This window comes from Chiloscyllium plagiosum, unplaced genomic scaffold, assembly GCF_037043375.1.
Source record: "Chiloscyllium plagiosum isolate Xiang-an unplaced genomic scaffold, Cpla_swu_hap1 HiC_scaffold_11, whole genome shotgun sequence".
Taxonomy (NCBI): Eukaryota; Metazoa; Chordata; class Chondrichthyes; order Orectolobiformes; family Hemiscylliidae; genus Chiloscyllium; species Chiloscyllium plagiosum.
The window spans coordinates 18,863,593-18,932,387 of record NW_028270149.1 but is presented as its reverse complement, the minus strand read 5'-3'; the positions used below and the strand labels follow the sequence as shown (position 1 = coordinate 18,932,387).

General features: G+C 41.7%; 2 protein-coding genes across 2 annotated transcripts; one reads left to right on the top strand and one right to left on the bottom strand.

Annotated features, from left to right (window-relative positions):
• Nucleotides 1-23,282: 23,282 nt before the first annotated feature.
• LOC148148765 (uncharacterized) lies at nucleotides 23,283-36,136 on the bottom strand. The gene is made up of 5 exons (XM_087991881.1): nucleotides 36,022-36,136; nucleotides 26,027-26,615; nucleotides 25,240-25,292; nucleotides 24,398-24,454; nucleotides 23,283-24,284 (listed from the first exon to the last, which is right to left on the bottom strand). The coding sequence occupies exons 2-5, from the start codon at nucleotides 26,178-26,180 to the stop codon at nucleotides 24,246-24,248; spliced, it is 303 nt and encodes a 100-aa protein (XP_087848007.1). The 5' UTR covers nucleotides 26,181-26,615; nucleotides 36,022-36,136; the 3' UTR covers nucleotides 23,283-24,245.
• Nucleotides 36,137-37,073: 937 nt separating this feature from the next.
• Nucleotides 37,074-58,327, top strand: nkrf (NFKB repressing factor). The gene is made up of 3 exons (XM_043705088.2): nucleotides 37,074-37,508; nucleotides 49,238-49,359; nucleotides 55,007-58,327. Exons 1-3 carry the CDS (start codon nucleotides 37,300-37,302, stop codon nucleotides 56,953-56,955), a joined length of 2,280 nt encoding a protein of 759 aa, XP_043561023.1. The 5' UTR covers nucleotides 37,074-37,299; the 3' UTR covers nucleotides 56,956-58,327.
• The last annotated feature ends 10,468 nt before the right edge of the window (nucleotides 58,328-68,795 follow it).

Genomic DNA, 68,795 nt, shown 5'->3' with positions numbered 1-68,795 from the left:
ATGGAGGAGGCAACTCAGACAGCTACTTCCATGCTGTGTGATCAGTTTGAGTTATGATCCGATTTGTTCTTAAAGGATGCTGAGCATTGACAGCCTCAGTGTACTCTTCAAGTACAATCCAGGTTTTTGTTAGTGAACCTACTACAGACAATCCCATTTAAGAATTTGCTTTTCAAAAGATACCATGCTATAAAAACTGTGGCAGCACTAATTTGCCAACATAACCATGGAAATAACTAAGAGAATAGTGGACACCAAATGGAATTGTATGAAAACTGCTGGAAAGGTGACATTAATGTAATTAAAATAGACAAGTTAATAATGACATTAAAAGTGTACATCTGCTGAAATCAGGGCCCTGCGCCGGCTCTGCTTTTCATTAGATCCTGGTTGTATCTGTACCTCAAGGCGAAAGTGAGGACTGCAGATGCTGGAGGTTAGAGTCGAGAGTGTGGCGCTGGAAAAGCGCAGCAGGTCAGGCAGCATCCGAGGAGCAGGTGAACCGAGGTTTCGGGCAAAAGCCCTTCATCAGGAATTCATACCTCAAGTCTATTTATCCTAATTATGCTTCATAATCCCCCTGAAATTCTTAGCTAAATCCATCCATTACAATTTTGAAAAAAAAATGCTTCCTGCAGGTTGTAGCTCTGATTTTAAGATTGTACCCAAGAACTAATTTCTCTCTATTTCCCTTCAGAACTTTAAAATTTGTCGAGGCAATTATTGTATTAAAAAAACTTCCATGTCATTTCCCAACATAACTCAAGTCTCCCAAAACCTGCAATACAGAAATTATTTTTTTTTATAAAATGCCTTGTCATTTTAAATATCTCGGTTTGTGATATTCTAAAATCAAGCCACTTTTATCCTCGTGGACTCATCCCTTAAAGGCAATTATTTGGGTTGGAGTGACACTTAACAGATTTGGATAGTAAGACACAAAATGAATCGTGCTAATATCATTTGCCTTTGAAATGTGAAAGAACACCAATTGCTGGAGAAACACAGCAGGTCTGGCAGCATCTGTGGAGAGAAAGCAGATTCAACGTTTTGGGTTCAGTGACCCTTCAGAACTTTAAAATTTGTCGAGGCAATTATTGTATTAAAAAAACTTCCATGTCATTTCCCAACATAACTCAAGTCTCCCAAAACCTGCAATACAGAAATTATTTTTTTTTAAAAATGTTTTAAATTGTTCACTCTGCGAGGGAAAGGAATACTTTGTTTTAACAGTTGAAATTCTTTTATATTCGTTTTTGGGATGTGGGCATTGTTTTTATTATTTATTGACATTTATTTTGCATTTATTTATTAATAAATTATTAATTTACGTATTTGTTTACATTTATTGCCCCTCCTTAGTTGCCCTTGAGAAGGTGGTGGTGAGCTGCTGCTGAAATATTAGCAGGTACTTGTTTGAAAGTTGAACTGTTTTCGCTATTGAAGCCAATCTCCACTCTTTAAGCTGCAGTCATTTTGAAGTTGCACAGCTGTCTGTGAATGGACGGGATTCACTTCAGCCTGTTGTGGGATATCACGTCTGAAATCCTAGGCTTGCTGCCGATGGATAATGTGGCTCAAAGCGCCATCAGTGCAGTGATCCTGCGCGCACTCCGGGATGATCTAAAAGGGATAGTGCAAAGGTGACACTTCCAGACTGATTTATCATCAAGAGGTACAGTATGCAGGTACAGACTTAAAGTTTTAGAATCTGGTGTAATTATACGATTCAGCCTGCGTCAGGGACTGTGCTTTATTTATATCTAAGACTCCTGGAGTCTGTAAAGGAGTAAATACTGGTGCTATCAAAGTACCATTTAAATATAATGCAAACTCAGTCTTGGAGCTATATCCATCAAATCATGGCAGGCACCAACTGTGGTACTGCACCAAATCACTCTTGATGGTAGCTAAGTTCCCCATCTAGTGGACGTTTTCTGTCCTTACATTCCTCATGGCTCCTGCTACGTGCTGGGGTACAACTAACTGCATTGCAGTCCAGGAAAATGACCATAGTCCCCACGTCTCTCATTAGAGAGATAGCTGGTGGTGGTTTAACCTGAAGGTTACCATATCTCAGGCGAGGGAGGAGGTTGTGTAGAAGGAATTTTCACGCAAACTTCAGCTGGTGTCGGAATTAAACCCTGCTGTTGGTATCACTCTGCATGTTCAACCCAACTGAACTAACTAACGCCTAAGTCAGTGCAGGAAAACATTTGTGTCAACAACAACTTACATCCATATCGCACCTTTAATGTCACCAAATTGCAATGTGATGATACAATGAAAGAACATATTTAACATATCCTCAGTACACACAAATCACTTTGCAATCAGTGGCTTCACTGGGAAGAAAGTGCAAGATGTGAACAGTGACCATTACATCTGCACTCTTGATGGATAAACTGTTAGTCTTGCCAGATTAAGGAAGGTCCCTCTGATCTTCCACAACCTTTAGAACTACATCTCCTATCTAACAAAGAGCATTACGTCACACTTGTCTGTATGAAACTTAATCTACCACCCCTGCCTACTCCACCAACTTGCCTAAGTTCTTTTGGAGTTCTTCGCTGTCCTTCAGATTTTGTATCATCCACAAACTTTGAAACTACCAGCTGCAGACCAAGATGTAGATCATTAATATATAGATCAGTAAGGCATCCAATACTAACCCCTAGGGAACTCCACCACAAATCTTTCTCTGGCCTGAAAATATCCATTGACCGTAACTCTGTTTCCTATCACTCAGCCAATTTTGTATCCATGTCTCTTCTATCCCTTCTCTTCCATAAGCTTTTACTTTCCTCACAAGTCTGTTGGGTGTTGTATGGAATGCCTTCTGGAAGTGCATGTATACCACATCAACAAGACAACCCTCTTCGACCCATTCTGTTACCTCCTCAGAAAGTGCCAAAAATTTAGTTAAACACAATTTCCCCTTTAAAGATCCAGGCTGACTCTTTCTTATCAACCGATCTTTTTCCATGTGACTAGATTTATTCCAAATAGCTGTCTCCAGAAGCTTCTCTACACTGAAGTTAAACTGACTACTGTAATCACACGGCTTATCTTTCAACCTTTTTGAACAAGGGCATGATGTTTGCAATTTTCCAGTCTTCTGCTGCCTCCCCTGAGTCTAGGGAAGACTGAAAGATTGTGCCCAGTGCCCTGCATTTTCCACTCTCAGTTCCTTACATATATTTGATTGCATCTCGTCCGGTTGCAGTTCCTTGTCAACTTTAAGTATCAAAAATCTATCCGATACTTCTTCCTTATCAACTTGAACCCTGCTATTGACAGAATTTCTTCCTCTGTCACCATGGCCTAGGTATCATTTAGATCCTTGTTAAAGGCAGATGTAAAGTATTTATTTAATACCTCAGGCATGACTCTTACGTCCATATGTAAATCCCTTTTTGGTCCCATATCGCCCTGACTCCTTTTGGGCTCTTTTACTACTTAAATGCCATAGGAGAGTATGGGACATCCCTTGATGTTGGCTGCTAGTCTTTTCTCACAATTCCTCTTTGCTTCTCTGATACAATTTTCCACAACCCTCTGCTCTTGCTTCTCAATGGGGCTTTCTATCTGACACCTATCATAAAAACACATTACTTCTTTATCATCATTTCTATCTCCTCTGTCATCCAGGGAGCTTTGCATTCATTTGTTCTACTTTACCTTTTGACAGAATATAACCTGACTGTACCCAAAACAGCTCTTCTTTGAAGGTAGCCATTTCTCATTTACTACTTTTTTTCCATCAATCTTTCCTGCTAGTCAATCTAATGTGATTCCATTCTTGCCCCACTGAAATTGGCTCTGTGCTGATTGATCCTTCTTCCTCTCTATGACCACTGTTGTCCCTTACTGTCCTAAATATTACAATATAATGGTCACTGTCTCCTAAATGCTCCCCCACCAACACTTGATAAACTTGGCTCACCTTGTTAAGAAATGTCAGGTCCAACATTGCATCCTTTCTTGTTCAACTGGACATACTCAAACTGAAGAGATTAAGTTTTTGAAGGTTGAAATAAGGCTGGAAGATTGGCTGGCTTTGAATCGAGAAGGAAATCTCCATAGTAACTTGAAATTAAAAGGCATTTGGAAGGCATCTGGCTGGAAAGGGAAAATAAGGGCAGAAAGCCCCCTGAACCTAAAAATCACTTTGAACTGCTTCTAATAGAATAGAATGTCTGTTTAAGGGGTAAAGTAAAATATAATGGTGGGGGGATGTTTTCAGTCATAATAAAGCATTAGAAAGTACTTATTTCTGTAGTTTAAAGCATAAGATGGCTGTCAAGTCAATGTTGCTTTTAGTTTGTTTGATACAGTAAAGGATTTCAAATTGAAATCAAGTCAGGTGATCCTTTTTAGTCAAGTTTGAATATCTTTTTAATGGTGACAAATTGATAGTTCTTGTGGGACTTAGAATCCACAAGCTGAATACATTGGGGTTGGCCTAAGTTTAAACAAACCAGATTAATCTGTGATGTTTACTCCTGTAGTTAAACATTAAATCAGCTGTGTTTATTATGGGAACAGTGCTGCTAGCCATGAACTCAATGTTTGGTTTAGCATGGATGTACCGACTAGGAAAAGAGCAAAACCTGACCTTCTCTTGGGAAATAAGACAGGGCAAGTGACTGAGGTGTCAGTGGGGGTACACTTTGGGGCCAGTGATCATAATTCAATTAGTTTTACAATAGTTGTGGAAAAGGATAGACCCGATCTAAAAGTTAAAGTTCTAAATTTTGACAGGATTAGGCAAGGACTTTCAAAAGTTGATTGGGAGAGGATATTCGCAGAGGATAAATGGATGGTTGGAAAGTGGGAGGCCTTCAAAAATGAGATAATGAGAGTCTGGAGACCATATGTTCTGTTAGTGTGAAGGGCAAGGCTGGTGAAAGTAGGAAATGCTGGATAACAAGAGAAATTGACACTCTGGTGAAGGAAAGGAAGGAGGGATATGGCAGGTATTGATAGCTGAGATTGAGTGAATCCCTCAAGGTGTAGAAAGGCAGTAGGGCTCTACTCAAGAGGGAAATCAGGAGGGCAAAAAGGGAATATGAGATAGTTTTGACAAATAGGATTTAGGAGAATCCAAAAAGATTCTACAAATACGTTAAGGAAAAGAGTAACCAAGGAGAGAATAGGGGTCCTTAAAGATCTAAAAGGCTATCAATGTGTGGAACCACTGGAAATGGGTGAGATACTAGATTAGTATTTTGCATCAGTATTACAGTGGAGAAGTATATGGAAGCTATAGAAATTGGAGAAATAAATAGTGATATCTTGTAAAGTGTCTGTATTACAGAGGAAGAGGTGCTGGATGTCTTGAAGTGCATGAAAGTGGATAAATCCCTGGGACTTGATCATGTGTATTCCAGAACTTTGTGGGAAGCTAGGGAAGTGATTGCTTGGGCCCTTACTGAGATAGCCATGGAGGAGGTGCCAGAAGACTGGAGGGTGGGTAATGTGGTGCCATTATTTAAGGAAGGTGGGAAGGAAAAGCCAGGGAAATATAAACCAGTGAGCCTGATATCAGTGGTGAGTACATTGTTGGAGCAGATTCTGAGGGGCAGGATCAACATGCATTTGGAAAGGCAAGGACTGATTATGGATAGTCAACATGGCTTTGTGGGGGATCTAAGATGTCAGCAACCTGAGAAGATCACACTGCAGAGCTTCGCATCGCAACAGGAGCAGGATGGTCCTTTAACCCGCCCAACCCAAGTCATCAGGATTTCTTGGGGCGTTTAAAAGATTGTGGAACCCTAAGAAACATTTGAAAATTGACTTACCTGTATTTTCAGCTGTCCAGAAATGCCTAAAAAGGGAGGAGGAGCATCCGAGGCTGGGTCTGCAGCTCAGCCTGCAGCAAGCTCGGAGCCAAATACTCTCCAGGACCTGGTGAACCAGCTCTCGAAATCTCGCGAGATGCTGGGGAAACAGATTGAAGAGAAGCTGGCTGCAGTCTCTCTCATGCTGCAGAAGCATGAGCAGCAGCTGGGAGACCTAGACAAGAGGATGGATGAGGTGGAGCACAGGGTCACAGTGGTGGAAGTTGATGCCAGTTCATTCAAGGATGAGATCCAAGCCCTAAAGACGCAGGTTCGAAATTTGGGTGACCAAGTGGATGAAATTGAAAACGGGGGCAGGAGAAAAAACATTTGGATCATCGGTCTGCCTGAGGGTAAGGAAAGTGAGCGGCCTGCAGAATTTGTTGCAGATTGGCTTCCGAAATTCCTTGACTTGGAGGCTGGCATGAGAGAATTGAAGATAGAGAGGGCTCACCAGATCTCAGCGCGGAGGTTGGGTCTGGGTCAACGCCCTCGTCCTTTCCTGGTGCGGTTCCATCATTACCGGGATAAGGAGAGATTCATGGAGCTTCCAGCCTCCAGGGGAAGGATCCAAAGGCCCTAATTTTCGAGGGGTCTAAGATCATGTTTTTTCAGGACTTTTCAGTGGCGGCGATCCAGAAACGAAAATCGTATGATAGTGTCAAGAGAAGACTGAAGGAACTTGGGATTCAGTACTCCCTGAGATATCCGGCAGTGCTTCGGATCACCTTAGATGGATCCATGCATCTCTTTGACACATCGGAGAAGGCAAGAGACTTTGTGGACAAACTAACCTAATTTAAACAACTGTGGTATGTATAAATATCGTCGCTTGGGTATGCATTTATCATTCTGTAAAAGAAATGGAGGAAATCCGGTTGGAGCTTTGTTTTACCCTTTTTATTTCTCTATTGATAATAATTTGGTTCAAACTATGTTTGGCGGTGGTTAAGATGTACATTTTAAATTTCTAAATTAGGACATACCAAAGGATGGGTGGGGTATTTATTCCCCTTTTTTTTAATAAACAGTTTTTTTTTATTCATATTGATATTCTACGGGGTGTTTATTCTTTTTAGCTTGTGCTTGCGATGCGGCTCTAGCTGGGAGAAGTGAAGGTGGTTGAGATGGTTAGATGCTTATTTATGGGCAGTTCAGGATGGGTAGTTGCCCCCTCCAGGCCGGGGTTGAGTTCCCCTACTCAGTGCTATTGGCGCTTTATATGTTGGTTTGTTTTCTGGTTTTTGTTGGTTTTTATTTTTAATAATTTTGTATGTTTGTTAAATGTAGTGGTTTTAGTTTATGTAGTTTTTATATTTGGTGGACCATGTGACACTAAGGCTCAGCAATTTGTAGTTTGGGTTCTTCCTCTCTGGAAGTTAAATGTAATTGCAGAAGATTATTGTTAATGATTTGATTAAATGGTGTACCTGGAATATCAAGGGAAGTCACTCACCAATTAAGAGGAAGAAGGTACTTTTGAGTCTTAGAAAGGAGAAGGTGGATATTGCTTTGTCACAGGAGACACATTTGGATTACAAGGAGCATCTGAAATTACAGCAGCATGGCTTTGACCGAGTTTATTTTTCATCATTTAATACCAGAATTAGGGGAGTGGCTATATTGGTTAGGAAAAATCTCTCATTTAAATTGTTGGAATGTGTTAAAGACACATAAAGGAGGTTTGTAATTCTTAAAGCCTTGATAAATGGGGAGGAATATGGTGTTTTAAATGTTTATTGTCCTCCAGCTCAACCTCTTAAATTCTTGGTAGATGCTTTTTCTAAACTGATAAGTCTCAAGTCTCGGCACATCATTATAGGGAGAGATTTTAACTGTCTCATGGACCCCACAGTAGACAGGTTGCCTGAAGGTCCCTCGATACCCTCTGTACAAACTAAACAGTTATTGAGTCTGTGTGGGGAATTAGGGTTGGTGGACGTCTGGAGGTGTCTCCACCCTACAGGTAGGGATTTCATGTTTTTCTCCAATTCGCATAGATGTCACACGAGGATTGATTTCTTTCTGACCCCTGTGGTAACCCTGGATCTGGTGGCAGCCTGTACTATTGGTAATATTGCCATCTCTGATCATGCTCCAGTGTACCTCATGGTTAAGATTAAGGATGTTATAGTGGATTCAAGGTACTGGCGAATGGACCCCTTTATTCTCATGGACAGTAAGTTTGTGGAGTATTTCTCTGGGGAATTTTGGGCATTCCTAGACATCAACATAGGCTCGGTTGATAGCTCATCTGTTCTCTGGGAAACTGCCAAAGCTTATGCCAGGGGGTTAGTTATTTCATATTCCATCAGTAGGAAGCAGCAAAAGGGTGAGCAGCAACATCTCCTTGAAGCACAGTTGAAGGCAGCCGAGAAGGCCTACTTTGACAGACCCTCATTGGTCAAACTACGGAGGATTACGGCTCTGCAGTCTGCACTAAATTCTGTGCTCACGCAGACGGCAAAGAAGGAGCTGGCTTTTGCAAAGCAAAGGTTATATGAGCATGGTGCCAAGCCAGGCAAATACTTAGCATACCTTGCCAGAAAGAGAAGTGCCCACAAACCATTACAGCGATTAGGGAAGGGTCTGGGAACCTAACATGTGATTCTAAAAAGATTAATGTGGCGTTCCAGAGATCCTACTCTAAGTTATATCAGTCTGAGAATTATGAGGAGGGGCAGGCCAAAATGGAATCCTTTTTTAGAGATCTAAAGCTCCCGGGTGTGACTCCCGAACAACAGTCCTTTCTCAATGCCCCATTATCAGAGCAAGAAGTGCAGGAAGCTGTGAGGCAGCTTCAGAGTGGAAAGGCGCCCAGTCCTGATGGACTTCCCAGTGAATTCTATAAGGAATTTATAAGTATACTGTCAGGCTCGATGTTGAATATGTTTAATGATTCATACAGTCATGATTGTCTCCCACCATCTCTGAGAGAGGCCAATATTTCACTTATCCTTAAAAAAGGGAAGGATCCGGAAGACTGTGCTTCATACAGGCCCATCTTGCTCTTAAATGTGGACTTTAAGATCCTCTCTAAGGCTCTCGCGTTAAGACTGGAGACTGTGTTACGCCTTATTATTAAAGAGGATCAGACAGGCTTCATAAAGAGTCGCAGATCCTCCAATAATGTTAGGAGGCTGCTAAATGTAATTCAAGCATGCCAACAGCAGTCAATACAGGGATTGGTGATTTCTTTAGATGCAGAGAAGCCATTTGACCAAGTTGCGTGGCTGTACCTTTTAGATTAGATTAGATTACTTAGTGTGGAAACAGGCCCTTTGGCCCAACAAGTCCACACCGACCCGCCAAAGCGCAACCCACCCAGATCCATTCCCCTACATTTACCACTGCACCTAACACTACGGGCAATTTAGCATGGCCAATTCACCTACTTGCACATTTTTGGACTGTGGGAGGAAACCGGAGCACCCGGAGAAAACCCACGCAGACACGGGGAGAATGTGCAAACTCCACACAGTCAGTCGCCTGAGGCAGGAATTGAACCCGGGTCTCTGGCGCTGTGAGGCAGCAGTGCTAACCACTGTGCCACCGTGCCGCCCATAAACTCTCGACCGGTTTGGTCTGGGCGAAGTTTTCATAAGATGGGTAAAGGTTCTTTACATTGTACCCCTCACGGCGGTCATTACCAATGTGGTATGATCAAGCAATTTTAATATTTCTAGGGGCAGCCGGCAGGACTGTCCCCTTTCACCATTACTTTTTACCTTGGTGATTGAACCGTTGGCAGAGGCCATTCGTGGGGATCTCAATATATCAGCTCCAGAAGTAGGGTCAAAATTACATAAGATCTCGCTGTATGCAGACGATGTTCTAATTTTCTTGACAAATCCAGCAGTTTCAGTGCCTTGCCTGATACAATGCATTCTTTGAGGAGAAAGTGAGGTCTGCAGATGCTGGAGATCAGAGCTGAAAATGTGTTGCTGGAGAAGCGCAGCAGGTCAGGCAGCATCCAGGGAACAGGAGAATCGACGTTTCGGGCATAAGCCCTTCTTCAGGAATGAGGAAAGTTTGTCCAGCAGGAAGAGGTTCTTCCTGACCTCTCTGCCTCCAGCCCAGTCTGACCTATCACCCTCACCTTGACCTCTTTCCACCTATCACATTTCCGACGCCCCCCCCCCAAGTCCCTCCTCCCTACCTTTTATCTTAGCCTGCTGGACAAACTTTCCTCATTCCTGAAGAAGGGCTTATGTCCGAAACGTCGATTCTCCTGCTCCCTGGATGCTGCCTGACCTGCTGCACTTCTCCAGCAACACATTTTCAGCTCTGATACAATGCATTCACCCGTTTGGCGCTTTTTCAGGGTATAAGATTAATTTTGCTAAATCAGAGGCTATGCCTATAGGTGGTCTCACGAAAGAGTTGGCTCTTGAGAGTGACTATAGATTCCCATTTAAGTGGTCACAGGGGCGTTTTGTGTATTTGGGCATATTCATTACTCCAGTTCTGGATTGGCTGTTCAAAGCCAATTTTACTCAGTTATTTGAAAAAATTAAACAAGATCTCCAAAGATGGGAGGCACTTCCAGTCTCATAGTTGTGTCGGATAGCGCTTATTAAGATGAATATTCTCCCTCGTTTGTTATACCCTATGTGGATGCTCCCCCTGATTTTCAATAAACAAACACTCAGGAGACTGAACAGTCGGTTCAGCTCCTTTATCTGGCACCGTAAACGGTCCCTCATTAAGTTAGCCAAACTGCAGTTACCTCACAGACTGGGGGAGTAGACCTTCTGGACATTAAAAATTACCAATTAAGCTCGCTTTTGACCTACATGAGTGATTGGGTTTGTGGGGACTCTCTTTCAATATGGCTAGATATCGAAGCCTCCCAGACAAGGTGCCCCCTTACCAGTTTGCTGTTTTTGGACAAGGTGAGGACAGTTAGGGAATATTTCCCTAACCCAATAGTCATCAATACTGTTAAAGCATGGAAGGCAATTCGGCAGAGGGAAGGTAATATATACCTCTTTCGCTTTTTACAAGTTAGGGATTTTTGTTCAAACAAAGACCACACTTTTGACTGATCCCTGCAAATCTAACATAGAAAGAGGGGTACTAAGGGCTAAGAGTACACTCTCTGTAAGTACTTTATTTCACCAATTGGGGGAAAGAGAGCTGGGTGTTGAAGTTTCTTCAAAGGCATGGGAGGATATTTGGGAGAATGCAAGGAAGATATCAATTTGCAATAGGACCCATGCTTTACAGTTGAAGATTCTCCACAGGGTCCATTTAGCCCCAGACCGTTTGTCAAAATTTAAACCAGGGGTATCTTCAGCATGTCCCAAGTGTAATGTCTGCACGGGCATTCTTACCCATTGTCTTTGGTCTTGTGACAGGCTTCAAGCATATTGGAGCGCTGTGGTGGATGCAATGGAGAGGATTTTAGGTGTAGGGGTGGAGAAGGACCCTATTTCGCTCCTTTTGGGCCTACCCATTGTATTTCCTGCAGACGCGCATAAGAAAAAACTTTTCAATATTCTTACGTTCTGTGCAAGGAAGAATATCTTGCTAGGTTGGATATCAGAAAACCTCCTAGGCCTGTCAGGTTGGCGGAAGATTGTTATGGAGCATATTCTCCTGGATTTTCTCACAAACATGGTACACCATAAAACTGAGAATTTTTACAAGACATGGCAACCCTTTTTGAAATACCTGGACACAGATATATCTGCCACAATAACAAGGGCTTTATATAGCTGTAACGATTGTGTTTCATGAGTCCAATATCTAGGGAGAAGGAACTGTGAAAGTATGAATGTTTTGTTTGGTTGAGCTGAATTATTACTATTTATTTGTTTGTTGTTAGATATTTATTTATTTAGTTAAATAGCTAGTTTAAGTTTTTTTAAAATTTTATATTTCTCTATATATGTTTATACATTCGTACAGGAGGGTGGGTTGGGAAATCTTTTTAATTATTTGGGTTTAGTTTTGTACTATTTTTGTACTGCTTTAAATTGCATTGTTTTGTATTTGTTGTAATATTTAAAAATCTATTTTTTCTTAATAAAAATATATTATAGGAAAAACATGGCTTTGTACTTGGGAAGAAAGGCACCGAAGAAGGGCTTATGCCCGAAACGTCGATTCTCCTGCTCCTCAGCTGCTGCCTGGCCTGCTGTGTTTTTCCAGCACCACATTTTTCAACTTTGTGCTTGGGAAGTCGTGTCTCACTAACTTGAGTTTTTTGAAGAAGTGACAAAAACAATTGGTGAAGGCAGAGTGGTGGACATTGCCTATATGGATTTCAGCAAGGTGTTTGACAAGGTTTCTCTTGGTAGACTGGTTATCAAAATTAGATCACATGGAATCCAGCACGAGTAAACTATTTATACAAAATTGGCTTGGAGGTGGTAGTAGTGGAGGTTTGTTTTTCAGATTGGAAGCCTGTGACCAGCAGTATGCCACAAGGATCGGTGCAAGGTCCTCTGCTTTTTGTCATTTTTATAAATGATTTGAATGTGCATTCAGGAGGTATGATTAGTAAGTTTGCAGATGACACCAAAATGGAGGTGTAGTGGACAGTGAAGAAGGTTACTTCAGAGTACAATGGGACCTTGATCAGATGGATCAATGGGCCAAGGAGTGGCAGATGGAGTTTAATTTAGATAAATGTGATGATTTGCATTTTGGTAAGGCAAATCAGGGCAGGACTTACACAATGAATAGTAGGTCCTGGGGAGTGTTGCTGATCAAAGAGACCCTGAAGTGCAGGTTCATAGTTCCTTGAAGATGGAGTCACAGGCAGACAGGGTAGTGAAGAAGGAATTTTGTATGTTTGCCTTTATTGATCAATGCATTAAGTATAAGAGTTGGGAGATCAGTTCTATCCTGCCTGCTATAGGAAAGATGTTGTTAAACTTGAAAGGCTTCAGAAAAGATTTACAGGAATGTTGCTGGTATCAGAGGGTTTGAGCTATAGGTTGATGCTGAATAGGCTGGGACAATTTTCCCTGGAGTGGTACAGGCTGAGGGTTGACCTTTTAGCGGTTTATAAAATCATGAGGGGAAATGGATACCCCAGGTCTTTTCCCTGGGGTGGGGGAGTCCAAAACTAGAGGGCATAATTTTAAAGTGAGGGGTGAAAGATTTAAAAGGGACCTAAGGGGCAACTTTTTCATGCAGAGGGTGGTACATGTATGAAACAAACTGCCAGAGGAAGTGTTGGAGGTGGGTACAATTACAACATTGTAAAGGTAACTGGATGGGTACATGAATAGGAAGGGTTTAGAGGGATATGAGCCAATGGGACTAAATTAATTTCGAATATCTGGTCACCATGATCCGAAGGATCTGTTTCCATGCTGTACAGCTCTTTGACTCTATAGATGAGAAGGCTCAAGGAAATAAGTAGCTCCTGTTATTAGTCTTTACTGAGTCCAGTGCTGCCCTGATGGGATAGAGACCAGATCCCAAACTCTCCTGATGATTCAAGGATTCATTCCCAGGTTCTGTTGTTGGGAACATGAACCCATTCGTAGCCACTCCTGATGCGATGGACACTTCTTCTTGTTTCTGTCCACCATTGTGCTGTTTGTCTGTAGTCTCCTGAGATTGTTAATCCAGTTGGAGTTGTGTTTGCAGTCTTCCCAGCTAACATCTTCTCAATCATATTGTTAAACTTTGTTAATGCAATTATTAAGGTTAAAATGAACTGGTGGTAGGCATCAGTTGTCTTTGAACACCTCTGAACAAGGGACAGTCGAGACACTGAGGTTGTTGAAGGAAAGCTCTCAGACTGAGCAAGTCATTAAATGCTCTCCATTAAGAAAAGCTATGAGTCCGGGTTTCTATCTCAGCAACTGACTTGGTCCCATGGTCACACCTGCTAACAGGCAGCAAAGGTAGTGGGAGTGGCTCCAGACTTCGGGACCCATATTCACTCCTCATCTTAGTGTCAGAGAGATGTACAGCACAGAAACAGACCCTTCAGTTCAACTCGTCCATGCTGACCAGATATCCCAAGCCAATCTAGTCACCTGCCAGCACCTGGCCCATATCCCTCCAAACCCTTCCTACTCATGTAACCATCCTGATGCCTTTTAAATGCTGTAATTGTAATAGCCTCCACCACTTCCTCTGGCAGCTCATTCCACACACACACAGTACCCTCTGAGTGCAAAAGTTGCCCCATAGGTCTCTTTTATATCTTTCCCCTGTCACCCTAAACCTATGACCTCTAGTTCTGGACTCCCCCAGACTCCAGGGAAAACACCCTATTCTATCCATGCCCCTCATGATTTTGTAAACCTCTATAAGGTCACCCCTCAGCCTCTGATGCTCCAGGGAAAACAGCCCCAGCCTATTCAACTTCTCCCTATACCTCAAATCCTCCAACCCTGGCAACATCCTTGTAAATCTTTCCTGAATCCTTTCAAGTTTCATAACATCCTTCTGATAGGAAGGAGACAAGAATTGCATGCAATATTCCAACAGTGGCCTAACCAATGCCCTGTACAGCTGCAACATGACCTCCCAACTCCTATACTCAATACTCTGAACAATAAAGGAAAGCATACCAAATGCCTCCTTCACTATCCTATCTACCTGCGACTCCACTTTCAAGGAGCTATGAACCTGCACTCGGTTTTTTTGTTCAGCAACACTCCCTTGGACCTTACCATTAAGGGTATAAGTCCTGCTAAGATTTGCTTTCCCAAGATACAACACCTCGCATTTATCTAAATTAAACTCCCATGTGCCACTCCTCAGCCCATTGGCCCATCTGATCAAGATCCCATTGTAATCCAAGGTAACCTTCTTCGCTTCCACAAAACCTCCAATTCTGGTGTCATCTGCAAACTTACTAACTATACCTCTTATGCTTGCATCCAAATCATTTATATAAATGACAAAAAGTAGAGGACCCAGCACCAATCCTTGTGGCACTCCACTGGTCACAGACCTCCAGTCTGAAAAACAACCCTTCACCACCATTCTCTTCCCTGCATCTGTGTTGTCAAGGCACAAGTAAAGACTGAGGGCGAGTAACCTTTCCTCCATTCTTCATCACCACATGATCCCTGTCTGCAAGAGGAGAAACAGCCAGGTATGGAACATAACCCACCCTCATTATGTTATCTAATGGGATTAAAACAAAAATTAGCAGGTTTTCATTTAGCAACTGTTTCCCAGTAATCATATCATGTGTCCACTATAAAGGATTAAACTTCCAACTATTACTGTTTGCCCAGATATCTTCCACTGTGTAATAGGAATGATACATTAAAGGCCCATTGATCTATTCTTCCACTCAATCAGACCCAGTCTACCTCCACCCTATTTATGCTTTCATTAACCACCAAAAATCTACTGGCCTTTGGTACAAGTAGTTCCAAATTTCCACTACCTTTGCATGAAAAAGTGTTTCCTGATTTCTGTCAAAATGGCCTTGATACAATTTTATTATTGCTCCATTGTCCTCAATCTATCCACCATCATGAATAATTTCCCCCAATCCAGCTTATCAAATCCATCTTTTTCATTGATGGGTTTGTCCACAATCTTCTAAACTCAAGGAAGTACACAGCAAATTCCTGAAGTCCTTGCTCGTCAGAATTTAACACTTTAAGCCCCTTAAGGAACCATGGTGGTGAATTTGAATAGCTCCAAGTTTTATAAGATTGGCCTTAGTTGCAGTTGTGAACTGGGCCCTAGCCAGTCACTCACCTTGTGAGCATGACACAGAAATGGAGTGTGTCAAAGTTACCCTGTGGGACAATGACTATCCTGGTCAGACCATTGTACACTATGAATTATGCAAACTCACAAAATGCTCAAAGAGCAGTACCTTTGAACCTGAAAAGTGCAGGGCCTGCCTCAGATTACCTTAGAAAGGCAAACATATTCCAAAAAATTTGAAAAACAGGGGAAGCAAACTGCGTCACAGTGCTCTGAGGCAGTGATGACACAACTGGTACCTTTCACAAACAGGGCGCCAGAGAGATGGTCGGCCTATCGTACAATTTACCCTCTGGTGGCTGAATCAAGGACAATGAAGCAATGTGATACATAAATTGCAGTGCTGCCAATGAGATTCCAGATGCATAGGCAAGGACCATTAGTGATAAGTACTGAAGACTAGCCTTCCCAGAACCCTCACATCTGATAAGCAAAATTTTAAAACAAGCTCCTGGTTGAAAGCAATTTAAAAAATACCTGATTCTTCTTTCCAAGATTTCAATGTAAATGGCCTCACATCCCCACACTGAAATCTATCTACATATACAAGCTTTGACCACTCACATTCTGTCCAAACCACGCTTTCTATGGTGCATCTGTAAAGATTGGTAAGAGTCCTTACGAACATGCCAAATTTTCTTAGCCTCCTGAAGAAGTAGAGATGTTGTTGTACTTTCTTGACTGATGTGTCAACATGGGTGGACCAGGCCAGATTGTTGGTGATCATCACTCGCAGGAACTTGATGCTCTCAACCATCTCTACCTCAGCTCCATTGAGGCAGGCAGGGGTGAAAAACTGAGATGAGAAAGAATTTCTTCACTCAGAGGGCGGTGATGCTTAGGCCCTGATGGGCTACATCCTAGAGTTCTGAGAGAGGTGGCTGAGGAAATAGCGGAGGCGTTGGTTATGATCTTTCAAAAATCACTGGACTCAGGGAAAGTCCCAGATGATTGGAAAATCGCTGTTGTAACCCCCTTTTTCAAGAAAGGATCAAGACAAAAGATGGAAAATTACAGGCCGATTAGCCTAACCTCGGTTGTAGGTAAAATTCTAGAATCCATCGCTAAGAATGAGATTTCTAAATTCTTGGAAGTGCAGGGTCAGATTCGAACAAGTCAGCATAGATTTAGCAAGGGGAGGTTGTGCCTGACAAACATGTTAGAATTCTTTGAAGAGGTAACAGGTAGTTTAGACCAGGGAAACCCAGTGGATGTCATTTATCTAGACTTCCAAAAGGCCTTTGATAAGGTACATCACGGGAGGTTGCGGAGTAAGGTGAGAGCCCATGGTGTTCGAGGTGAACTACTGGCATGGATTGAGGATTGGCTGTCTGACAGAAGGCAGAGAGTTGAGATAAAAGGTTCTTTTTCGGAATGGCAGCTAGTGACATGTGGTGTCCTGCAGGATTCAGTGTTGGGGCTGCAGCTGTTCACTTTATATATTAATGATCTGGATGAAGGGACTGGGGGCATTCTGGCGAAGTTTACTGATGATACGAAGTTAGGCGGACAGGCAGGTGGTACTGAGGAGGTGAGGCGCTGCAGAAAGATTTAGACAGTTTAGGAGGGTGGACCAAGAAATGGCTGATTAAATTGAACATGAGCAAATGCGAAGTTTTGCACTTTGGAGAAAAAGAGTACTGGCGTGGACTATTTTCTAAACAGTGAGAAAATTCAATAAGCCAAAATATAAAGGGATCTGGGAGTGCCAGTCCAGGATTCTCTAAAAGTTGACATGCAGGTTGAGTCCGTGGTTAAGAAAGCAAATGTAATGTTGTCATTTATCTTAAGAAAGTTGGAATATAAAAGCAACAATGTGCTACTGAGACTTTATAAAGCTCTGGTTAGGCCCCATTTAGAATACTGTGTCCAATTTTGGGTCCCACACCTCAGGAAGGACATACTGGCACTGGAGCGTGTCCAGTGGAGATTCACATGGATGATCCCTGGAATGGTAGGCCTAACATATGATGAATGGCTCAAGATCCTGAGATTGTATTCATTAGAGTTCAGAAGGTTGAGGGGAGATCTAATTGAAACTTACAAGATAATGCATGGCTTAGAAAGGGTGGACGCTGGGAATTTGTTTCCACCAGGTAGGGATACTAGGTTCCCATGGGCACAGCCTTAGAATCAGAGGGGGGGTCAATTTAGAACGGCAATGAGGAGACATTTCTTCAGCCAGAGAGTGGTGGGCCTGTGGAATTCATTGCCATAGAGCGCAGTGGAAGCTGGGATGTTAAATGTAGTCAAGGCAGAGATTGATAAATTCTTAATCTCACAAGGAACTAAGGGATATGGGGAGAGTGCAGGTAAGTGGAGTTGAAATGCCCATCAGCCATGATTGGATGGCGGAGTGGACTCGATGGACTGAATGGCCTTACTTCCACTCCTATGTCTTATGGTCTTAGGAATTCTGTAATCCGGAGCTGTGTGAAAGCTCAATCACTGAGCAGGCTTGAGACAGAAATCAATGGGTATCTGGGCACTAATGACATCAAAATATAATCAGCCATGATCTAATTGAGTGGTGGAGCAGTTTCAATGGGCTGCATTGCCTACTCCTGTTCCAACCTTAATGCAGCCCAAAAATATTTAAGCATTTTGCAAAATTGTGTAACTCAACAATTATGCGCTACACTAGCTATTTCACAGCTATTGGTGGACAGATTTGTTAAATAGGTAAAAACAATGACTGCAGATGCTGGAAACCAGATTCTGGATTAGTGGTGCTGGAAGAGCACAGCAGTTCAGGCAGCATCTGAGGAGCAGTAAAATCGACGTTTCGGGCAAAAGCCCTTCATCAGGAATAAAGGCAGAGATACCTGAAGCTTGGAGAGATAAGTTAGAGGAGGGTGAGGGTGGGGAGAAAGTAGCATAGAATACAATAGGTGAGTGGGGGAGGGGATGAAGGTGATAGGTTGGGGGAGGGGAGTGGATAGGTGGAAAGGAAGATAGGCAGGTAGGACAAGTCATGGGGACAGTGCTGAGCTGGAAGTTTGGAACTAGGGTGAGGTGGGGGAAGGTGAAATGAGGAAACTGTTGAAGTCCACATTGATGCCCTGGGGTTGAAGTGTTCCGAGGCAGAAGATGAGGCGTTCTTCCTCCAGGCGTCTGGTGGTGAGGGAGCGGCGGGAAGGAGGCCCAGGACCTCCATGTTCTCGGCAGAGTGGGAGGGGGAGTTGAAATGTTGGGCCACAGGGCGGTGTGGTTGATTGGTGCGGTTGTCCCAGAGATGTTCCCTAAAGCGCTCTGCTAGGAGGCGCCCAGTCTCCCCAAAGTAGAGGAGACCGCAACAGGAGCAACGGATACAATAAACGATATTGGTGGATGTGCAGGTAAAACTTTGATGGATGTGGAAGGCTCCTTTAGGGTCTTGGATACAGGTGAGGGAGGAGGTGTGGGCGCAGATTTTGCAATTCCTGCGGTGGCAGGGGAAGGTGCCAGGATGGGAGGGTGGGTTGTAGAGAGGTGTGGACCTGACCAGATAGTCACGGAGGGAACGGTCTTTGCGGAAGGCGGAAAGGGGAGGGGAGGGAAATATATCCCTGGTGGTGGGGTCTGTTTGGAGGTGGCAGAAATGTCGGCAGATGATTTGGTTTATGCGAACGTTGGTAGGGTGAAAGGTGAGCACAGCAGGGGATTTCTGTCCTTGTTACGATTGGAGGGGTGGGGTCTGAGGGCGGAGGTGCGAGATGTGGACGAGATGTGTTGGAGGGCATCTTTAACCACGTGGGAAGGGAAATTGCAGTCTCGAAAGAAGGAGGCCATCTGGTGTGTTCTGTGGTGGAACTGGTCCTCCTGTGAGCAGATACAGCAGAGGTGGAGGAATTGGGAATCCGGGATGGCATTTTTGCAGGAGGTAGGGTGGGAAGAGGTGTAATCCAGGTAGCTGTGGGAGTCGACGGGTTTGTAAAAAATGTCGGTGTCAAGTCGGTCATCATTAATGGAGATGGAGAGGTCCAGGAAGGGGAGGGAGGTGTCAGAGATGGTCCAGGTAAATTTAAGGTCAGGGTGGAATGTGTTGGTGAAGTTGATGAATTGCTCAAGGTGGCGCCAATGCAGACATCAATGTAGCGGAGGAAGAGGTGGGGAGTGGTGCCGGTGTAATTACGGAAGATCGACTGTTCTACATAGCCAACAAAGAGACAGGCATAGCTGGGGCCCATACGGGTGCCCATGGCTACCCCTTTGGTCTGGAGGAAGTGGGAGGATTCAAAGGAGAAATTGTTAAGGGTGAGGACCAGTTCAGCCAAACAAATGAGAGTGTCGGTGGAAGGGTACTGTTGGGGATGTCGGGAGAGGAAGAAACGGAGGGCTTGGAGGCCCTGGTCATGGCAGATGGAGGTGTAGAGGGATTGGATATCCATGGTGAAGTTGAGGCATTGGGGGCTGGGGAAACGGAAGTCTTGGAGGAGGTGGAGGGCGTGGGCGGTGTCTCAAACGTATGTGGGGAGTTCCTGGACCAGGGGGGATAGGGACAGTATCGAGTTCCAAACTTCCAGCTCAGCACTGTCCCCATGACTTGTCCTACCTGCCGATCTTCATTTCCACCTATCCACTCCACCCTCTCCCCCCCCAACCTATCACCTTCATCCCCTCCCCCACTCACCTATTGTACTCTATGCTACTTTCTCCCCACCCCCACCTTCCTCTCACTTATCTCTCCACCCTTCAGGCTCTCTGCCTGTATTCCTGATGAAGGGCTTTTGCCCGAAACGTCGATTTTACTGCTCCTCGGATGCTGCCTGAACTGCTGTGCTCTTCCAGCATCACCAATCCAGATTTGTTAAATATCCATAACAAGCCCTTTTGGTAGCATTTATCATGGTGCGCCTGGTTCACTGAAGTAAAATGGGGATCTTAGCCAGAGGGCAGGGGGTAGAGGTCTGTGTTATACTTTTGCTTCATTTTGATATTCCACCACCTTTCATCGCACCAAACTGACCAAGAAGTTTCACATAATATCACCAAAGGGGTTTGTTCTGAAAGGACATGGTGCAATTGAAATAACGTAGTGCAGGCAAAGAACATAATTAAGGGGGTGCCTTGCAGTATCATCTCTTTTTTGTTATTTAATTGCTCCTACCACCTGCACACACATGACATGCGTGCTGGGGAAAAATAAGCAGTACTGCTGTTCGGCAGTAGTATGGGGGAAAACTTTTAATGAAATGACAAAAAAAGGAGAAAAAAAATAAACAGTATTGTCAGATATTCTGATAACTCAGAGCTGGCTCTGAGGGAGCTGGATCAGTGTCAAGGGTAAAGAAAGGGTGACTTAGTGACGGGATACTGGCCCCTGTGGAGTTGTTTCAGAAGTCTTTTCTATTGATGAACTCTCCTGCAATGAAAGAAAACAAAAATTTAATCGCTCCTGCCCTCTGCCATATTTGTTCTTTGTTCCTTGCCCACTGCCTGAGCAGTTTTCTCTGCTTAAAATATATCAATTTATAATATCTGATGAACGATAACTGACCCAAACTATTAGCTGTTACGCTCATCACAGATGCTGCCTGACCTGCTGAGTATTTCCAGCACATACACGTCCATTATTCTTGCACAAGCTACGTTCCATTACCAGAGTAATAGTAACATTTGATACCTCACTTCCATTGGTCAGCAACATCAGAGCATACCTCAATATGACAGATCATTACTCCTGACATCCTTCTGCTGGTGGCTTAGGTCCCTGTCTTTCACGGAAACATTTGCAAAGAAAAGCATCAGTGACCACAAGTCTATCAGGAAGTGTTCAGCACCTTGAGATCCTGTGGACAAAAAGAGAGGGTGGATCCTGTTGCGTGGTTCCCTAAGCGGACTGTCAAAGTCATTTGGCAGAATGCCTTACCACCAAAACTTTTACAACAAGCACCAAGGCATTGCTTGGCTAGTGGTGAGAAGGGGTGCTGGAAGAGCACAGCAATTCAGGCAGCATCGAAGGGCCCAATTACCGAGCAGACCCCCATTTAACTTCAGGAGAAAGATGTTAGACAGTGGTCTTTCCCCACTGCACCATGGCAGCAGTTGCCCCAAGCTTTAGCATGTCCCTCAGCACGTAGTCCTGGATCTTGGAATGTGCCAGTCTACAACATGCCATTGAGGTCAACTCCTTTCTGTGAAAAACTAACAAGTTTCTGGCAGACCAAAGAACGTCTTTCACCCAGTTGCCTGTCCTCGGATGCTGCCTGAATTGCTGTGTTCTTCCAGCACCACTGATCCAGAATCTGGTTTCCAGCATCTGCAGTCATTGTTTTTACCTAGTGGTGAGAAGGGCACTACCCATGAGATCCTTCTGTGCAACTCTGCACGCTGCCCTCGAAGTGGCTGCTGGGAGAGGTGGGGGTAGAGATTGTCACACATCTCCTTCTGGAATGTGCCTTTGCAAAGGAAGTCTGGAGAGAGATGCAATGGGTTTTTGTCAAGGTTCGTCCTGAGCAGCTCTGTGACACGGGACTGTGCTCTTATGGTCTGTTCCCCAAGATGCACATGAGACAAACATCGACTATACCTGGAGGACCATCAACTGGGTGAAAGACGTTCTTTGGTCTGCCAGAAACTTGTTAGTTTTTCACAGAAAGGAGTTGACCTCAATGGCATGTTGTAGACTGGCACATTCCAAGATCCAGGACTACGTGCTGAGGGACATGCTAAAGCTTGGGGCAACTGCTGCCATGGTGCAGTGGGGAAAGACCACTGTCTAAGATCTTTCTCCTGAAGTTAAATGGGGGTCTGCTCGGTAATTGGGCCCTTCCTTTTCTTCGAATAGATGTAAATATAGTCTTTCACAGGTAAGAAATGCCTTTGATTTGTTTGCTGAATAGAGTCACACTCCAATGTCTGTTTCTTTCTTCATATGCTACTGTATAGAACTGAACTGCTTTAATGCCAATGTATACAAATATATTTTTCTGAATAAAGTATATTATTGAAATTAAAGTGTCTTGGGTCCCTTTAGACTTAGAAGCCTTCACATAATTGCATTGCTTGCACTACTGCAGTTATCGCACTGGTGCACGTCTCTCAGAGCACTGGGTGATTTAAGTGGGCATCTTGTCTGTGCAGAACTGATGATTCTTGCTTTCTGCTAAGTGTTTCACTGAGGATCCCTTCTGGCCAATAGTCCCCTGTGTAAGTGGATGACTTTTTCCAACTACTCCATCATTAAACTCCCTAGATGTCAAAATTGTGCATAATAAGAACATGGCATTGGATGATTATTTGATTAGAAATTGTGTACAAGGGTATGTAGGTAAAGCAGGAGGTAATGAATTGCCATGCAGAAGGAAAAGGGCAACCTCTTCTTTCCAAACAGGCATCGAAGGAGGTGGTTGAGTATGTCAGCAGCAGACGTGTCTCCCTTAAACCTGGAGACATTGCACTATGGGAACCCAGGACCTCTGGAGGCTGGGAAAGATGAATGGCATTATATTTTCAGATGGCAAACCTCACACTCTGACCTGCTAAGTATACAGCATTCCTCAGGACCACATACATTAAAGCTGCATTCATTCTTCATCCTGTTCAGTATTATGATCCCATACGATGGTAAAACTGGACAAGTCAGAGTGAAACCTAGCTTGATGGAGCATAAATTTCATATTTGCAGTTTGGTTACCATGGTGGTTAGTCACTGAACATACTCACAAGACGTTGCCAATGTTTTCCAAAGAACACATCGATTCCAAAACAAAAGGAAAAGACAAACAAAGTTTGTCCCTTATTTTTAAAAATATTTTTATTGACAAATTTTTATTTACAATATTAGAAAGTTACAGAAAAATTAAAATATAGCATCATAACAAAGACAATAAACAATACTACTCTACAAACAAAATCAAAACTACACTTATTAAAAATCAATAAACAAATAAATAACACCACTCAGTGCAACAAGACCGTAGCCCTCAACTTTCAAGAGCATCAATTATTAAAGCCACATTTGTTCGAAATTCTTCCTTTCACGGCCTCAGGTTTATCAGACCAAACCATCAATGGCTAGACAAAAGCCCTAATCAAAATGGCAGACAGATCTGCTTCCAAGTAATTCAAAAAGGACTGCCACATCTTGTAAAAGTTGTCCACTTTCTGGTGTTCTATAATTAACTTACACCCCTCCCAGGGGGATTCTCAGACACAGGGGGATTCTCAGACACCCGGCACAGCAGAATATTCTTCCTTGCACAAAAAGTGAGAATGTTAAAAAGCTTTTTCCCATGTACAAGTGAGGTAAATTTGGCAGACCCAGGAACAAAGAGATCGGGTCCACCTTGACTTCGGTCCCCAAGACCTTCTCTATTACTCCTACCACACAGTGTTCCAATACACACGGAGTCTGTGACAGGACCACAGACAATGAGTGAGGGTACCTGTGTTTATGTTACATTTGGGGCACATTGAAGATGCTTCCTGCTTAAATTTTGCAAGATGATCTGGGGCCAAATGAGCCCTTTGAAGAATCTTTAATCGCATAGCATGGGTCCTATTACATATCGAAATCCTCTTCGCATTCTCACAAATGTCCTTCCATGTTTCCAAAATGATCTCAACTCCTAACTCTCTCTTCCAGACATCACGTAAATGGTCGATATCACCCAAGGAATTTTCCCCAACAAATGATAGAGAGAGTACTCACTGAAAGAATGCTCTTCACCTGACGCACCCTCTTTTCCAGATCAGGCCAATAACACTCCATCAAAAAAGCATGGTCTCCTTTCGGATAAAATCTCTGACCTGAAAGAAGTGGAAGAGGTCCCTACTCAACAATCCATATTTCTGAGTTATTTGATCAAATGACATCAACATTTCACCCTCAAACAGATCACCCAAACAAGAGACTCTCCTACCTGCCCAAAGATTAAACCCAGGATCCATTGTCCGTGGCCGGAAACCTGGCATGCCAACTATGGGAAAGAAGAAAAGATGTATTAGACATATTACCCTCCATCTGCCTCATTGCCCTCCATGCTTTTACAATGTTAGTAATTATTGGATTACGGCAATGTTCCACAACTGGTCTTCATTTTGTCTAAAAACAACAGGTTGATAAGAGGACCCTCATCTGGGAGGCCTCAATGTCCAACCTTGTCAATGCCGAGTCTCCACAGGTCCAGTCACTTACAAAAGATAGGAGGGAGCTCAGTTGATAATGTCTAATGTCAGGAAAGTCCACTCGTGCACCCCCCCCCCCCCCACCCCCAACCAATCCCTGGGGCAATTGGAGTTTCGCAAGCTTAATAAGGGGCCACTTATAACTCCACATAAAAGAACAAAACCAGCCATTCAATTTCTGAAATGTTTCCCTAGGAAAGAGCAAAGGGAGCATCCTTAAAGGTTACAATAACTAAGGAAGAACATTCATTTTGATAAGAGCGACTCGACCCAACCATGATATTGGAAGGGCCCCCCATCTTTTAAAGGTCTTGTTTAATCTTGTCAAACAAATTAACAAAATGAGCCTTGAATAACTGATCAAAGCTAGAGGTAACAGAGAGGCCCAAATGAAGAAAACCTCCCTGTGGCCATTTAAAGGGGAACCCACCTTCCACGTCAGGTATTTCCCGAAGACCCCCCAATAGGCATAGCCTCCATAAGACCATAAGACATAGGAGTGGAAGTAAGGCCATTCGGCCCATCGAGTCCACTCCTCCATTCAATCATGGCTGATGAGCATTTCAACTCCACTTACCCGCATTCTCCCCGTAACCCTTAATTCCAACTTTGAAAAATTGATTTTGTAACCTGAGAAAGAACCAAATGAATTAATGCACCGAGTCTGCCGGGTTCGAGAGAAAAATAAGAACTTCATCCACATATAGTGTAATCTTATGTACATTTGACCCCAGCTTTGGGGCAGGTATATTAGGGTGCCCACAAATGGCCTCCGACAACAGCTCAATCACCAATGTGAAAAGTAAAGGTGAAAGGGAACAGCCTTGCTGACTGCTCCTACAATGTTAAAAATATCAGACCTTATACCATTGGTGAGTACCACTGCCAGAAGATCACTGTGAAAGACCCTTACCCATCTAGTAAACACTTCACCCAGGCCAAACTGCTCCAGGGTATAAAAAGACCCACAATTCCACCCAATCAAAATGTCTTCTCCACACCCAAAGAGACCACCAACCCTTGAACCGATTGCTGCTGGCACACTTGAATCATATTAAGCAACCTCCTAACATTATTAGAGCATCTGCGACCCTTTATAAAGCCCATCTGATCTTCTTTAATAATAGAGGGTAACACCCCTTCCAACCCCAATGACAAAGTCTTCGACAAAATTTTAAAATAAGAATTTAAGAGTGAGATCGGTCTATAAGAAGCACAGTCCTCCGGGACCTTCCCTTTCTTGAGGACAAGAGAGATATTAGCCTCTTGCAAGGATGGTGGGAGGCAATCCCGACTATGTGAATAGTTATACATGTCGAGCATCGACCCTGACAGTATATTTACAAACTCTTTATAAAACTCACTGGGAAGACCATCACGGCCGGAGGTGGCATCTTTCCACTTTGACGTTGCCTCACCGCCTCCTGTATCTCTTGTGCTGTTAAATGGAGCACGAAGGAGAGATGCCTGCTCAGCAGACACACCAGGAAGACCCAAGTTCCTAAAAAAAGACTCCATTTTATCCCATCTATCTTCACAACGTGCAGATGATACAGTTCAGAACAGAACCTCCGAAACGTCACATCGATCTTTTAGCATTATAAGTAAGAGCCCCATTCCCTTCCCTAATAGAAGCAATAGATTGGGAGGCAATCTTCTTCCTAACCAGATATGCCAAATATTTAAGGAGAAAGTGAGGTCTGCAGATGCTGGAGATCAAAGTTGAAACTTTATTGCTGGAACAGCACAGCAGGTCAGGCAGCATCCAGGGAACAGGAGATTCGACGTTTCGGGCACAGGCCCTTCTTCAGGAATTATTTACCCAGCCGATCACCATACTCAAACAACTCTTGCTTTGCAAAGGGAAGTTTCTTCCTGGCTGTATGCGTAAGCATGGAGTTTAAGGCAGATCGAAGGGCTGTGATCCGGTACAGCTTAGTCACTGACGGTCTACTGTAATATAGCATGCAAAAATCCAAAATAAATGATATTAATATATATAAATAACACACTTTTCAACATATTTTGGAAATGATTTTTGATTCTATGATTTCTTTAGTTCACTATTCCAAATGGCTTCATGAAGAGACAGTCGTCACCTATTTTATTACAATTTTAAAATCCAAGTACCTAACTGAATAATAACAACAACAATAATAAATTGTACGCCATTATCATACCAGAAACTTCACATCCCCATCTCTGCAGCCAATTTCACCCTCATTCTATTACCCTCTTGCACCCACGTTACAGTCACCATCCACAAATGTTGTCTTTCTATCCTATTCATACAAACCATTATGACATTCATAACTCTCTGCTCACTCTGTTAACAGTGGCAGAGAGCATACAACCTCAGGGAAAAGCAAAAATCTGCAGGGTGACCCTTCACCTATGCAATTACTGGCAATGCTTGTGCACCTGGTATATTGAGAAGGAGGTCTTGTTTTGGGAGATTCCAGTTGCCACTGGTGCTCAATCATGTTGGGAGAGTTGATAGTCTACCAAAAGATGCTGCTTTAGGAACCTCATTTCCATTTATCTCTTTAGCCTGTGAATTGGCATGTGACTGTGGTGGAGTCAACTGCTGCTGATATTACTCTATCAGGTAGCAAGGAGCAGGGATGCTTACACTGCTCCCATTTTTTGGTGAAGTCTGGCAACTGTGGTTGACTGGCGCTGTAGTTGAGTGGCATGCAAGACACATGAAGTTACCTCCAAGATCTTGGCAATTACGTGCCAAACACAGGGAGCACTTTCTGAGAGTGTGTCTGCTGTGATCCAAAGCATCTCGCTCGGCCATGGCTGCAGTTCTCTAGTTTCACGGATAAAAGGCTTCCCAGCCTGCCAGTTTCACTGAACCTCTCCTGCCTCTGCAGTTGTCTTTGTGACCTTAGCGAGTTGACAAATCCAAGAGGGTTTCCCACTCACCTCCAAACCAACCAGTGTGAAACTCAAAAGAGGGTAAGTTGATTTTAGATTCCTAACCAGATGATTCCTCTAATGTTGTTGAGTCACAACCTTTCTTAGGGGACTGAAACTGTACACAGTACTCCACGTGTCATGTCAACAATACCCTGAAGAGATGCAACATTACTTCCTTATTCATATTCTTTATCCCTCTTGCAACAAAGGTCAAAACATCCTTTGCAATTCACTGTGTAAAGTAACAATTTTGATGCAATATTCCCACAAAAAGCAATGACCAGATAATACATATTTTTAATGATGTTGGTTGAGGGATCATTATCGAAACTGTTTCCCCTCCAATCCAGAAACCCTGAGAGAAAACACTCAAGTGGGACAAAAGAATGACAACTGATTGCATTGTTGTGGGAGGCCCTATAGGATTATTGCCAGAACTACAGCCACCCAGGAAATGATCTGCGGACCTGAGTTTAAATCCTGCCACGTCAAACTGATAGAATTTGAACTCAATAAAAGAAATCTGGAATTAAGAGTCTAATGATGACCTTAAAACTGTTGCCAATTGTTTTACTAATGTGCTTTAGGGAAGAAAACTGCCTTCTTTATCTGGTCTATGTATATGTGACTCCAGACCCTCAGCAATGTGGTTGACTGTCAACTGCCCTTTGAGTAATTATAATCGGCCATAAAGTGCTGGTTCAGTCAGTAACACCTATATCCTGAAAATGAATTTTAAAAAGTTCAGTTTTGATGCCGTCTATAGTGCAAGAATTTGCTGGCACACTTTCTCTCGTGGGTATTTGCATAACAAACTGTACCCCTCTGAGAACTCATCCCTTCCAGAAGAGAAAGAAATAAATTGATAAAAGAACAAAGGTAAAAATAACCACAGTGAAACCCCAGAGCACAGCAACACCTTATAAAAACATTTTACTAGATCTATACCCAGTCAGATATACAATTACCAAGATATAGATTTCAGCATTACATAGTTGCAGTAAGATTGACCTTCAGTTATTCGTAAAAACAAGATAAATCAGTTATGATTTTATTCAGGAGTCTGTTGCATTGCAAGTGAGATTGCTTCTTGAGTGTGCTTTCATCAGGCAGAAAATTCCTAGAAATTGGAATTGTTATCATGTGAACATGTTCCTAGTGTTTTTGTTATGATTACTTTGCTATACAGTAGGCCACAATGAATCAGTTGAACGTCCTTTCTGTCTGTACCAGAGAGCAAAACAAAGGAATGGATTGTGGCAATGTGACCCAGAGAGAGCAGTTTGTACAGTTTTTGCAGTCTGGTACATTTCCAATATACGCTGACAGTTTTACCTGCAATCAATTGAATAGTTAAAAAATGAAGTCATCACAAAATGTGATTTCTCATTTTTTTTGGTGGGTGTGGAGCAGTAATAATAGAAAATTAAGCTGTGTTTCGAGGTGAGCAAGGGCAGCTTGGTGGCCAGCCAGAGCAGTCAAAACAGCAATTTGTGGCAGGCAAATAAACTGAATCTGAGTGATGATCAGCTCAAGTATGAATTTGCTTTTTCTCAAAGTTAAGATTACTTTATTAGGGAAGTTTAATTGTGAAACTAAAGGTAAAGTTATAAAAATCTGCCATTATATTACATTCATACCATAATACTTCCTAACTTTAATTTTGATTATTCAATTTCAAAACAAATTGCTAAGAATGAAGAGTTTGAGAAGAATCTTTCCCAGCCCTGAATGATGTAGACAATGGCAAGAAGTTTGGGAAAATTACATCAGAAGTTGAGTATGGCCTTTCTCAATGTCAGGAGCAATAAGCCACATTTTCCAACTAAGTTCTGGACATCAAGTCAAGATTCTTTTGAGTGACCCACACAAAAGGCCTATTAACAAGGATTATCACCCAGCATCACTGTCATTACTATTTTCCCTTGGTTCTTCTCAGTGATGTCCTGAACTCATGGCCTCAGTGTGGACTTGGATTCTTGGCTTCAGCGTGGACCCGATCTCTTGGACTGGCATGATGGCCTCCAGGCCCGGTGTGGTGGTTTCCCAACCTGACGTGATAGTTACTCATCAACCTGGCAATGGCAGTCTCTCAACAGCCCAGCATGGCATTCTTTCAGCCTGGTGTGGCCTCGGCATGGAGTTGCAGCCTCCAGATCATTCCAGTGTCCTGGCCTTGAAATGGAGCATGGCATATTCTGGAATCAATGCCTGGCAGGGACTGGAAGCTCAGTGGCGGTATGAAGGATTTGAATTCTGAGCTTTTTATTTCTTTATTTTTCTAACTTCTTCCTATTATCTGTAATGTTGAACACTTTATTTCTTCAATTTTCTAATTCATTTCCCCGAAAACTTTGTACTTAAGTATCTATACCTAGGTATCTTTGTACCTAAGATGACACCATAAGTGGTGACTTGTAAACTTTTCTCTGTAATCATTTGAGTACAAGTGACAATAAGCCTAATTCTAATCTTATCTCACCTCATTAACTTGCACATTCTGTTCTGCTACCCACCGGACAGAAACCTGACTCAGAGAATTCCTGACATTAAAGTTCAGAGCAGGTACCTGGGGACTCCAGCTCGCTCCAGACTTCCATCTTTGACAGCTGGCACCAACATCTCAGAGCATGCTCCATGGCAGCACCTGCATACAACCTGTGTCCATGAATGGCAGCCTCTCCACATTATCATGGCACATCTCCGATGCACATGCACAACACTACTGCACTTAAGTACAGGTCATTCTGCTATAACGCACATTTCATTAACACAAATTTGCTGTAACGCAATTGACAAATCGGGGACATTGTTTCTAAAGTACAAACTTTTAAAACGTGTATTGGCTGTACTTAACAGGCCAAATAATAGGTGTGTTGACAGGCCGAATAATAGGTTTTACAGTTGATCAAGACACCTGTTGACACTCCACTCACACCATTTGTATGATCGTTTGATCTCTCTGCCCATTCATCTCTGTGCCTATAAAATCTATGCCTGTATGCTGCTCTCTCACTTCACCTGACAGGTAATGCTCCAAAAGCTTGAGCACTAAACCATAAAGACTTCAAGCAAACCAGCAAGCGGTTCAGTCCAGACTCTGAGATAATTCAAACCAAAGTGCCCAATGTTCCAGTCAACTCCAGTTGAAGGGTAGGATACCACTATTGGTGCACCAGATTCAAAACATACCTTACAGTGCCCACTATAGCACCAGGACAAATTATCACAGAAATAACTTAATTAGAAAAAAAGAGATACTTTCAGCAACTCAGAAGAAGATCTGATGGGGGTTACAAATATTCAGAACCTATTTCCATCACAGATATTAAGTGGTGGCTTTCCATCATTTGTTTTCTATTTTTGTCTAAATATCGTTATCTCCACATACAAGAATTCAGAACTGGCATTCTTGTCTCTGTGTCAGGAGGTCGAGGGAGATGCTCTGGGCAACATTTAAACACCAAAGAATCCAAGTGTGCAGATTGGAAGAATATGTCTGACTACTTGAACACAGAAGATAAAAACATCTCACCAGACTATTTTTACTCGGTTTTCATTGGAAACAATAAATAACGTATTTCTTTTTTGTTTGCAATTCAAATGAAAATTAATTACAGTCACTTAGATTACAGCAGGTAATGCAAATTCTGTTGTTATGATAGTGTTTTCAGGCTTCTCGTTGTACATGAGATCAACTTCCACTCAAGGACTTTATTCATCCATTTCTTGTATTTTTGAAACATTGTTTTACTGTCAGTCATACTTGCATTGCATGATTACTATTAGTTGCTATTGTAAGCACTTAACATTATTTATAAAGGTTTATATTTTATTGAAATTTACATTTAGTTGGTTTTAAAATGGGTTACTTACAGTATAGGTCACTCTTGGGATTTTTGATATATAATTGTGATAAAAACATGAGTGATTGCCACTGCAGATATCCCCTTGCTAGACGTTACATTCCAAAACTGTTGTATCTACCAGTGCTATGTGAAAGCAACTCACAGTCCTGCTGTATCCACACAGTCCTGTTTCAAACATATATCCAACTTTCCTTTATGGGTTATAATTGTCTCTGTTGAAGAACTCTCTTGTAAATGTTCTCCATGATTCATCAATCCTCTGGATAAACAAGTTACTCCTAACCTTCCTCCTTATTTTCTTCCAACAGCTCATATGTATATAACTTTAACATATTAATACATTCCAAGGCACTACATGAGTGTATTAGCACACAAAATTTGACACAGGCTGCATCAGGAAATATTAGGGCAGGTGATCAAACACTTTGCCAAAGAGATCAAGTAGCATCTAAAAGCAGCAGAGAGAGGAAGAAAGATTTAGGGAATTTCAGAGCTTAAGGCTGAGTTAGCTTGAAAGCACAGCCACTAGTTGTGGAGAAATTAAAGTTAAAGAGGCCAGAATGGAAATAGTGCAGCGATACTACAGGATTGTAGGGATGGAAGAAGTCACATAAATAGAGAGAAGCAAATTCATTGAAATTCGAACACACAAACATTTTTCTTTAAATCAAGTTGCTGCCAGAGAGTGAAGGTGGTTTAACAAGCATAGAAGCGACAGGTAAATGGATCTTGGTGTGAGCTAAGATACAACTAGCTGAATTTTTGATGAGCTCAAGTTTGTTGACAAATTTCTGACCCTTTGTCACCATGATTAACCACCATTCAGAAGCAGTTTTTATCTCTATCAAAACTCAAAGTTAAAATCCCCTTCAAAGATTTCTTTGGTTCACATGGAAATACTAACAGTGTTTCAAGTCTCTTCTCATTAACACAGTCTCCATTCTCAATATAATCCAATTAATTGCTGTACCATCACTTCTACATAGGGGACTGTAAAACTTCACCATCTTACTTCTGGCCTAACCAAAATTCAGTACACATTATTAGTTTATGCTTTTATTTATAGAGCTGAAATTTACTGCAGACCTTTTCTTAGTGGCTTTATCTACCACTTGAGGTTAATTATGTATTTGAATTGCTGGCTATCTGTCCATTGAGTATATACTTCCGTTTCTTGCTTTTTGAATTAAAAAGTGCTTGAATTGCATCTCCACATGTATGTCTTTTCTGTTAATCTTTTTTTGACGTCTTCCTTAAGTATTTTCTGGTCCATGTGAGGGTTGTCTGTTAAAGTACCCACTTTTGGATTATCAACAAGTAGGGAGAAACAAATTCAATGAGGGATTCACACTGCCATCCAGGAGATCCCACATGCTGCAGCCATGACATACTATTCATCCTGTTATCTTTAATGTGGTTTAAGTAACTACTTAATTATTTTATTTAATTATTCATTTTCCATTTTTAAACATACTATAAAGCTTGTCACCAGTTCCTATACTATTTTAAACTATAAGAATGGACTTTAATAACTTACTAGGTATGATGGCCCAATAGTATTATCATTAGACTATTAATCAAGATTCCCAGCTAATGGTCAGAGAACCTGGCATCAAATCCTGCCATGGCAGAGAGTAGAATTTGAATTCAATTGCAAAAACAAAAGTTAGAATTAAGTGCCTAAGTGTTGCCAATTGTTGAAGGAAAAATATATCACTCATGTCCTTTACGGAAGGAAATATGCCAACTTACCTTTTCTGACCTACATGTGACTCCAGACCTCAGCAATGTGGACAAATAGCAATGGACATTAAATGGCAACATCCAAATTCTATGAATGAATAATATACTCAACAAAGAGGTAGCTACTTCTGGATCTAAGTTTGCTCACTGAGCTGGAAGGTTCATTTTCAGATGTTTCATCATCATACTAGGTAACATCATCACTAAGCCTTCAATGAAGTGCTGGTGTTTTGTCCCACTTTCTATTTATGTGTTTAGGTTTCCTTGGGTTGGTAATGTCATTTCCTGTGTTGATGTCATTTCCTGTGTTGGTTATGTCATTTCCTGTTCTTTTTCTCAGAGGGTGGTAGATGGGGGTCCAGGTTGATGTGTTTGTTGATAGAGGTCCGGTTAGAATGCCAAGCTTCGAGGAATTCTTGTGCATGTCTCTGTTTGGTTTGTTCTAGGATGGATACATTGTCCCAGTCAAAGTGGTGTCCTTCATCTGTATTAGAAGCTGCATTAGAACATTATTTCAATGAGCCACCACACACTGCAGCACAGAGGAACTACAAAGACAGAGGAAGATTACCTATACAGTGTATTCAAAAAGAACAGGTAACCAATATACACAGTCCACGGATTTCTCAGCAACAAACTCAAACAAGCAGACAAAATATGTCCAGAAATCCCTGTACTCTCCCCTATATCAAAGACATCTCGGAAATGACTGCCAGACTACTCAGACCTTTTGGCATTATGGTAGCCCACAAACCCACCAACGCACTAAAACAGCAGCTAATGAACTTAAAAGACACTATATAGACAACAAGCAAAACTAATGTCATTTACAAAATACCGTGCAAGAACTGTAACAAACACTACATTGGACAAACAGGCAGAAAACTAACCACCAGGACACATGAGCATCAACTAGGCACAAAACAAGAGACCCACCATCACTAGTATCATTACATACAGATGAAGAAGGACACCACTTCGACTGGGACAACACATCCATCCTAGGACAAGTCAAACAGAGACACACATGAGAATTCCTAGAAGCATAGCATTCCAACTGGAACTTTATCAACAAACACTTTGACTTGGATCCCATTTACCACCTCCTGAGAAAAAGAACCGGAAATGGCATCACAAAAACAGGAAATGACATTGCCAACCCAAGGAAACATAAACACATTTTAAAAAGCGGGATATAACATCAGTGCTTCACTGGAGGCTCACTGATGATGTTACCTAATATGGTGACAAAATGTCTGAAAATGAACTTTCCAGCTAAGTGAGCAAACTTACATCCAGAACCTCAACCTGAGCTATAAATCTTCTCAAAACTCACTAGGTAGCTAGTTCACTTGAAATACAGTAAGAACGAGTAAAAAAGGCATAAGAGCACCACCTTCCTTATTTACCAAACTTTTTTTGATCAATGTGGAGCAAATTGGACTTGAACCTGGGCCATCTAGCCAGGGTTAGGTACACTGCCATTGTACCACAAGAACAATGTGGTAACTTTGTTTTTCTCTCCACAGATGCTGCCATACCTGCCGAATTTCACTGCCACTTTGTGTTTTTATTTCAGATTTCCAGCAGCTGCTGTATGTTGCTTTTATTCAAAAGATTAGATTACTTACATTGTGTAAACGGGCCCTTCAACCCAACAAGTCCACACCGACCCACCAAAGCGCAATCCACCCAGACCCATTCCCCTACACCTAACACTACAGGCAATTTAGCATGGTCAATTCACCTGACCTGCACATTTTTGGACTGTGGGAGGAAACTAGAGCACCCGGAGGAAACCCACGCGGTCACGGGGAGAATGAGCACATTCAGTCGTCTGAGGCGGGAAATGAACCCGGGTTTCTGGCGCTGTGAGGCAGCAGTGCTAACCACTGTGCCACCATGCTGCCCACACGGTGCATCCTGCTTAAGTCTGGGAAATTTAGAATTGAAACTGTAGACTTCAGATCATTGTTAAGTACAAACAAAAATAAAACTTATACGAAGAGATTATTCACAAACTGCCAACATCCAGTCATCCCACAGGAGACAGTATCCTTTCCTCCAAGATGCCTCAGGATCTTGAATGTTTCAATCAAGTCACTTCTCACTCTTCTAAACTTGAGTTGATAAAAGTCCAGACTGCTCAACCTTTTCTCAGAAGACAACTCACCTGTTCCAGGTAATAGTCTAGCAAACCTCTGAAATTAATCCAAATCATTTACATTCTTCCATTAATAAAGGGATAAATACTCCAGATGTGATCTCAACAATATCCTGTATAACCTTCTTACTTTTGTATTCCGTTCCTGATAAGATCTGTTAGCTTTCTTCATTATTTGCTGTACCTGTATACTAACCTTTTGTGAGACATGCGTTAGGACACCTGGATATCTCTGTACCACAGCACTCTACAGTCTCTGATGTTATACTTCCTTTTCTAAATTATTTCTGCCAAAATGGGCAATTTCACATTTTCCCACATTATACTCCATTTGCCAGATCTTTTCACACTCACTTCATCTCTTTATATTCTCTTCACAACTTACTTTGCTACCCATCTTTGTACCATCAGTATATTTAGCAACAATAACTTTGATTCTTTCATTCCCAGTCATTAATATTAATTGTAAAATGTTAAGGCCCCAGCATTGATCCCTGAGATAGACAACATCTTGCGAACATGAAAAGTTTAGGTATTCCCTTTTGAACGTGACATTGAATTGATGTTCCGCTGCTCTCTGGTGAACCTAAAAGTTCCAAAGAGTCATACTGGACCCAAAAATCTAACTTTGTTTTTCTCTCCACAGATGCTGCCATACCTGCCGAATTTCACTGCCACTTTGTGTTTTTATTTCAGATTTCCAGCAGCTGCTGTATGTTGCTTTTATTCAAAAGATGGATGTTGCAGAACTGTAGGCCAGTCATCCCCGGCTCTGGATTCTGGATTAGTGGTGCTGGAAGAGCACAGCTGTTCAGGCAGCATCCCAGAAGCAGTAAAATCGACGTTTTGGGCAAAAGGCCTTCATCACCCAGTCATCCCGGGCGTCCATCTCTCATCACTATTTTGAAGGATAAGTGAGCCATTCCTTAAACACACAGACCAACAGGTTCAAGAAGAGCTTCTTCCCTGCTGTTATGAGGCCTCTGAATGGACCTTTCAAATTGCAAATTTAATGTTGGGACCTCACTCTTTGTGCACCTTCTCCACAGGCACGGTGACTTGTATGTTTTGCTCTGTTCTATCACTCTTCTGCACTTTGTATGGTAATGATTTGCCTGTACTGCGCACAAAACAGATGATGTTTTCACTGAACCTAGGTACGTGCGACAATAATAAATTAAATCAAATTCTGGTGTCCTGGCCATCGCACCTCCCTCCTATTTTGAAGAAGAGTGAGTGAATCATTCCTGGTGTCCTGGCCATTATGCAGCCCTCATCACTCTCCTGAAGAGTAAAGGAGCCATCCTTGCCGTCCTCGGTAATTTTACATCCTTCATCCCTATTTTGCAGAAGAGTAGGCGAGTCGTTCCCGTTGTCCCTCACCACAACAGAGGAACATCTCTCTGTCTGTTTATCACACGAGAGCCTGCTACATGCGAATTGGTTTTGGGGGGGCTGGGGTGGAGGTGCGCGACCACACGGTGAGTGCCAGTGGGGTGAGGGTGTAGTGTGTGGCAGTGAGCGCTGCTGCTTGCGGGCTCTCGCTGGCTTTTGCTGCCTGTGTCGCTGTTGTCAAGGGCAGTGTTTGTGACAGCGGAGCGGATACATTGTGGCGGCTGGCGGTGGGGGATGGGGAGCAGTGTACCCCCCCCCCGCACCTCCACACTGCCAGCACTAGGGGCGCTGGCGGGCCGGCCTCCGCCAGTTGGGAGCGGGCGGCCGGGAGCTAAGGCAGCCGCAGCAATCGGGAGGAGGCGGTTAGCCGCTGTCACGGTTCAGACCGGGGCCTGGTCGCCGGCTGCTCGTCGACGGTGTGTTTGAAGCCGGGAGGGCGGCTCGATTGCTTTCCCCTCGCTGTGTGTGTGTGTGTGTGTGTGTGTGCGCGCGCCGGACGGGGCGCTGCTGACGCCGCCGCCGCCTGGGCCCGGTCTCTAAGATGGCGGCCGGCGTGGAGTCGCTGGCCGGCCCGAAGCTGCAGCTCACCGAGGCGGTGGAGCAGTACCGAGGCCTGTCGGAGAGCGACAAGCATTGGAGGATCCGCCGGCAGTTCATCCTTCGACACATCCAGAATTACCCGGGAAACAGGATGGAGCAGCTGCTCGCCCTCTCCATGGTCTGGACCAACCATGTCTTCCTGGGCTGTAGGTGAGTGAGAGGAGCAGGCCCCAGGCCCCGGGCCCCGACCTCCAGTCCACCCTTCACTCCGCACCACCAGGCTTTCACTATATAACCGACTACCGCCGCTCCTCCTCCTCCTCCTCAGACCCCTCGCTTTCCCTTGAACCCCCTCTTGTCCTTCCTCATTCCCTAACTCCCTCTGATTTATCCTCAGCTCTCTCATCTCATGATCCTTCTCTTCCCCATCCTCCCTCCCTCCAGATACCCCCAACTCCAAATCAATCATTGTTAATCCCCTCACTGTCCCTGACCTCCCCCAAAACCTACCCATTCCTCCCTACCTTGATTCCTCTCAACACTCTCCCACCTTCTTTTCCTCACCACCCCCCATCTTTCCTCTTTCCCTTACCACTCCCTGTCTTCCCTCATCACCCCACCATAAGAACTAGGAGCAGGAGCAAGCCATCCGGCCCTTGGAGCCTGCCCTGCCACTCAATAAGATCACAGCTAATCTTTTTGTGGACTCAGCTCCACTTAGCTGCATTTTTAACCGTATTCCTTTACTTTTCAAAAAAGTAACTACCTGAGCTTTATAAGTGGTTACTGAAATAGTGTCAACTACTTCCCTGGGCAAGGAATTCATTAGATTAACTATCCTCTGGGTGAAGAAGTTCCTTCTCAGTTCAGTTCTACACCTTCCTCTAATCTTGAGGCCATGCCCTCTTATCCTACTTTCACCTACCAGTGGAAACATCCTATCTATTTCTATTTTGTCAATTTCCTTCATAATTTTATGTTTTTAATGATTCTCCCCAATTCTCCTGAATATAATCCCAATCTACTCAGCCTCTCCTCATAAGACAACCCCTCAACTCTGGAATCAACCTCCTCTGCACCCCCTCCAGTGCCAGTACATCCTTCCCTAAGTAAGGAGGCCAAATCTGCACACACTACTCCAGTTGTGGCCTCACCAGCACCTTGTACAGCTCTAACATTACCTCTCTGCTTTTAAACTCAATACCCTTAGCAATGAAGGACGAAATTCCATTTGCCTTCCTAATTACTTGTTGTACCTGCAGACCACCCTTCTGAGATTCGTGCACAAGGACACCCAGATCCTCTGCACAGCAGCATCTGCAACTTTTTACCATTCAAGTAATAATCTATTTTGCTTTACTCCTACCAAAATGTATGACTTCACATTTACGAACATTGTATTCCATCTGTCCGACCTTTCCCCACTCACTCAGTGTTCCTCTGCAAAGTTTCACAGTCCTCTGCACACTTTGCTCTGCCACTCATATTGGTGTCAAAATTCGCCGATGACACTATACATGTGGTCCCCAACTCCAAATCATCTACAAAAATTGTAAATAATTGTGGTCCCAACACCGATCCTTTAGAGACACCACTAGTCACTGATTGCCAGCCAGAGTAGTACTCTTTGCTTCCTGTCAGTCAACAAATCCTCTATCCACGCTAATACTTTACCTCTAACACCATGCACCCACATCTTATGCAGCAGCCTCATGTGCAGCACCTTGTCAAAGGCCTTTTGGAAATCTAGATGTACCACATCCACTGGGTTCCCAATGTCCACCTTGCTTGAAATGTCTATCAGTGCAATTGTTTAATCCCTCCACCTTTTGAGTAATAGATTTGTGAAGCATGGCCTACCCTTCATGAACCCATGCTGCATTTGTACAATGGGACTATTTCTTTCGAAATGCCCTGCTATTTCTTCCTTGATAATAGACTGAAGCATCTTCTCCACTACAGAGGTTAAGCTCGTTGTTCTATAGTTCCCCATCTTTTGTCTACTTCCCTTTTTAAATAGTGGTATCACATTTGCTACTTTGCAATTTGCTGGGACTACCCCAGAGTCCAGCAACTTTTGGAAAATTACAGCCAGTACATCTGCTATTTCTCCCGCCATCTCTCTTAGTACCCTGGGATGCATTCCATCAGGGCCAGGAGACTTATCTATCCTTAGCTCCATGAGCTTACCCAACACAAGCTCTTCCGTAATAATAATAATTGTTTCCAGGTACTCATCTACCTTCGCTTCTTCATCACTGACTTGACCCATTATTAGTATCCTCCACTGTGAAGACCGATGCAAAGTATCTGTTCGGTGCCTCAGCTATTTCATTATATCCCATTACTAACTGCCCCGTCTCATCCTCTAAAGAACCAACATTTACTTGAGCCACTCTCCTTCGTTCTGTATATTTATAGAAATGTTTGCTATCTGTCTTTATATTCCATGCTAGTTTTCTTCCTCATACTCTATCTTACTTTTCTTTCTCGCTCTATTTGTGGCTTTCCGTTGACCACCTTCCCTTTTCTTTCCCTCATCATCCTACCACCTTTCCTCTTTCCTTTATTGTCCTCTGATCTCTTTTACCACACCTCTCTTCCTTCTCCCTCACATTGCCATCCTTGCCACAAGCCTCCCAGGTAAAATGTGCCAGGGCTGGGCAATGTCCTTTTCTTAAAAATCTTTGGCTGGGCTTTTTAATAGGAGTTCTGTTTACCCTGACACACTAAGGGATAGGTGGGCAAGCATACATCCCAGACTGGGATGCTGTTTCACTGGGTATGTTTTCAGTGTCTGTGTTACAGTTTATCTAAAGCCTGCTTTGACATTCTGCTATTATTGAAAGGTGGAGGGATTCAATAATTGCACTTATTTTGTTCAGAGGTAACTCTTGAGGAAAGTCGTTCTGTTCTGAAGTGAAAAAATTTGCAGAGTTAGTTACCAAATGTCTCATGCTGTAGTTAGAAAGGAAGAAATTTTGAATTGCTTCTTTGCTGTTGTATAACATTGTAATTTAGCTTTGAGGAAGTAATAGTTGTGTTTTCATATATGAAGGTGTTTTTTCAGAGTTGAATGGAATTGGTGTACCCGTTAACTGAGGGCGAGGTATTGGTTGCTAAGTAAATCGGTCTTAATTTGATAATAGACAGTGGGATTTATTGTCAGAGAGCTGATCTTTCCAAAAACATTGTCTGCTTTTTGTTTCGTTATGATTATTGGTTCCCAGTGTTTCTGGGTATGTGTTGTAGTTTCTAAATGGAAACTATAAAGTTGGAGGACTAAAGAATTATAATTCAAGAAAAATATTTACAATACAAAGCAACAATCTCATTAAACGTATACAAATCTTGCAAGGATCAGCAGGAAGGATCTTCATCCTGGCAGAGGGGTGTGGAAACTGGTTATACAGTCTCAGAATAAGGGACAGGCCATTTAGAACTAAGGTGAATTTCTTTACTTGGAGGATTTCCATGCACCAGAGGCTGTGGAGTCTCAGTTATTGAGTATGTTCAGAACTGGGATTGATCTACTTTCACATGTTAAAAACATTGAGAGATAGGATAATGCAGGAAAATGATGTTGAAGAGGAAGACTAGCCACGATCTTATTGACTGGTGGAGTGGGCTTAAAAGGTTGAAAGATCTATTACTCCTCATGTCCAGATATTATTTTAACTTGGGTGCCTCGAGCAAAACAAGACTAATTGATTGAGATTTTGTCCCCCTCAACTTGTATTCATGACCACATTTGATGTCACCCAAAGCAAACTATTCAGAAATTCACAGGATTAGTTTATGCTGCTCTATGTTGCACATGTCCCAAGTACAGTTGCGATGGTCTATGGTAGACACTATCTCCCTGGCCCTACACTCATCCCTGGAACATCTGGATAACAAGGACACCTACATCAGGCTCCTATATATTGACCTTATCTCAGCCTTCGACACTATAATTCCAACCAAACCCACCTCCAGACACAGATCTGGGACTCTGCTTCCCCCCTCTGCATTTGGATCCTTGATTTCCTGACCCACAGATTGCAATCTGTAAGGATAAGTGGCAACACCACCTCCTCAATAATCCTCAACACCAATTCCCTGCAAAGTTGTGTACTTGGATCCTTACTATACTCCTTATACACTCGCGACTGTGTGGTCAATCTCAGCTCTTATTCAATTTATAAATTTGCCGATGACATCACTGTAATGGGTCGAATCTTAAACAACGACGCAACAAAGTACAGGAAAGAGACAGCTTAGTGACATGGTATAAAGACAACAGTCTATGCCTCAGTGTCAGCAAAATGAAGGAACTACTCATCGACTTCAGGAAGTAGAATGTGGAAATGCGCCTCTGACTGCATCAATGGTGAGAGTTGGAGGTGGTCGAGTGTTTCCTAGGAGTAAATATCGCCAACAGTTTATCTTGGTTCATCCACAGCAACACTACAGTCAAGAAAGCATACCAATGCCTCTACTTCCTCAGAAGGCGAAGGAAATTCGGCATGTTCACAATGACTCTTAGCAATTTTTATAGATGCACCATAGAAAGCATCCTATGCGGATGCATCACAGCTTGATATAGCTACTGTTCTGCCCAAGACTGCAAGAAATTAGAGTTGTGAATGCTGCCCACCTATCGTAAAAACCAGCCTTCCTTCCATTGACTATTCACACTTCCTGCTGCCTTGGGAAAGCAACCAACATGATCAAAGAGCCCTCCTACCCTGATTATACTCTCTTCCATCCTCCATCAGGCAGAAGATTGAAAAGTTTGAAAAAGTATACCAACAGATTCAAGAGCGATTTCTTCTCTGCTGTTACCAGGTTTATGAATGGACCTCTCATACTAGAGTTAACCTTTCTCTGCATCTTTATTATTGTAACACGATATTCTGCATTCTGTTTTATTATCCTGATGTGCTTACGTCAGGTATGATTTGTCTGATTAGCAAACACAGCAATACTTTTCACTGCATCTTGGTACATGTGACAATAATAAATTATATCAAATCAGAGTATCTAAGTTAGCGAACCTACACTTAAGAACCAAGGGTTGGTTCCTGTCAAATGTGTGCAGCAATAGCTGAAGCCTGACTAATATCCAGTCAAGCCTATAGCATTGGTGAATTTGGTTTTAGCTAAAACCACCATGCTCAATACAACATTATTGGGCTGCTGGATTATTGAAAGCTGAATGGGAAGAATTCCATCGCTTAGGGACTAGTCTTTTGTTCTGGGTGCCATTAATCTTTATCCCGTGGAATTGTAGTCTTCTCCTGGCTGTTTTTCCATCTGTTTCTATTTGGTTCTACAATTTATTGTGTATTAGAAAGTTATATTTCATATTTAATACAGGATTTCTGGAGTCTTGTTGGTTGTGTTCAGTTTCTTTTTGCTGTGAGAAATGTGAATTGTTGGTCTTGTCCAGCAACAGTGTCCTGAAAAAAACTGTTGAATTACTTGATTCACTATTGGATAATGAGCCTGTCAGATGGTTAAATGGATTCTAGTTTTCCATCAACAGTCTTGTCATTTTGGAGTTATCTCAACCCCTAACGGACTCTCTGTTTATCTTGTACATTAAATCTTAAAACAAATATAGATTTCAGCCCTCAGTGGATGGACTTCACTTAGCTTTCAGGAGCTTTTCACAAATTTAAACATCTATTGTGGCTGCAATGTCTGTAGGGACCTCTTGGACTTGCTACTTAGAATAACAATTCAAGCTGGTTTTGTGCAAACAGCCTCACGTCCACATCCATATTTCCCATGAGAGCACATATCAACTTGTTTTGGGCATATTTCATAATTCCTTCATAATTTCTGGTTCAAACTCCTGGAACCCTAAACCAGATAGCAATCTTGTGGACTGAAGTGCTTCAAGATGAAGAGTCACCCTTAATTGTTTTTCCTCTGGGTTTTGCATTACTCTGACAGAGGTAGTTTGACTTAAAGACCAAAATCACGACTTTTCCTTTGTTATTCCAGGAACCTTTTAAAGCATTCAAAATGTATGGTGTGCCAACCTGAAGAACCATTAATATTGTTGGTAGTTTCAGCTCACCTGTATTCCTCCTGGGTGGGAACCGCCTATCACAGCTTTGAACCAATGGGTATCTTAGCATCAAACAAACTTGTTGTTAACTCCAAACTGATGGAGAAATTTCAGGTACTGTCACAAGGTGAAGTGGAGAATTGCAGTATGACAACCTTTAAAGAGTACTGTAGGGTTACCATCTGCACTTCCAACTAAACCTTTTGCTTGAGAATGCAGTGCAAAGCTCTCTTCTTTCTGAACAGGTTAATTTATTCTTCTGATTGTGCGGCACACAGCATTCGCTTTTCTAACTTCTGTACAGAAGGTTTCTTACCATGGCCTTCCAAACCAAATGCAGACTCGGCTGGTGCTCCCATGTTTTTTGTTTTGAGCCCTGCAGTCGCATGTTATTATCTCTACCCAGAGGAACCTTTTGAGCATGATTGACAGCATTTTTATGACAATAGGAAAACTCAGATTTTTTGCATTATTTATAAGTTGAAAGTAATATTCAATGTAAATTAAAAAGCAAGAGTATTTTTGATCACCTATGGAATAATTTAAATACTCATTGACTTTGGAGGATGTTATTGATGGAATAAGGATGGCATGTGATTAGGGAAAATAAAATGGAATAGTCAATTAAGTGCTTTTTGTTTTACATGCATTCTCCCTGTAATGTCTGAGCATTTCATCATTTGATGTTAAAGGGTGGAGCAACATTGGTGCTAAGAGCAGTGGGACCTGATGTCTTCCACATGGTGAATTTTTGGTTTTATATCTGTCCTGAGGTAATTGTAAAACAATTGAGCATCAGTTGTGACAACCTCCATGAAGACTGATAACTCTCAAAAAGAAGTTCAAACTTCAGTTAATAGCTGAAAGAATAACACCAGATTTCACATTTTAAAATGTTTACTGTAACAAAGTCCGAAAGCTTTATTGATTAAGTATTATACTCAAAGGTAACTACCTAAAGCCACAGAATGAAATAACCCTCTTCTTTTATCTTCAGCACAACTGAAAAACACATTTTGCACGATTCAGTATGTTGTTATTTAAGTATATGTTCAATTTTCCCAGAATCAGCCCAAGGTAATTTTTGTTTCAAATAAAAATATTGAAGTCATACTCAATACAAAGCATTAACTTGATTACCCTCTACACAGATGCTGCCAGACCTGCTGAGATCCTATGCACTTCCTTTTTTAATTTGGATTTCCAGCATTCCCAGTACATTGCTTTTATTTGAATGATTCTTAACTCCTAAGGTTACTTTTGTTCTTTTCCTTTCCCAGCCTATTAGCTTGTAATCCTAGAATTGACCTTCATGTTGAAAGAGTATTATCGAAGATCTTCCTGTCGTGGAAGCATGATGAGTCTTCCAGCTTCGATTCAAGTCCTTACAAATTTGATCTTTCAATCCAAGCGCAAGCTTCCCCTCCTGCTTTTGACAGTGAACCATTGAGGCTTTCAGCCTCGAACTGTTCTGTGTCTGTCTGTTTTGTTTCTCATGCGCACTTTCTCTGTCTATGCCCTCCTTGTTTCTCCTCCACCCAGACAACTGACTGTGTGATTCAGTGATATGTCTCAAAGGAAAGCATGTCAGCTGACATCACAATTGCTTCCTCAATAAAGGTCCCATCTAAAAGCACTTCGGTTTGTCTCCTAGCATAAATACTTTACATCCTCTTCTCAGGAGAAAGTGAGGACTGCAGGTGCTGGAGACCAGAGTTGAAAAATGTGGTGCTGGAAAAACACAGCAGGCCAGGCAGCATCCAAGGAGAAGGAGAATCGACGTTTCGGACATAAGCCCTTCTTCAGGGTTTTTGAAGAAGGGCTTATGCCCGAAACGTCGATTCTCCTGCTCCTCGGATGCTGCCTGGCCTGCTGTGTTTTTCCAGCACCACATTTTTCAACATCCTCTCCTCAGTAAAACAATCTAGATCCCCTTTAATCTGAAACAACCAAATCTCTCAGGCTTGCTGTCTGGCTGACCCCAGAACAGGTCACATGACTGTCTTCATTTTTCAAATTAAAAACACAATCCCAAGAGCTTATAATTCAGCAAAATTGCTCTGGGCTCCTTGCCTACTTTTCTGTATTCATAAAGTTAGTGTAGAGTTATTGCCAAGGAACTTGGGTGGGTAGATGTTAGAGCGCATAAAGATTTGGTATCCAGCAGAGGGGTGAGTTCTTCTGCTTTATTTTTAAAATGACATCCACGCATTCAAATGTGCTTTTCGTACTTTCAAAAATTTTATATTCACAATACTTTTTTGACTTTGGGGTTATGTATAAATTTTTAAAAGTGACACCATTGATCAAGTTTTAATCAAAACACTTTCAGTAACAAAAAAAATAGTTGATGCATTTTTTTTAGAATTAGAATTAGAATTCCTACAATATGGAAACTGGCCATTCGGCCCAACAAATCCGCACTGACCCTCTGAAGAGTAACCCACCCAGACCCATTTCCCTACATTTACCCCTGAGTAATGCACCTAATCTACACATCTCTGAATACTGTGGGCAATTTAGCATGGCCAGTTCACATAACCTGAACATCTTTGGGTTGCGGGAGGAAACCCATGCAGACACCAGGAGAATGTGCAAACTCCACACACAGTTGCCCGAATTGAACCTGGCACTGTGAGATAGCAGTACTAACCACTGAGCCACTGTGCTGCCCCAAACAAAGATTTGTTTTGATTTCGAATAAACATCTTGGCTTAGTCACTGTGGAAGATTGTGGATTCAAACCACTGTGGACTTGAACGCAGTACTGATACGTAAATACAGTGCTAAAGATGTAGCATATTCAGAACAGACTTGTGGACAAGGTATTAAGCCAAGCCCCTGTTAGTTTAAGTGCATATAAAAGATCATGTAGCACTATTTACAGGTGATCAGTGCTGACCTGGAAAGCATTCCTTTCTCTCTCAATTTAAAGCAGATATCTAGTTATCTGCTAATTTATTGTTTGTGCACTTTTACAGTACACTTGACAACTGCTTTGCTCACATAACAATAGTGAAACTGACCAGAAGTAATCTAGGATTTTCTGTGTATAGGCAATCTGTTAATCTATGGCTGTCTTTGTTTACTCCCATTTAGAAAGAATAGAAACAGTACTAACAAAATTACTATTATTCAGGAGGTTATAAAGAGGCATGTAGAAAATATCACTTCGTATGATTTTGGGAAAAGAAAATCATGATTGACTAGTTTACTGGATTTCTTTGAGGGAGCAAGTGGGACTAGATGAGGTTGGGATATCTTGTCAGCATGGACGAGTTGGATCAAAGGGCCTGTTTCCGTGCTGTACATCTCTATGACTCTAAGTGATATATAAAGGGAAACCAGTGGATGGCTGTACTTAGACTTTCAGAATGCACTCGACAAGAACTCGTGGTATAGGGTTTACGCGTCAGGACGTTTGGAGGATTGGTTAGCTAACAGAAAGCATGAATAACTTAATTGGCAAGATGTGACGAGTGGAATGCCACAGGAATTGGAACTATTTATAATTTATCTCAATGACTTAGATGAAAACCCTGAAGGTATGGTTGCTAAATTTGATGAAGGTAGTAGAATGAGTTGTGAAGAGGCTATAAGGGGTTTGCAAAGAGAAATACAGGTTGAGTGAGTAAACAAAAATTCAGCAAACGAAGTATATACTGTAGGAAAATGTGAATTTGTCCGCGTTGGCTGGCAGAAGGAAAAGCAGTTAATAATTTAAATGGAGAGAGATTGCAGAACCTAGATATGCAGAGAGATCTGGATGTCCTTATACCTGAATCATAAATTATTATTGAGGTACAGCAAATGATTAGGAAGGTAAATGGAATGTTGTTTATTGCAAGTAGAATGGAATATAAGAGATATTTTGCTGCAGTTCTGCAGGGCATTGGTGAAACTGCATCTGGAATACTGTGTACAGTTTGCATTTCTTTATTTAAGAAGGAATTTAAATTTGTTAGAAGCAGTTCAGAAAAGGTTTACTCAACTGATTTCTGGAATGAAGGGATTATCTTATGAGGAGAGGTTTGACAGCATGGGTCTGTGTCCTTTGGAGTTTACGACAATGAGAGAACTTGACAAGATGGATGCTGAAAGGATGTTTCCTCGGCACTAGAACCAGGTGCTACACGTTAAAAATACGCCTATTTAAGATTGAAGAGAATTTTTTTTCTTTGAAAGTTGAGCATCTTTGGAAATTGACTACAAAGGGCATTGGAGGGAAAAGCAGTCAATAATCATAAGGCAAAGGTAGATAGATGCTTAACTAAGAAGAGAGTCAAAGGTTATGGCGGTAGGACCACTGGCAGATCAGCTATGATCTTATTAAATAAATCGCTCATTCTTAACTTGCATTTTTATATCTAGGAAATGCAGCAGACAACTTTTATGTCCATGTCTTGCACAAACAGCAGTGATATTAGACCAAAGAACCAATTTTAGCAGACTTGGTTGAGGGATAAATATTGGCCAGGGCACCTGGGCAAACATATTGTTTCTCTTTGAAGTAATGTCAAGTGATCTACTCCAACCATTTGAAGGAAAGGACTTTGGTTTGGCATCTCATTGGAAGGAATTTAAAAGATGCTGTTTTGAAAGGTGTTACTTAGTCATAGGACCAAAAATATCTATTGATATGCATTTAAAAGTGTATGACACATGAATCAGTTATAAAACACTGGATTTATAATTTACTGCAATTGTAATTGTCCAGTAGATATTTGTGCATTTTTATTTGATGAGCTATTTCTTGGTGACTTTCATTGGAAAGCACGTATACTTTTCGTTAAATGAAGCATTTGAATTTGGTCTTTGTTTGGGCTGTTGATATCTCGCTTGAGACTCATGATTGAGATGTATAAGGTTATGAGGGGCATAGATAAGTAGATGAGAAGGAAGGTTCCCCCTTGGTGGAAGGATTGATGAACAGGAGGCATAGATTTAAGGCGAGGGGATGTGAGGAAGTATTTTTTCACCCAGAGGGTGGTGGGAATCCGGAACTCACTTGCCTGTAAGAGTGAGGAGAAAGTGAGGACTGCAGATGCTGTAGATCAGAGCTGATGATGTGTTGCTGGAAAAGCCTGTAAGGGTGACAAAGGCAGAACCCTCATAACGTTTAAGAAGTATTTAGATATGCACTAATGATGTTAAGGCATATCAGACTATTAGCCGAGTACTGGAAAGTGGGATTAGAGTAGTTAGATGCTTGTTTTTGACCAAGGCACGCTTGATGGGCTGAAGTGCATCTTCCTGTGCTGTAGACCTCTGTTTCACTCCTTTTCCCATAAAATCCCTACTTATGTGTCGATACTTAATGCATAACTCTAAGTTCCCCTAAGAAGGGGGTGATGAACTGCTACCTTGATAGTTCCTGTAGCAAACAGTGCAACTACAGGCGGGTAATAAATACTGACCAGCTAGTGATGCCCACAGCTCACAAGTGAATGAGAAAAAAGTACTCTCTAGCAGTGCTGTCAGGTGGGAAGTTTCTAGACTTTGATTAAGTCGTGATGATGCGCAGTCTGTGCAAGATCAGATGGTGTGTAACAAATCTTGGGTCTAGTAGGTGTTGGCAATATCATTTACTGAAACACAAAAACATTGGACAAGATTCCCTCTCAGCTACTAGGATGCGTTTGTCATGCTTTGGCAATTGTTCCTGGTGTGTTAATGTTAACTTGCATGTGTGGTGGGGAAAGAGTGGGCCAAAACAAAGAGAAAGAATGTACTGTTGACCATGATATATTGATACACCTTTTATGTTCTAAATTTACAATAATTTTGCTCTAATTTACCATGAAGTGTACTTATCAGATAAGAGGTGAAGATGGTAATGGTGAAGTTATGCAAATAAATTTTTTGTTTTTATTAAAAGATACAGCCCAGACCTTTTAGAGAGAGTCTTTCGAATGGCTGAAGGTATTGATGTTGGTGATATTGGATCATGCGAGTTGGTTCCTGGGAGCGCAACAAACAAAAGATCCAATTCTGACAATGGTAAGTGAAAAAGACTGTCCTATTATGTTGGTATTTATAATATGGAAATAGGCAATTCAGACTAAACAATTAGTGCTTATCTTCTGTTCAAGCAGTATAGTCCTATTCATGTATTTTATAATAACTCCCTATTTTCATAAGAGCATACAAACTCTGAACAATATTAGGCCATTCAGCCCCTGCTCTGCTGTTCCATAAGACCTTGGCTGATCTGATTGTAGCCTCTAATCTGTGTTCCCATCTTCCTCTGATAGCTTTGCATCCTTTGCTTATTGATCTACCTCCACCTTAAAAATATTCAAGGACTTTCCTTCCACAGCACCAGTCCTTAAAACTAATGAAATCTAGAGCCTCTTAACCCTTTTTCTCAAGAGCTGTTTAAGAAGGGCGGTAAAGACAAGCCAGGGAGCCTGACCTCAGTGGTGGGCAAGTTGTTGGAGGGAATCTTGAGGGACAGGATGTACATGTATTTGGAAAGGCAAGAACTGATTCGGGATAGTCAACATGGCTTTGTGCGTGGGAACTCATGCCTCACAAACTTGATTGAGTTTTTTGAAGAAGTAACAAAGAAGATTGATGAGGGCAGAGCAGTAGATGTGATCTTTTTGAACTTCAGTAAGGCGTTCAACAAGGTTCCCCATGGGAGACTGATTAGCAACGTTAGATCTTATGGAATACAGGGATAACTAGCCATTTGGATACAGAACTGGCTCAAAGGTAGAAGACAGAAGGTGGTGGTGGAGGATTGTTTTTCAGACTGGAGGCCTGTGACCAGTGGAGTCCCACAAGGATCGGTGTTGGGCCCTCTACTTTTCATCATTTACATAAATGATTTGGATGCGAGCATAATAGCTACAGTTAGTAAGTTTGCACATGACACCAAAATTGGAGATGTGGTGGACAGCGAAGAGGGTTACCTCAGATTACAATAGGATCTGGACCAGATGGGCCAATGGGCTGAGAAGTGACAGATGGAGTTTAATTCAGATAAATGCGAGGTGCTGCATTTTGGGAAAGCAAATCTTAGCAGGACTTATACACTTAATGGTAAGGTCCTAGGGAGTGTTGCTGAACAAAGAGACCTTGGAGTGCAGGTTCATAGCTCCTTGAAAGTGGACTCGCAGGTAGATAGGATAGTGAAGAAGGCGTTTGGTATGCTTTCCTTTATTGGTCAGAGTATTGAGTACAGGAGTTGGGAGGTCATGTTGCGGCTGTACAGGACATTGGTTAGGCCACTGTTGGAATATTGCTTGCAATTCTGGTCTCCTTCCTATCGGAAAGATGTTGTGAAACTTGAAAGGGTACAGAAAAGATTTACAAGGATATTGCCAGGGTTGGAGGATCTGAGCTACGGGGAGAGGCTGAACAGGCTGGGGCTGTTTTCCCTGGAGCGTCGGAGGCTGAGGGGTGACCTTATAGAAGTTTACAAAATTATGAGGGACATGGATCGGATAAATAGGCAAAGTCTTTTCCCTGGGGAGGGGGAGTCCAGAACTAGAGGGCATAGGTTTAGGGTGAGAGGGGAAAGATATAAAAGAGACCTAAGGGGCAACTTTTTCACGCAGAGGGTGGTACGTGTATGGAATGAGCTGCCAGAGGAAGTGGTGGAGGCTGGTACAATTGCAACATTTAAGAGGCATTTGGATGGGTATATGAATAGGAAGGGTTTGGAGGGATATGGGCCGGGTGCTGGCAGGTGGGACTAGATTGGGTTGGGATATCTGGTCGGCATGGACGGGTTGGACCGAAGGGTTTGTTTCCATGCTGTACATCTCTATGACTCTATATGTTCATAAGCTTTGTATTCTGACTAATTTCCCTTCAATGCTTTGTATCTGTCATTTGAGTAGGTTGCTGCAGACTGAATGTTCAGTGATTGCATGAAGCCCTTCTGAGTTTGTTAGATTACAAAACTAAATTGCACCAACAATTTCAATCTCTGAAGAGCAAAATTATTGAACCACCAAGGCACTTATTTCATGGAACAGCATTCACTGTAATCTTTACTGAATTTTTAGTTTCTGCCAAATTGTGGGCAGTATTGTTTCCTGGCCTGAAAATAATTATAGTTTCATGATTGGAAGACCGAAAGAGAGGGAGTTCTCCTCATTTTTTTCCACCACTTCCACCAGATAATCAGCATTTTGGATCCAGCAGTAGACCTAGGTTCTGTCCTTACTCCATTTATGACATTTGGTTATTTTGCCAGAATTGATTTTCTTCAATAACTGAATATGCTGCCTTTTGAAATTAATTTCCAACCAAAAATTCATTCTGAAGTGTGTTGTCTGCAATAATAATGCTCTCCTACATATTTAAGCAGAAACTGATGCACTTAATGGGAAATTTTCAATTTTCATCCGAGTGCATGCTTATCCATATGTGAACACTACAGAAACATATTTTGCCAGTTGATTTATTAGGTCTGTGTAGGAATTGCACACAGTCTTGAGTATTGAGGGAGATTAACATTATTCTCCAGTTGCTGATTTTGCTTATGATCAAGATCAAAGTTGTGACATCAATGCTTCGGTATCTATTCTGTAAACATCAGTCAGCTTTATTGCATTCATAAGTTCTGCTTCTCAGAAATTCCCACATCTAGAGTTACTAAAAGTGTTTGGCTTAGTGAATGCCAGATAGTTTAAATACTAATTTGAAAAATTGTAATATTCAAAAGTATGGGAAAGATCCTGCTGTGTACAACAGGAGTTGAGGTCTAATCCAGCATCTAGCTAAGTGCAGTTGCATGCTAAGTGGAAGAAATGTGCAGCAAGTAACTTTGCAGCGTTTCTTTAAGTTTAACAAATAGCAGTTTTAATGAGGGAAATATTAACTGAATGATAGAACTATTAAAGTGTTTATTCTAAGTCTCTGGGATTGATGCAGTGTTCCTAATAGACATATTATATAAGAGAGATCATAAGAGAGTAGGGATAGGCCATTCAGCTTTTGAATTAGTGGTGCTGGAAGAGCACAGCAATTCAGGCAGCATCCAAGGACAGGCAAAATCGACGTTTCGGGCAAAAGCCCTTCACCAGGAATAAAGGCAGAGAGCCTGAAGCGTGGAGAGATAAGCTAGAGGAGGGTGGGGGTGGGGAGAGAGTAGCATAGAGTACAATAGGTCAGTGGGGGAAGGGATGAAGGTGATAGGTCAGGGAGGAGAGGGTGGAGTGGATAGGTGGAAAAGGAGCTGGGCAGGTCGGACAAGATAAGGGGACAGTGTTGAGCTGGAGGTTAGAAACTAGGATGAGGTGGGGGAAGGGGAAATGAGGAAGCTGTTGAAGTCCACATTGATGCCCTGGGGTTGAAGTGTTCTGAGGTGGAAGATGAGGCGTTCTTCATCCATGCGTCTGGTGGTGAGGGAGCGGCTGTGGAGGAGGCCCAGCACCTCCATATCCTCGGCAGAGTGGGAGGGGGAGTTGAAATGTTGGGCCACGGGGCGGTTTGGTTGATTGGTGCGGGTGTCTCGGAGATGTTCCCTAAAGCGCTCTGCTAGGAGGCGCCCAGTCTCCCGTCCTGCCAATCAATGAGATCTTGCCTGATCTGCTCCAAGCCTCAACACCTCTTTTGTGCTATCTCCTTGTAGCTCTCACCTCCTCAATATTTTAAAATTCTACTTCCTCTTTAAATACTTTCACTAATATAGCCTCCACACATTTCTGGGCTTGAGAATTCTAGACATTCTGTACCCACTGAGAAAAGTAATTCCTTCTCATACTTTTAAATAAGTGTCCCTTTAATTTGTAACTATATCCCCAATTTGGGATTCTGCCACTAGTGGGAATGTAACATAGAAAATAGAAACAAGAGCAGGCCATTCGGCCCTTTGAGCCAGATCTGCTATTCAATACGATCATGGCTGATTATCCAACTCAGTGCCTCGTTCTGGATTTCTCACAAACCCTTTGATCCCAGAAGCTATATCTAGCACCTTCCTGAAAACATCCAATGTTTTGGCCTCCGCTGTTTTCAGTGGTAGGAAATTCCACAAGCTCACCACTCTGGGTGAAGAAATCTCTCTTCATCTCAGTCATAAATGGCCTACTGCAGATCCTTAGAATGTCACTTTGGTTCTGGGTTCTCTAAGTCATCAAGCATTTTCTTCCTGTTTGGTTCTGTTAGAATTTTATAGGTTTCTATGAGATCTTCATTCTTCTAAACCCCTGTGGATATAATCCTAAACAATCTAGTCTTTCTTCATACATCAGTCCTGCCATCTCAGAAATCGGTCTGGTAAATCTTCATTGCTCTCCCTCTGTAGCAGAACATCCTTCCTCTGACAAGGAGATCAAAACTGCATACAATACTCCAGGTATGGTCTCATCAAGGCCCTACACAATTACAGAAAGATATCCTTGCCCCTATACTCTAAACATTCTATCCTGTCAAGTCCCCTCAGAATCTTGTATGTTTCAATAAGGTTACATTACATTCTTCTAAAATCAACATGTTCTTGATAAATCAATTCCTTCATTTCCGGAATTAGCCTAATGAATCACTTTTGTACTGCCTCCAGTGCCAGCATATCTTTGATTAAAAATGGAGACGAACATTACGTGTACTTCCAATGTGGCTTTACCAACACCATACAGTCGTAACAAGACTCCCATTTTAAACTGCAAGCCTCTAGCAATAAAGTCCAAAATCGCATTTGTTTTATTTAATTGCTACACTGCATGCTAACATTTCTGTTTCATGCATAAAAAGAATCTGATCCCGTCTGTGATGCTCACTTTTGGAGTTTCTCTCTATTTAAGTTTTAGTTTGCTGTTGGATTCTTCCTGCCAAAGTGTTTGTCTCTCACTTTCCTACATTAAACTCCACCTGCCAAGTTTTTTGCCCAATCACTCAACCTATCTAAATTCTCTTGCAGTTTTCTTGTGTCCTTATCACAGCAGGCCTCCCCACCTATTTTTGTATCATCAGCAAATAATTACACATCACACTTTGCAACCCCCTTCCAAATCATTAATATAGATAGCAAATAACATGAGACCATACGACTGTTCCCTGTGTCTTTCAACTAGTTATTTCTTATCAAACTGAAAATTTCCCATTAATCCTGACTCTATCTCCTGCCCATTTGCCAATCCTCAATCTGTGCTTATACATTACCCCTAACACCATGAGCTCCTATTTTGTGCAGTACCTTTTTCTATGTGACACCTTCTTGAATGCCTTCTGCAAATACAATACAGCTGCAGATTCTCCTTTATCAACTCTGTTTGTTACATGCTCAAATGACTCTAGTAAATTTGTCGAACATAATTTCCATATCCTTCATCTCCATGTCACCTGGCATATCAGATCATTTAGGAGTCTTATTCCATAGTTACTCTCAAAACAAACTTATGCAATTTGACTGCAGAGAAAGGAGTCTGCACAGACAGACCCCAACAGGCATTGTCAAAATAGATATTTCCTTGACTCTAGCTTTTGTGTTCTGTTTGAAATGGTTTTAGCAATAATTGCATTAATACTAGCTGATGAGCAAAAGAGCAAGGAATATGTAGATGCATATATATTGCTGAAGTTTCCAGACTTAATTCTTTAGAAATAAAAGATATAACTTGTTGATGTGCAAGGCAGGCAATGTTTTGAAACTACAAACTAACACGCTCGCTATCTGTGTCCACCTTCTTAGGTGAAAATCCAACAGCAAAGCGGAAACCGCCTTTATTTCGCCCTCGGTTTCGTTTTGAGCCAGTTGCATTTGTTAGCAGCAGCACCAAGGAGGAGAATGAAGTGAAGAAAAAGCCAAGTCAATCAGACAAGCCACGAAGGTGGGCAGATTTAGATGAAGATAATTCAAATTGTTTGATTAGAATGGAGGAGAAATCGGTAAAAGCAGAGTCTCAATCCACCTCAAAAACAAGCAAATCTAGCAAAAGTTCAAATGGCCCACTGGATCCTGCCACTTCTCAGAATTCTAACACGTGTGATTATGACTCTTTGTGCAAAACCATCTTCACAGATGGAGAGCAAGCCAAAAGTGGAAACTGCGTTAATGGGATAAGCTGTTTAAGCACTTACATGTCTAAAATACAGCAGAATTATTCTGCTAAATATGAAGCTTATCATTCCAATCCATCAGATCTTTATCCAACAATGAGGGGACCGGATTTTTCCAAGACCCCAGTTGCCAATAAACAGGGCTACAAGGGCCTGGGTTTCACACAGACCAAACGGTCGAAAAGTAGAAAATCTTCTAAGAAGAATGCCAGCAAGTCAGTCCTTCCAGAACCTTTGTCAAGCAAGGAATCTCCATCTGGTGGCTTTTCTCCATCTGCAATAAAGAGCAGACAGACTTTCTTTAATATGCTTCAGATATCTGTGTCAAGAAAGCTTAGTTCTATTGGAGGTTTCAGTAACCAGCTAAACCACAGTGACGTGCTAAGCAGCTGTATTCAGACATGTAAAACAAATCCTCAGTATTTCTACGTATCGCTGAAGGAGATCCCTCCAGCTGATGTACCAAAAAATAAGAAAGTCTTGACAGATGGCTATGCCTGTGAGTTGAGATGTCAGGGTGTCTACTTGGCTACAGGTTATGCTGGCAGCAAAATTGGAGCTCGCGATAGGGCCTCTGAGCAAGCCTTAAAATTGTTCCTTAAAGATGTGGTGGTTGAGGTTGTGAAGCGCAAGTGTAAAAGTAATTGTATTGATGATTTAATATTATGTGAAAAAAACACCCCTCGAAATGACATTCCTCCTGCTCTCAAAAAACCAGATGAGAAAATCCCAAGCAAAGATACTAAAGATACAGCCAATAAAGGGAATGAAACAACTAAACAGAACAATCGGAATTCGAAGGATCTCAAAAAGAAGCACTGGATGGATTTTGTCATTTTGGAGACCGCAAAAAATGCTGTCTGCATTCTGAACAATTCAGCTCAATTTAACAGAATGACCGTGGATTACAAGTTTCACCTGACGCCCAGTCAGATCTGGCAATGTCGTGTTTTTGTTGAAGATCACTTTATTGCTGAGGCTTATGGAACCAAGAAGTTGGTGAAGCATACAGCGGCAGAAAAAGCTTTGACAATACTGAGGGAAACGCAACCTGTTGTAAAATCGAGCAAACCAGGAAACACCGATGCAGCCATCTCTCGAAGTGCAATTCTCGGAAGGTCGGCTGAGGAAGCTCTTAAACAAAAGATCACAGAGGACAACATTGGCAATCAGCTTTTACGGAAAATGGGGTGGAAAGGAGGTGGTTTGGGGAAAGAGGGTGAAGGTATTGCAGAGCCAATCATTGTAAAAGAACAGTTCAAGAGAGAGGGCCTGGGTTTAGAGATGAGCAAGAGTGGTTCTAAATTAAACAAGCGTGATATAGAAGATCTTATCAAAAACTATGCCCGCTCGGACAAGCAGGAAGAACTGACCTTTTCCAAAGAGCTAACCAACGATGAGCGAATGCAAATCCATCAAATGGCTGCAAAGTATGGCCTCAAGAGTAAATCCTATGGAAAAGGAAAGGAGCGTTATTTGGTTGTGAGCAGAAAGGTCCGTGTAGATGATATTATGAACCAGCTTGCACAAGAAGGACAAGTTGGCCGATTTGAACTGGTAGTGCCCGGTTCTTCAACTTGATGCAGAACTCTGCCCAATTTTTCATTTTTATTTATGTGCAGATTTCTTCCGAAGTGAGACTTTCCCCCTGTAATCTGAATTCAGTTAATGTAAATGGTTTCTCAATTGCAATAGAAGTTTATCTACACCTATTATTTACAGTTTTGAAATCGTCATCAGTGAGGTAGATGTTCAAAACAAGGCATCCAAAATGAACTGTCTCAGTATTTCTGCATCACCTTTTTCCTTGTATAAAGATAACTGTCTGTGTTATTTACAAAAAATGGTAATAAACTGCCACTGTTCAAATTACTAGTGAGCTAATAACTGTTTTGATGTGGTTCATCTCAGTTAGGAGCAAGTGATGAGATACATTAAAATTATGACAGTTAATCTTAAAAGTTAGTGTATATTTTTTAATCCCAGTATTTGTTTTTGATGGGGGGAGGGGTCTCTTGTTGTTCATGTTGCGCTAGGTTTTTGATTCTTATCACCATCTACACCACAGAGTGGAATAAAATGTAAGTCAAGACCTCAACTTGCTTCATCCTTTGTAGTCCCTAATCATTAATGTACTGGTGGAAACTGTTTGTAAAGAAATGATATTTTGGAACAGTTCTGTTTTGATAGCTCCACAGTGCAATATTTAAACTCTATAACTGTCCTTTTACAATAATTCTCCCACAACATCCTGTATTCGTCCTGTTTGATATGTCAAGCAGCATTCTTTCTCCTCTGCTCATCTTCTTGCTAGAATTTGGGTGTTGGGTGCCCAAGTACCTTGCTGAACTGATCATTCTTCATGCGAGCCCATGTAGTGGGTGACTGTACGCTCTTTGAATATAGTGGATTTTGGAGCCTGTCCAGTATGTCCTCGATTCATGTACATAACAAATGCACTTTCCAGCTGGGTTCCTGCACCCCCAACTCCTCCTTAACTCAGGATGCTAAGGCCAATTTTAGTGCCTTATTCTAGCCCTGAATGAGGATTTTTGGAACCTTGATTGTTTGTGGCCAGTAAGATGTACATGAACATCCCTAGATAGAAATTTCATTTTCTTTTGAGGACTACAGTGTGTGTTGAAGGATTAGATTCTGACCTCTTAGTCATAATGAGTTTCATTTAGTTCTGCACTAGGACACTCTGCTGAGATTATCACTATATGAGTAATGCTGGTGTGATGAAAATATCTCTTTCTCTTAATGCTCTGTCATCTGCCAGCTATGTCAAAGCAGCATTGAGCGATAAGGTGGACAGAATATTGGTCTACTTGCCAGCTGACATTTCCTTTGAGGGAACAACAAGGTTCTAGTTGGTGTATTTTTGGTGTATTAAATGGCAGTCCAGAATGTCCTTTTGTTTTAAATGGAATAAAATATTTTTTAAAATAAGCCTGTTACTGAAAAATTGTGGATTAAATTTGCATTGCTGCTATGTACCTGATAGTAACTGTTAGCCAATGTCTTTGTCTGTTTTCATATTGAATTAATCCAAAGAAGAAAGGACAAATGTTTTGTTTCCCATCAACTGAGCAGCACACAATGTGTGCACTTTGGAAATTTAAGAATATTTGGCTAAATTCAGACTGCTTTGAAAAATAAAAAGATGTCATCAAAGTGATGGAAGGTGTCATCAACAATGCAATCAAGTGGCATTTGCTAACCAACAGCTTGTTCACCACTACACATTTTGAGTTTTTCAGGATTTCCTGGCTCTTGACCTCATTACAGTCTAGGCTCAAACATGGACAAAAAGAGCTGCACTCTAGAGATGAGGTGAGAGGGACTGGCCTTGACATCAGGCAACATTTGATTCAGTGTGAGATCAAGAAGCTGGAGCAAAATTCATGTTGGGAATCTGACAAATTCCACTGGCTATAGAGTTATGCCTTAAACAAAAAGAAACATGTGGTTGTTGCAGACCAATCATCTCATCTCCAGGATATCTCTGCAGGAGTTCTTCAGAGCACAATCCAAGGCCTAACTATCCTTTGCTGTTTCAGTGGTGATGATTGCAGTGTGTGTCGCCTATTTTCAGCTACTTGTGAAATGAAGCAGTCTGTGCCCTTATGCAATAAGACCAGGTCAGCAATTAGCTGTGACTGAAAGGAACAAGTAATATTTGTGCCATGCAAATCCTAGGCAATGACATTCTCCTATAAGAGAAATCTAACTTACTCCCCATTATTTAAATACTATTACCATCATCAGATTTCCCCACAATTAACACTTTGTGGGTTACCATTTATGAGAAAACTATTTGGACTGGCCGTAGACATCTGTAGCACTAAAATAGGTCAGATTGGTTAGTACTTCCTGACTCCCTAGTGCCTGTCCACAAAGTACAAGTCAGAAGTGTAATGGAATGCTGTCCGTTTGCCTGGATAAGTGAGCTTGGGCAATACTCTTAAGATCAATATCATTACAAGAACAAAGCTGGTTACTTGATTAGCATCCCATCCACCATTTCACTCACTCCATCGCCAACAACTGTGGTTGGTACAAGATGCACTACAGCAAAAACCTGTTGGCTTCTTCAACAGCACCTTCTAAACTGATGAGCTCTACCATTTAAAAAGGCAGCAAGAACGTGTGAACACTACCATCTCCAAGTGTGCCTTGAATTATACAACACTCTGATTTGGAAATGTATTGCTGTTCTTTATTTGGTCAAAGTCCTAAATCTCCTTACCTAATAGTATTGTGAGAGAATATTCCTATGTACTGCAGTGATTTAAGGTGTCTCACCATGATTTCCTTGAGGATAATTAAGGACGGTTACTTGATACTAGCCTTGCCAGTGATGTTCATAAACTGTATTTGTGATAAACCTTGGAGATACTATGTAAAGGTGTTTTAATTTTTGATTTAAAAAAAAAAACAAACTGAATCGCTGCTGTTTGAGATACTCATGCTGGGTATGTACTATTTCTTTTCTCCCCTGTTTTCCCCCTTCTTTCTAGATGACGCTTAAGGTGTTTACTCTTGGGTTTTGGATCCCTAGGTACCAGCAGCCCTTTGGCATCTCCTCCAGCCATTTTGTGTGAACCAGTGAGTATCAGCAATGTATTTGAAGAGCAGGGCAAACAAGTCCAATCCTGTTCTTGGCAGATGTAAGCAGCCATGCAGTTTCCAGCAAGTAATATGATCACCCAGTTACTATTTCCCACCCCCTCTTACCAACATCTCTTGATCCATTTGGACTGAGGTCATTTGTAATAATCCAGCACCTTCTTAGCTAATTTAATCCTGTCCAGTAATTGAAGGTAGGGCTTTTTAGCTTGAGTGGTTTAATGGGTAATGTTTATTTGCTAATTCTTCAGGTAATACACAGGTTATTAAAACTGACTGGTTCCAAGGGTTCTGGCTGCCGTAATACTGTTCATGAACAAGACTGCACCATGTCTGTCAGCAGACTCCTTCACACGGAGGGATATTCCAAGTATGGGACAAATGGGGACTATGATACATTCCTCTCCACCAGACCAAGCTGAGAAGTGCTGAGATTAATTGCTGCATTATTTCTGATGCTAAGTTTGTGATCATTTACTTGTGTTCATTCAAAGTGAGCATTTGGTTTCCCTTGGGCTAGAGAGAGGAATAAAGGTTTCCTTCCAGATTTTATACCTAGCTCAAGACAAAAACTGAAATATTTCTGCCATATGAGTTGGTTTAATCAGTTGATATGCCTTTAAAGTTCAAATCAATTCATTAGATTAGGTTCCAGGTGGTCTTGCCCTTCCTTAGCTCAGTAACCTCCAGCCTTGGAGTTTCTGAGAGCTCTTAACTGGTATTATTCAAGTTTTGTTTATGGGCTGATCTGCTTTCCTCCTCGCATTCAAATTCTAAAAGACAATTAACATAATCAACTTTTAAAAATCAATTTAATTACAACTCCTCTTTCCTCACTGTAAACGACTATTGCAGAGCTTCATGTATGTATGTCTACAGTTGCAAGTTTGGTTTTCATAGTTGTGATAGAAAGAAATCAACCATGCAAACTCGCTTGTTCAACTATGTGTAAGTTAGGGAAACTATTCACTATGTAATTTAAAATGAAAGAACACTCCACAAGCACTTCTGACAACTTGTTAACTATATTCAACAGAATATTCTCAGGAAGTTTGGAATTTGAGTTCCTCTTGGTTATTTATACTCCATGCTATAGTTTGTCCCTGGTGGTCAATTTAACTTTTTTGTATTTCTTTGATAATGTAATGTTAGGAGATTGAACAATAAACTGTGTTTGGTATTTTTCCTGTCAGTAGTGGGGGAAATAGAGGTGATGGTGTAGTCCTGTATCTAAATTTTAACTTAGTTTGTCCCTTTGTTCTTCTAGCAATTTTTTGAAGTATCTCACCTACATACCTTTCATTTAAAGTTCCTCTCTCACATCCAGATGTCACTCCAATTTCTAATGGAGGTGTCTTCTTTGCCCCTGCAGAGTGTCGTCTTTTCCTACAATTCCAACCTCTATCTCAGCTCTTATTCCCTCTGAAGTTTTGTCCTGTTCCTTCTGAAATCTCTCCCCTCCTGAACTTTGATAACACCTACAAAACATACCTACAAAAAATAGTTCCCAACTAGAAGGACAAGCTTAGCAGACATGGGAGTAGATTCAGCCATAAGTTTCCTTCCAAGCCATACACCATCCTGAATGGAAACTACAGTGCTTTTCCTTACATACTGCTAGGTCAACAGCACGTGGATTATAGTGGTCCTAGAACGTAACTGACCAACACCACCTCAGCAGCAATTAGGTATGAACAACAAATGTAGTACTCATCCTGTGAATGAATAAAGGAAACTGTCATGCATGGACATGTCATTTGTTTCCCTTTTTGTATTTATCACTGATAAGATGATCTAGAATTGTTTTATTGTATCATTCTCTATTCTCATTCCCCTTCCCAAGCCTCTTTTGTGTTTAGAACATAGAAGAGTACAGCACAGGAATAGGCCCTACGGCCATGATGCTGTGTTGAACATGAAGCCAAATAAAACTAATCCCTTCTGCATGCCCTTGGTCTGTATCTTTCCATTCCTTGCATATTCATGTGCTTATCTAAAAGTCCCTTAAATGCCCTAAACTTTGCTGCCTCAACCACCACCTGTAGCAGTGCACACTTGCTCCTCATGTCTCCTTTGAACTTTCCCCCCATACCAATTAAATACATGTGTTGAGAGTGTGGTGCTGGAAAAGCACAGCAGGTCAGGCAGCATCCGAGGAGCAGGCGCATTGATGTTTTGGGCAAAAGCCCTTCATCAGGAATGAGGCTCATTCCTGACAAAGGGCTTTTGCCCAAAACATCGATGCTCCTGCTCCTTGGATGCTGCCTGACCTGTTGTGCTTTTCCAGCACCACACTCTCGACTCTAATTTCAAGTATCTACAGCCCTCCCTTTCACCTACTTAAATAAATGCCCCTAGTATTAGATATTTAAATTCTTGGGAAAATGATTCTGACCGTCAGCCTAATCTTTGCATCTCATAATTGTTTGGACTTCGATCAAGTCTCCCCTCAGCCTCTGCTGCTCCAGAACAAAAAAACCTGAGTTTTTCTGGCCCCTCCTTCTAGCTCAAAACCTCTAATCCAGGCAGCATCCTGGTAAAACTCTTTTGCATCCTCTCCATGTCCTTCCTATAATGTGGTGAACAGAATTGAATACAGTACTCTTAAGTGTAGCTTAACTAAAGTCTTATAAAACTGCAACATAACATCCTGACTCTTGTACTCAGTTCCAGACCAATAAAGGCAAGCATGCCATATGCATTCAATGCCACCTTATCTACTTGCGTGGCCACTTTCAGGGAGCTATGACTTGAACCCCAAGGTCCTTCTGTACATCAGTGCTGTTCAGGGTCCTGCCATTAACTGTATACTCTTCCTTAACATTTGATCTCCCAAAGTGCAGCACCTCACACTTGACCAGATTGAAGTCCATTTGCCTTTTCTCTACAATATCTATAACTGATCTACATCCCGCTGTATCCTTTGACAGCCTTCTACACTATCTACAACTCCACTGATCTTTGTATGTTCTGCAAACTTACTAACCCACCCATCTACATTTTCATCTAAGTCATTTACATATATCGCAAACACAAGAGCTCCCTGCGGAACACCATTAGTCATGAACCTGTAGTCTGAAAAACCCTCTGTCTCCACGTGGCCAAGTCACCGTGGATCCTATGCATTTTAATCTTCTGGATGAGCCTACCGTGAGGGATCTTGTCGAAAGCCTTACTAAAATCCATGTAAACAACATCCATTGCTCTATCCTCATCAATTGTCACCACCTTGAAAAATTCAATCAAGTTAGTAAGACTTTACGTGTCCTGCACAAAGCCATGTTGACTGACCCTAATTAGGCCATTCGTTTCCAACTTGCATAAATCCTATCCCTAAGAATTCTCTCCAATACCATCCCAGTCACTGAAGAGAGACTCACCGGTCTGTGGTTTCTTGGATTGTTCCTATTTCCCTTCTTAAATAGAGGAACAATATTAGCTACTTGCCAGTCCACCGGGATCTTTCTCGTGGCTAGAAAGGTAACAAAGATCTTGGTCAAGCCCCTCGCTTGCATCTCTCTGTAATCTAAGGTAGATATTGTTGGGTTCTGGGGAATGATCCACCTCAATGCTCTTCAAGTGGTCCAACACCACTACTTGGGGAAACAAAATTCTACTGAAAGTAAATTTACCAATCAAGTTCTCACTGTGCTGCCTTTTGCCTTTAATTCAGCACCTATTGATGGTCACATTCTCTCCACCAGTTTTTCCCTTGACCCCACGAGAGCTGTTGATAGTTTCTTTCCTTTAATTATTCCCCAGGGTATACCACACATCTATTTTCTTAAGCCCCAGGATGCAGATTAAACAGCTTCAGTGAACAACGGTTTAACCAATTGGATCTGCCTAGATCACCTAAAGCTACCGCCTGTAAGTTGGGGAAGGCAGAAACCCTCATAACATTTAAGAAGTAATTAGATATGGGCTTGTGATACCAAGACATGGAAGGCAATGGGCCAGACACTGGAAAAAGGGTTTAGAATAGTTAGGTGGTCTGTTTTTAAACTGACACTGACTCAAAGGGCTGAAGGGCTTTTTTTCTATGCTGTATAGACCTCTTATTTATCTGGCTGTGGTCTCAATGACAATATAACTGACCACTATTCAAGGATCATTCAGGAAGACAAAACAAAAACTTCTACAAATAACTCCTAATCTCATCAAGCCGTTCTCCAATCCATGCCTTTGCTGCCTAATCTATAGAGTTTCCAGTCAACCAATTGTTTACTGTAAAATTTTTGTCTGTTTTCAAATTTCTCCAGATCTCTCACTTCGTGCAGCCCCATTAATCCTGCTAGATATATATGCACTTTAAATTCTGGATTTTTGGAGCATTCCCAGTTTTAAATGCTACATTATTGATGATTCAGACTTCAGCTGTCTAAGTCTTAAGATCTGGAATTATTCCTTAAATATCCCTGCACTGTTGCTTCTTTTCTCCTTTAAAACACTCATTTTAAAAAACACTCCTGTAAAACAGGGCTGTTTTCCCTGGAGCATCAGAGGCTGAGGGGTGACCTTATAGAGGATTATAAAATTGAGGGGCATGGATAGGATAAATAGACAAAATCATTTCCCTGGGGTAAGGGAGTCCAGAAGTAGAGGGCATAGGTTTAGGGTTCGAGGGGAAGGATATAAAAGGGGCATTTTTTTCACGCAGAGAGTGGTACGTGTATGGAATGAGCTGCCAGAGGAAGCGGTGGAGGCTGGTGCAATTGCAACATTTAAAAGGCATCTGGGTGGGTATGTGAAGAGGAAGGGTTTGGAGGGATATGGGCCGGGTCATGGCAGGTGGGACTGGATTGGGTTGGGATATCTGGTTGGCATGGACAGGTTGGACTGAAAGGTCTGTTTCCGTGCTTTACATCTCTATGACTCAATGATTAAAACCTAACCTCTTAATCAATCTTTGCTTTTAATATCCTTTTATGTGTCTCAATGCCTAATTTTGTCTCATCATGCTCTCAAGAATTTCCTTGAGTCATTTTATTCCATTAAATGTGTTAAATACATGTAAGTTATAATTGAAATAGTATACACATACAGGTCTAATGACACTACCTGAGAAGAGTTTGGGCAGTCTCATGCTGTCTTGTCAGAGGGGCTTCACACCATAAAGCTGTCCTCACTCTATCAGGCCAGAATGTGAACTGGAAATTTGATTCAGTTGAGGTAAGTTGCAATAATGGAGCAGAGTAAAAGGAACTTTACTCACCTGCCTGTGTTATACATGTTTGGATGCAAGATGCTAAAAAACTGGGACAATGTTCTTTCATTCCAAAGACCAACTTGTACTCATGATTTTGTGCCAATTAATGCAAATTCTGTGGATGGCCCTGTGTAGGAGCAACTAAACATTGGTAATGCAGCTGGCATTAGATTGTTGTTGGAACCAAGACTGAATAGGAAAACATGATAGACAGCTGAACGCAGAAGGTGATGGAATTTAGTTCAAAGTTGTTAGTGAAAATGAAGCTTCCAAGAAATACAAACTGCTATAGGAAAATGAGATGGATTCAAATTCTTTTTTTTGGGAAAAGCAGTTGAGAGAACGTGGAAATGATTATGATAGGAATTTCAATTTAAGAAATAGAGTCATGCAGCATGGAAATAGACCCTTCAGTCCAACTCATCCACGCTGATCAGACATCCCAATCTGACGTAGTCTCATTTGCCAGCATTTGGCCCTTATCCCTCTAAATGTTCCTGATGCCTTTTAAATGTTGTAATTGTATCAGCCTCCACCACTTTCTCTGGCAACTCATTCCATACATGCAGTACCCTCTGCAGAAAAAAGTTACCTCTCAGGTCCTTTCTTAAATCTTTTCCCTCTCACCTTTAAACATTTATCATCTAATTTTGAATCCACTCCAGGAAAAAATACCTTGGCTATTTACCTTATCAATGCTGTTCATGATTTTGTAAATCTCTGAGGTCATGCCTCTGTCTCTGACGCTCCAGGGGAAAATAGCCCCAGCCTATTCAGCCTCTCCCTATAGTTCAAATCCTCTAATCACAGCAATATCCTTGTAAATCTTTTCTGTACCCTCTCAAGTTTAACAACATCCTTCCTTTAGAAGGGCAAACGGAATTGAACACAGTATTTCAAAAGTGGCCTCATCAATATCCTCTACAGCACAACATGACATCCCAACACCTATACTCAATGTTCTGACCAATGAAGACAAGCGCACCAAAAGCCATCTTCATCTTAAGAATATGTTCCTTTGGAGCTACTGATCACCTTGGAATGCCATGGCTTATGATGTTGCAAAACCTGTTAACAAAAACTGATAATTCAAATGCGATATTTATGATGAAAATACTCATATGTCACAAGGGAATTGCAAAGATGCATTGAAATAATGCCAAAGTCTCCTGCTTGTCTCAAGCTGAATGTAATTTCTTAAATATAAGATGCTGCCTAAGATCAGTATTAGACCATTGTCTACACCAAGACATTTTCTTCATTCAGCTTGACTAGCTGATTTATGTGTCAAGTTAATTTATTTCAAATCCCTTGATATTAATATCCAAAAGGATAATTTGATCAGTCTCAGTCTTGAAAATTTAAATTTACTCAGTCTTCTACTATCTTTTGTGGGAGTCTGTTCCAACCATCCACTACTCCTCCTGAGTGGCCTGATCTTATTTTAAGATTGTTCTGAATGTCCCTTGCTTGTAAGCACTGAATTTATAAAGGAATCATTTCTGCTTGCTTGTTCTTCATTCTGATTCTTTGTTCTTTAATACACTTATACTGACTGTTATGTACAGGTTACAATTCTTTGCACATTAAGTACCTGTCATGAGTAAGGGTACTACTTCAATTAGATCATTGCTAAACCTTGAGTGAGTTAGAATACAAGTCAAATTGATGAAAGCTGTCCATATAATTTAACTTATCCAACTGCGTGTTTGTGCTACTTTCTCTGTCTCTACCCTACCAAGTTTTGCTTTTCTGGAACTGTGTGTCAGAATCCCTCTCATCAGGTTTTACCCCTGCAATGGTACCAAAAAGATTCTTGTTGAAATCACAATGAAATCCTTTGTGAGTGTGACACAGGTAAATTATTCTCTGCTCATCCTTATTGATCTTTCAGGCGTGTTTGATATGGTTGAGCATACTATCCTTCTCCATTATTTCATCCTTGTTGGTCTAGTTGGGTGTAGAGCTACATTCCCATGGTTCTATTCTTATCCATTTAATCATAGCCAGAGGATCGCTTGCAATGGCTTTTCTTTCTGCTGTTACACAATTGCTCCTGATGTCCTCCAAGAATCTATCTTTGGACCCCTCTTGCTTTTCATCTATGTGCTGCTTGTTGATGGGATCTTCCAAAAACACTTGTCAATTTTCACGTGAACAATGCTAATGTCCAGCTCAACCTTATCAACTCTGTTAACCCTTTCACTGTCCCTCAATTGATGTTAGTCCAACATCTAGTTTGGATGGGCAGACGTTTCCTTCAATTAAATGTTGAGTAATGTACAACCCTTATAATGTGGAAGCAGGCCATTTGGTCCATAGACTCCACACCTACCTTATCCCTGTAACCTTGCATTCCTGTGGCTAACCCACCTATCCCTGGACATAATGGGCAATGTAGCATAGCTAGTCCACCTAACCTGCCTATCTTTGGACTGTGGGGAAAAAAACAGAGCACCCATAAGAAACCCATGAAGAAAGTGCAAACTCCACACAGACAGTCACCCAGGGGTTGAATTGAACATCAGTCCCTGCCATTGTGAGGCAGCATTGCTAACCATTGAGCCACTGTGCCACCCATTCTCTTTGGTCCCTGCGGCATATTTCACCCTTGAGCTGTAAATACCATCCCTTCTCTGTGGAAATTATCTTATGGCTGAATCAGATTGTTCACAGCCTTGGTGTTCTATCTTCTACACCAAACCCACAATTCTGAAAGGTATCTGCTCTGACCTTAATCCCTCCCACAACTGCCTAAATTCAGGAATTCTCTCTAAATTTCTCTCCACATCTTCTTTGCATTCCTCCTTTAAGACATTCCTTAAAACCTACCACTGTGGCCACCCTTATGGTCATTGGATCTAATGTCTAGTATTATTTTATGCCTCTGTGAAATGCCTTTGTATGTTTTATTGTATTAAATGTGACGTAATTGCAGCTTGTTAAATCCTGCCTCATTTAAATCAATCCCACCAATTAAAACAAACATATTTAATAGGGACAGTTGCTGATTCAACTCAAAACACTTTATAGTCAATGAAGTAGTTTTTGAAGTGTAATCAATGTTAGGACACAGCAGCTAAATTATCTCAGGCAGAGTGGCAATGATTGGATAATTTGATTTTTGTGGTTAACTAAGAGTAATTATTGATCAAGAACACAGGAAATAACTCCTCTGCTCTTTTGTGTTTGATTATTTTATGGCAATATCTTCATCCTGGTCTCCTTTTTTTTATAAAGAAGATTATTTACCAAACGAGTTCCAAGGTATAAATGATGAGCTTGGATGCTAAGATTCATGGGTCCAGTGGCTGACCTTCAAGCCATACATTTTTCTGAGTCTATATGCCCTCTGCAGGTCGTTTGATAATTCACTTGTTCTTATATTTGGAGCAAGCCAATGTGTAAATTTTGAGTTAAAGTCCTTTGTCAAGGACGTCAATTCCATGGCTCAACATATAAATTCAAATGGTTTCTCAATATTTCTTTTTCAAATCCCAAATACATAATTTTTTTGTTCACCATATTGAACACAAGGGGAAACAATGCCTTAATGATATTGTTAGACCATTAATCTAGA

Coding starts and splice junctions, on each gene's coding strand:
- nkrf (XM_043705088.2), top strand. CDS start 37,300: ATGGCGGCCGGCGTGGAGTCGCTGGCCGGCCCGAAGCTGCAGCTCACC. Junction 37,509..49,237: donor CATGTCTTCCTGGGCTGTAG/GTGAGTGAGAGG, acceptor TTTTATTAAAAG/ATACAGCCCAGACCTTTTAG. Junction 49,360..55,006: donor AAGATCCAATTCTGACAATG/GTAAGTGAAAAA, acceptor CCACCTTCTTAG/GTGAAAATCCAACAGCAAAG.
- LOC148148765 (XM_087991881.1), bottom strand. CDS start 26,180: ATGGAGTCTTTTTTTAGGAACTTGGGTCTTCCTGGTGTGTCTGCTGAG. Junction 24,455..25,239: donor GGGTTACGGGGAGAATGCGG/GTAAGTGGAGTT, acceptor TCTTTCCCATAG/TTGGCATGCCAGGTTTCCGG. Junction 24,285..24,397: donor TGGGTTTAATCTTTGGGCAG/GTAGGAGAGTCT, acceptor CACTTCTTTCAG/GTCAGAGATTTTATCCGAAA.